Source organism: Besnoitia besnoiti, chromosome IV (genome assembly GCF_002563875.1).
Source record: "Besnoitia besnoiti strain Bb-Ger1 chromosome IV, whole genome shotgun sequence".
NCBI lineage: Eukaryota > Apicomplexa > Conoidasida > Eucoccidiorida > Sarcocystidae > Besnoitia > Besnoitia besnoiti.
The window spans coordinates 1859205-1918560 of NC_042359.1; the positions used below are offsets into that span (position 1 = coordinate 1859205).

Below are 59356 nucleotides of genomic sequence, written 5' to 3' on the forward strand. Positions count from 1 at the left end.
GCCAAGCAAAATAATGAACTGAGGTCCCTAGAGTATTTCCCACGATTTGTCAGCAGCCCCCCCCCTTCAAACAAAGTTTCCACACCAGTCGCTTCACACCTGGGTATCCATGATACAGGGAAAATTCACGGATTGGGCAATTCAGTTACTGCACATCGCAGCTACTGTACATGAACGTTTACACTACCCCGAGCTCGAGCACGGCAGTTGGCGCTGCCACCAGTTTGAAGCAGGATTCCCTGTAAACCAAAGTAGTGAGAAAATTATCCGCGTGCTACATCACGGCGTCTCGACCGCTAAGACTTTCTCAGATGGCTAGTCCATCCAGGAATCCTCGCAACCGAGACATCCTTAATCGCTAATCGCGACCGCTGCTGCTCTCTTTAAATTCCGCAACTACCAAGCACTAGCCTGCATTGACATGAGGAGGCGGCATACTTGAAACGCAGCTGCCACTTGTGGTCCTGTCTGATTGATAGGCAGAACTTCGGACGTCCCGTTGAGCTCAATACATTAGGTTCTACAGTAATACACACAGTGCCGCAACCCGCCACTTCTCGTGACCGTCCGCGCCGACGCCTCCCGCGACAAGTGACAAGCATGCAGCTGCACGCGTCTGCCTGATCTTTGCAACTGTTCACGCAGGGCAGCGATCCGATTCACATCTAGCATTGCGTTCACGATCGTGTGTGGCCGGTACTGCCTACTTTCCTGTAGACATCGCGGCGGTCATCTTCTCCCCTTTCCTGGCCTCCATCTCGAGCTTGCATTGTACCGCCATATTTCTCGCCTCCTCAAAGCCGTACTGTCTGAGACTAAACCCCTTCGTTCTTCGTCGTTCCCCCTGAGTAAACACTACGCGCCAAAGCCGCCGACCGCTATCAAACCAAATGCCCGAAATCTTCTGTCCTGCCTGATCGTAAAGAACACGGCCGTCTCCTCCAGCGCGCCAAAATCGCCCGTTACTTCCACGCCCCGGAGGACTGGATGACTCTTGCTCGCTGGAGTGTGCCTCCTTCTGTTCCGCTCCCTCAGGCCTTGCAATGTCGGAAAAGTCGCCCTTGCTTCGCCCCACTGCCTGCCCTCTTCCTTCTCTTTCTCTCCGCGATTCCGTAGCGTCCTCTTGAACTACTGCTTGCGTGTTCCCAACTTCGTGATACATTGCTCGCGACCCACTCGACGCGTCGCCTTCTCCAGCACTACACTCGTCGCCCACGGCTGACCTCTCTCCTCGCCTTCGCTTGCAGGTCTTCGCACCCTGTGGCACCGTTGTCCCCTTGCTCAGCATGCTTGGCATTTCTGGAGAGGTGATTCTGCGCCGAGCCGCGATCTCTCGTGATGCACGATCAGGCCCTGCACATCGCGACTCTTCACTGCAAACGACCCCATCGCCGGAGTGACGCCCACCATGGTGCCGCCCGCTCATGTCAGTTGAGTTCGCCCACTGCTTAACGGAAGCTCTCGGAGAGTCATTCCCGCTTGCGGGTGCTAACTTGGCTTCACCTCGCTTGTATTCCGCGCAGCTGCTACTGAAACCCCCCTCAGGTGATCGACGTTGACACGGGTTTCTGACATCGTGCGAGTCGTGGCGGCACATTCTTCCGTGCTCATCTGACTTATCGTTGCCTTCGTTGTCTCGAGACTGCGGCAATTCTAGTGCCTTATCAGCGCACTTCACCATTTCAGTACTGTCCGACGGGCCGTGGACACCCGCGTTTGCAGTTCGGCCATCTACAGCATCTCTGTCACCACCGCTTTGTGACGTCCTATCTTCTGTCTTCACGCACATACTGTCTTCTCGAAGGGAGCCCCAGGCTCGCTGGGTGCACGCGTCCACCAATGGCTGCTTCTTGCCAAATCGCTTCCTTGTTCGTAGTCCTGCTGCGTCTTGTTCCCCCGCGTCTTCTACTTTCGGACATGACTGCTGTCTGCTTGGCATACCGCCTGTCATACACCTCTGGATACGACTCACACCCGAAACACACGGGGGCGAACACGCCTCCCGCACTGGTTGGCTGTTACTGAGGTCAGTGCGCGTCGAAGTGCGATGTTCCTGCATGCTCACATCAGGCGCACCGCATCGCTGCGGAAGGGTTCGTTGTGCACTGCCCGTAGCAGACACGGACGAAACTCCGTGTCGAGAGAGGTCTCTTGCAGCCATCCCCGGAGCACTTGGAGCGACGGTGCGGGGCTCTTCTGCGCACCACACATTTCCTGCAACGTCAGTCTGGCCGCCATTACACCGGTAGAGACGCCGACGCTTTGCCGAAGGATCACTCATCGGATCTGGGAACTCCTGCACTCGTTGCACCAGCTGCTTGCCGGCGGCGGATCCATCGTCCGCGTCTGCAGGGCGCTCCTCGAGATCGCATCCGCCCACAGGTCGGTTGCAAATATCATCAAAAGCCGAATGGCAACTTGAGTGGTTCTCCAGGCCAGGTACACACTCCCGTGTTGGCGGAGAGAGCGGGAAGGCGACTTTACCAGTGAAAGAAGACAGCGCAAGGTGACCATACCCAGGCGAGACGACCGCACAAGACATATCACGCGGCTTCGCTGGCGCGAGGTCCATCACATGACCTGCTGGGTTACAGTCCACCTGAAGCCTTGATGTAGCCGACACCGGCTCGTGCCTCTGAAATCCCTGGTGAGGTAACGCCGCAGCGATTCCGCTGACGGATCTGGTCGCTGTCTTGTCTCTGTCCTGCGACCGCCCTGAAGCCGTTGAATATCCACGGGGCCGGAGAAGCCGAGCACAGTCAATGTCGTTACCCGACAGCGATCCACTACATCGAAACCCACTGAGTCCTACAGCCCTTGTAGTTTCTCGATTTACCACGACGGGCGTCAATCTGCCACCATTCTGCAGCACCCCAGTGGCACTCCAGCGACTGCTGAGCACCGCTCCGCTCCCCGAACGCTGACATTCGGCGTACGGCTCGGCAGCTGTGTGGTACGCGTTTCTCGCCATGGCAGGCTGGGCATCTACGTCTGTCTGTCCATCCCTCCACTCGGCCGCCCGGGTATCTTTACTTTGAAGTTGGTTCCCCCGGAATTGACCACGCTGTCCGCACCGCACGAGGAGCTTGCCCGGGGCCCTTGCAGTGATGCGGGCGGTGCACGCTCCCCCACCAGCACTCCCAGCAAGGCCTTCAACACCGACTTCTGGAGCGGCCGGCAGAGGGCCGATAGGCCGTAGGGTACTGTCCAGCGCAGAATTTGGTAGCGAAGCAGCACCTCCGGCCGCCGCTACGTGAGACAGCGCCTGCTCGGATCCCCGGTAGAGAGCGGTTGGAATAGGGGAGCACCCGGCTGCTTGCGAATGCGTGACCACCGTTTCATAAGTCAATTGCTGAGGCGCCTGCTTTCGCCCATCGACGGAGTCGACAATTCTGCTGCAGCAGGCTCGTGTCACACTATTCATCTGCACTCCGTGGGCCCCAGCAACCGATGGCGGCGCGCAAGTACGCCACACAATCTGCCCCAGGTCGTGCGCTGCAGCGTGCGGTCGGGGCACATGCTGGTAGGAGGGTTGCCGGCTGCACCGAACGTGATGCTGTGACGGCTGATCTTGGACCGCCTGCACAGCCCCTTCACCATGTGCCTCCAAAACTACCGACCCGCAAAGAAAATGTGAGGCCAAACGGTTGATCGCCCTTGTGTCCCCGAGTGGAGGCTTAACAGCGGACCTGTCCACAAGCCCGCTGCCGTCCGGCTTCCTCTCTATTTGGCATCCGAATGCGGAGTGTGGGAACCAGCCCGACAGTGCAACCGGCATCATAGTGGTATCTCCGACATGAAGGGATCCGCATGGAACAGACACTCCACAGCCTTGGCGGACGGATCTCATATCCAGGAGCGATGATGTGCCTACGTCCAGCTCACGCATGGCGCCTCCAGCACTTGGAATGGCTGCGTTTGCCGGTGCCACGAGAGCAAGCTCACGCGAACTGAGCTCCTCAATAGCGAGTCCAGCGGTGGACGGCCTTCGGACGAAAGAGTCCGGCAGTCCCTGCATGACTGAGCTCCTCTCAGTTCGCTCCGATGTGGATGCGCATGACATTGAAACTGTTGCTTGCATGCGGTACACGCAGAGGCCGCAGTAGATACTTTCGGCGCACAATCGACAGGGCCCTTGCCCCGATACGACTGCCCCCGACCTCCCTTCGGATCCCTCCCTCTCACGCCGCCCTGCTGCGTCTTGCTCTGGCGACCTTGAAAGTGCCCCTGTCAGCCTCCCCCTAACAGCCGTATCGGCTTCATGAAAGTCCCCCGTACCACTGCACTGTGAGCACAGGAGTAAATCGCCGCAGCAGGCACAACGGAACGCCGAGTCCCTTCGCCCTTCGCAGGCGCTGCCCACAGTGTCCTTTGGCACAGCTTGCTTCGGATGAACGCTGGCAACTGAATCCACACGATGGGCTCCTTCACCAGCAGGAGTAAATGCACTGACGATGCCGTAGTCCACTCCTGGTGCTTCCACGTCAGTCCGCTCCCTTAGGTCGTGTGTTCTGCCAGCTTCTTTCGTGGCGGTCGTTGCCATGTGACGGTGGGGACTGTCCCAGTCAACCTGGGCCGGGGGGGTTTCCACCTCTTGGGACGTCAGAGGAAGTAGCGGCTCTCCCCTCTCCATCCCACTGCCCCTCTCTAGATGCAGCGCGCCACCGCTGACCGCGAGAGTCGACTTACGTGCATCATCCCGCTCCTCCCTGGGATAGCATCGCCGCGCCGCCCCTGCCTCATTGCCTGTCTCCCCTGCTCCCTCACATGTCTGCCCTGTCACAGTTCCTGACACCTGCACTGCAGCGTTGTTGCTGCACGGTCCTGCAGAACCGTTATCGAGCAAGGGGCTGCCCCTTGGGATGCGGAGCAACTGCGGTGTGTGTACCGCGTCACAGAAGCTCTCTAGGCGCTCGAACGACATCCGGTCGTCTTCTGTATCTTGGGGACATGCTCCTATATGGCCGAGCGTATCCGTTAGTCCAGGCGACAAGGAGCGCAACAACTCGGAAGTCGAATCTAGGCTCGTCACGGCGAGAGAATCTACGTCGGCCGTGAAAGGGTTTCCACTGCCTTGGCACACATCGCTCGACGCTCCTCGCCGATCTGCAAAGAGCAACAACCTAGCTTCGTTACCTCCCACTACCGGGAGGCCGACCCCTGGCGCGCCAGCCTCCTGGCTCTCCTCCTCGCTGTGCGAACGAGCGGCTTCGCTTTCCTGACTGGGATTGTCCTTGCATCTCGCCGATTCCTCTTGAGCCGCACACTGCAGGTCCCCTCCGCGTTCGAGGCTGCTCTTCCGGCTAACCGAACGACTGCTCCGAATGGTCTGGCTCGTGGAGACGGTATTTTCGCCCGACGCGTCGGTTACATTCTGAATGGCTGACTGTTCGCGGGAATGCGCCACAGCACCTGCCTTGCCGTCCGTAGCACTGTCGCCCGACGGACTGATAGCTCCCGATGAATGACCGTCCCACGAACTCGAAAGAAACTCGGCTCCAGCATCGCTCGCGGTTGTCGTCCGGCTGCTGTGGAAAAGAGCAATACGTAGAATCCTACCGGGACACGTGCTCAGCGAAAGGTCGCGAGACTGCTCCAGAAGACCATCCGCGTTGTCTGCCTTATGAGAAACTTTTTGAAAGCATGAAGCAGATTCTCCGCTCTTCTGCGGTGACTGCATAATAAAGGACCTCCTCGGTGGTAGACCAGGAAGCTGAGCATCACGTTCGCCGCATATGCGCTGTATTCTTTCTACCGAAAATACCGACAGTCCGTTTGCTGTCAGTGCTACATCTTGGCATCCCGCCTGCTTCGTTGCGTCTCCTGCTGGCGCAGCGCTGCAGCCGGGTGGCGCGGCAGACGCAAGCGGAGGAAAACCATGTTCGGATAGAGAGAACGTGGCCAGCTGGGTGGTTGGAGACACCTGGTGGGAGAACAAATCCCTACTTCTCCCACAAAAATCTGATGCCGCAGACACGGGAGACGACACAGCGGATATGGAGGACGCACAGCTCGACGCTCCAGGCGATGTCAATGGGGTCGGAACGAGCGACGGGGACTGCCCCTGCGTCGGGCACGCGTTAGTCTTCTTGTGCTCTAGCGATTCGTTGAGCGCCAGGTGTTCGGAGTCCTCGAGGCACACACTGGCGGAGAACGACGCCGGAGGAGTCGCATCAGGGGATACCAGGGCGGCCGGAGCTTTTCGCCCCATGGTGACGAACGCGAACTATGCGACGTATTTACAGCTCTGAAGGACCCAGAACGCGCTTCGAGCACCCGCAAATCAGATCAGGACCTTGAGCGGCGTGCCAAACAGAATTCGGGGCCGGCGAGAAAAGCCGGTACCAGACATGCACACAGGATGCGCGACGAGACGAATGAGGTCGAAGGCGCTCATGTACTGGTAGGGCAGCATTAGGGGGATTTCGCATTATCGAGTGCTGGCAACCGGCACTCTTGCGAAACTAGAAAACTGTGTTCACCCTTACAGAAACACTGCGGACACATGCGTCCACCAACAAGCTTCGTTTGTCGCTCGCTCCAGAGAAACGCAGCATCGTGATGTCCATGAACTGCTCGAATACGCAAGCGCCTCGTCGTCGTGCCATCACTTGGTAACGAGGGAATTCAAGGCGACAGACAATGGTCAACTGGCAGAGGGCCGCTCGCCTGGACGGGTGAGAAATATTTACGAACCGGACGCTGTCACGAAAGGGCTTTTCGCGGCTGTGCTACTCGCTCCGTCACCTTCGGAACGAGAGGCCGGGTGTCTAAAGAGACTGTCACTCAGCTGCGAAAAGAAATATGCACAGGTACACAGAGACGAGATGCCCAAGTCGTCTCCACGAGCTGTGAGCCGGTCTGCAGGCGTGTAACGAGCGCCGAAGCCGCGACGTCACGCGCGATACGGGGACGTACCACTGCGCGTCACTAGGCCAGCGGTTCTCCGGCTACGCTCCCTCCTCCGCGAAACTGCACTGACTTGAAAATGAGGCTGTTCAGAGAGTGAAAAACCACGGTCACACGGGGTGTGAGGGTATGGCACCGCTGGGCGTGGCCGCCGCAAAACGTGGCCACTTTGCAGTGCCAGAAAAGGAGGAGTTACGGTAACGCACACCACTATACCTTAACAACCCACAGAAAGGCCGGAGTAAATCCACGTCCCCGGGTCCATAGCTGAAAAGACAAAAAAAGTGGAATGCCCCCGTTGGCAGCGTTTGGCAATTAGCGCACTACGTGTTCTTAGTCACGTCCAGTAGGCCGCTCCGTGTGCGGACGCCGACCAGCAGACAGGGTGTGGCGACGCCACAGCACAGTGTGCTACCGCCTCGCCCTCGGCAATCGTTGACAAAGACTCTGAGCAGTAGCGTCCCCCGAAACACAGCCACACGCGGCCGCTAGGGTTTCTTCTGTCTTCTTCACTGTCGCAAACCAATTTTCCAAAGGGAGAACAGGGAGAACGCAGTGACGACGAACCCCGACGCTGCCGCTGGCATCGGAGGTGATTGGGGACTACAGTACTAGTGAGCAAGGCGCGCGACAGTCACCTCAGAACGTTTTCGGGGACCGCGCAACTGTGATAATTACGAAAAAACAATGTGCACCCAACGTATCATTTCCATCGAATGATACGTCATGGAAGATAGTCGAAAACTGCCGCAGCCCGCGGCAGTGACTGCGCTTTATGGCGAACAACCAGTCCACAGTTGGTGGCAAAGGAAGCCAAGGCTTCTGCCCCCAGCTTCGATGCGGCAACAGCGCAGCCTCAGTTGATTTGGCACATTCGGCAGCGTCTCGAGCGCCCGTCCCGGGCGAGTCCCAACTCAGGTCGACCTTCACGGTGACCGGGCTGGGTGCTGTCTCCATCGTTCGCCCCGACTTTCCCCCCCCCCCCTCCCCGCCCACTCCCCCCTGGCCGTTTTGATCAACACTCTGAGGGTTGCCACCTCTACGACGGCTAGACCACCGCTATCACTACTGCCGAGCCGACACGGAAAAGCGATCAGCACCATATCGGATGCTGCCTCCCTCAGGAGCCACAAGAAATACCCCGCAATTATTTCACCGCTTTTACGTAGGATAGCTGAAAAAAGTTGCGTTTGACGGGAGACAGCAATACAAGCATTACTGTGCGGTAGATAATGCAGTTGTACGCCAGCTCGTGGCACTGCAGCGCATCCTTGGGAATCCGTCCACATTCGGGGGACGGTTGCAATGTGTCTCCAGACCGCTGCCTATCGCCGCCGCATCCCAACCGCGTGAGACTCTCGAGCAGGCAAGACTCGTTCGATCATCATACGTGCTCGCCGTGGTCGATTCGTTGAGTCCGATGAAGGATGGCCGGACGCTAACTCCAGCTAGCCTTGACACGGCGCATAGCAACACTAGACGGGATCACTGTCAGTCGCACAGCGAGCTTTTTCAGTCTTCAGTGTGTTGCGGCAGACAGTCTCCAGCTGGCATACGGCAGTTTGTCGTGGCAAGTCATGGAAAGAGACATTCGACGCTGTACCCTAAACTTGGAGGTCATCCATGAGGGACAGAAATAGAACCTTTGGGACACGCAGAGCGGAAAGGTGGGCCACCCCTTACAACGTGGCGAAAAGTTTTTCGAGAAGCCTGCGTGTGGAGATGGTGCAACTAAAACCCGCTAGCGATGAGGCGAGGGGGAGAGAGACTGCCCGCCGACGGGAGTGGCTTGAAAACGCATGGCAACAGAGCATACCCTGCAGCGCAACGCGCATCATCGCCTGGAGCAACGCGCCTATCCACTTCAGTAGTTTAGTATCCGCATTAGAGATTGTCTCCACGAGGGTCGTCGGCATAGGGAGCTGCCCTGGCGAGTGGCTAGTTGGATTATATTCGTTAGCCAATACACGTGACTCCTGAGGCGAGGCGTGGATCTTACTTACCTGAACCCATGACCGTCGGCGGAGCCTCAGTGCCTGCGAAGCATAGGACGCCGCCAGCCGATACACATCATTGTGATTCATTCTTTGAAGGGGTGCTAGCAGGGATTGGAAAAGCGAAGATCGCACTGCATGACTGGATTTTGTTGGTCACCCGATTCAAGAACTGATCTGTGCGTGCGAAGGGACTCCGGTCGCAGGTCTCTCAGCGACGGACTCAGCTCTTGCAGGGTTTTGACCTTCGCCACGGAGCAATAGTCCTGTGTTCGCATGCTTGTTTCAAGTGATGATGCGGAGAGGAAGTCAGCGTGTCTGGCCTGCACCAGAAAAAGCATTCGAGAGGGAGGGGTCAGACATGGCCGGCAGTGGGCTAGCTGCGATAGATTTAGCTCCCCCGAACGCGCGTGCCTGGGCTAATCACAGTGGACCAGATCATCACCGAAGTTCCCTCTGAAGGATTCATCAATAGCATAAAATTGCTCGGTTAGCGTGCGGAAGCGCTTCTGCGTACATGTTGTTTGTTGGCTTGGCCTTAACCACTGTCGCAGGCTGTCGTTTCGCCAGGAGGTTGTTTTTCATTAGGACAGGCATTTGGCGCCTGAAAGTGCTGCCCACCTCCCCCCCCCCCTGGCAGCGGGACATATCGTATCCATTCTGGTGGCATTTAGGCGGCTAATGCTTTCATCTAGAGTTTAGCCCCTTTCTACTCTCACGGCCTTCCGGCGGTGGTCTAATTTATAACCTGGATATGCGTGTAGGTAGCTGCCAGCGGCCGACGTGCAAGACTGATCGTCAACGCCACGGTGATGCCAATCTCCTGACAGCGGTAACGTAACCGACTTTACCGTCCCGGCAGCGCCTGCGCATTTACTTCTGTCCTCTTGGTCGCGATGGAATTGCTTTTCAAAAAGATTTTCCTCGTCCTGGTGACTGTCTGGTGGATCTCGAACACGGTGCAGTTGCGAGGTGTGGCTGCTGGCAATGGAGGCAACAGAGATCCTTTGAAGGCAGGCGTCGGCGTCGGTAGCTCCACCTCACCGAAGGAAGCCCTCGCAGCGTCTCACCGATGTCAGTCGATGGAACCAGGGGCCTTTCTAGCTGCCTGCTGGTGAAAGCAGAGGCATAGTGAACCCTTGTTTGACGGGGTTGTTGGCGCACGGCTGTTTTATATTTCTGGCCGTTGTAGGGAAGACTGCCATCAGGGGTCAGCTGGACTCCGCCATTGTGCGACAGCTGCTGCCCTGGTGTTGACATGTGATATCGCGCGAGTAAACGAGCTCGCTTAGAATCGCCCGAAACTGTGCGTTTGATCTTCTGTTCGTGTATGCACTGGGGTCCACAGGCATGACCTTAGTTCGCGATGGAATCTCCAGAATGTGGCCGACTCTCTATCCCCGATGGCCCACTCACGAAGAAGCGGAGGCGAAAGCAGATGTCGTAAGGGCACTCGGAGACGAAGCGAGACGCCTGGCCAAGGAGTACCACGAGCAGCCAGAGACGGCTGCAGCCACAATGGAATGGGCACTCACTTGTGAGTTACACGAAACAATATCGGTATACAAGCGACGAGCGTTGACACAGTGACTTAGGGCATGCCACGACATTCTGATATCTGTCAGAAAGGAGATAGGTTTCCGCAGCGTACTACTGTCAGCTTCATGCCAATGTGATAGGGCGCCACGTACGTAGCAACGAGATGCTGCCCCAGCTTGTGCGAGAATGCCGTCGTTCTCGATGCATACAGGACAGCGGAAAGCAACCCTAAGCATGCTGACCTCCTGACGAAAACAATTGAGAGAGGCCTCGCCCACCGACCACATAGAGGAACATTGTTTGCCGCAAGTGCGAAACGACAACGCAATACAGCGCTCTGATTGTTTGCTTGGTGCCATGCGACTCAGCGTGTTACCGCAAGCCGGAGAGCAATGACGGCCACCGAGGAGATGGTGGCATTTACGACCTTGTTACTGGAGGCCCCGGGGGGAAGCTGCAGTCTCGAAAGATTGTCTTCTCTTTGGTGAACTTGCCCGAGACTGAACAACTTTCAACACAGCAGCGGATTGTTGCTGGGCGCGTATGTAAGAGCGGAGGCATGTGTGATTCATCATAGTATCTCCTGTAGCTCATAAAGGCCCGGCCCCATGTTCCGGCAATATCTTTGTTGTCTACCTAAATGACGCGCCGTTGATAATGAGCATCCTTGCAGGCGTATGTGGTGTGCACACGTGAAACACTGAGACGCGCTTTACCCTTGTGATCCACCTCCAGAAACATTGTTGCACTGTGTCTAATTTGCGTCAACAGACGCCAGCTACGAACAACTGGCTTACAAAATGGCCGCTGCGCTCAACATCAAAGGGGGGTTCAGTTCCCAGATGAGTCCAGAGACACAAATTCTGCAGCAGGCGGGCGTGCCTGAAGGGGACGAGGAGACGGCAAGGAGAGTATCGGAAGCGTTTCAAGCTTATCAGTCAGACTGGCAAAAATTCCTATCCTTCGTGTGGAGCCGGATCCTTGGCCATACAAAATACATTGTGGCGCTTCGTACGGCGGAGGGTACGCCTTAACCCTGTATGCAATGGACGTATCAAAGGAACTGCGTGACTCCAGCAAGGACATTTAGATAATCGTGCCCCTATTCTCCGGAATGCAGTGCCCTCGCCAGCGTAAAGTCGACCGAGTGCTTCTTTTAGAAGGGATCGAGTGGATTTCGTTGCTGATAGTCACGCAGCTAGTCGGACTGCTTTGATGATGCTTCTAATCGGAAGACGGCCCTCCATGGTAGCCTTCTCTTGTATGTGAGGGCGATCGCCAGCAGCGACCCGCGTGATACCACATGATGGAATTGTTAGTGATTTAGGATGGTGACAGATTCACTGCCTATGGCGCAATCGTGCATGTGCCACAGTTAGAAGACCATGACTGGGGTGGTACTGTTTACTTATAAGGGTCAACGCAGGTACCGAACGAACATTACGTTACCGCACTGTCTGAACGCTTTTGTTCCCTGCTGATGCCGTACGGCGTTGCACCGGCTGTGCATGCTTTTTGCAGCTGTCGTTGAGATTGCCAGCCTCTCAAGGCCTTCATACGATCTGCAGGAGCCGGAGAAGCCTTACACAGACACGGCGGAGCGTCTCGCAGAATGTATTGCGCGGGAGGGGTGCCTTGGAGACGCGCCAGCAGTGCTGATGTCGCGGGCCTCTAAATGCGTAGAAGTACTTGGGATACACAGCTATCGGCCACTGCTAGGCATTTTCAGGGAAAACGGCAGACCAGTGCTGCATAAACTGTTCGCAGAGGCTTATGCAGGTGAGGGGGATTGAGTTTCGCCCGCTGCTGTTTTTACGAGTCTCTCAGTTCGGACATACGTCTTGGACGACGGGCTGCTAAAGTATACAGCCGCCTGCGGTGAACGCGGCTCTGTTGCCCACAGTGACACGATGCCTGCGTTCCGGTTTCATTCGTTTCTTCTGCGAAAATCGCATTGCGTCTATTCGTGTCAACACCTCGCATCCGTGGTCGCGCTTGCCTGTGACATTAGAGAAATCGTGAGAGCTGACGCTGGTGCCATCGGCAAGTGTCTTCACCTCATGAACTTTGCCAAGCAACGAGGTACGTCTGAAGGTTCTTCGTTACGTTTTTGCGTTTTTCATGATGCAGGACTCCTTCTGGCGTTCGAAAGAGCTCTTAACGTTCGCCTGGTAGGGCCACTTGCGCAACATTCGTACGAAGAAAGAGTTGCGGAGAGACTGCGATCGGCCACACAAGTCTCTGTCAGCAGCGGAAGTCCGTTGGAGGCTGTTACCATCGAGAGCATTGGCACTTGCGATGAGCAAGGCAGAGCTCGAGTGCTCAAGCTGGTTGGCAATGTTCACACGCTGTCCTGCGGCGTCGCGCATGGTGAGTGTACACCTTTCGCATGGCTCATTGCGTTCATCACTGGACGAGCGACGAATCCCAAGGTCGTTTACCACAGAATTCGTGCCTTCATGCTACGGCCCTTGCATTAGAACACCCGTTCTACTGTGCTTTGTACCTTCCACGAAATCCCTAGATGTAGTGCACAAAAGCAGACCCACCAAAGCAGTGCTGAACGGTGCGGAGAAGAACCAGAAAGCCATCACAAACCACAGCAAGATCGTCTACTGGCTTTCATTCCAGACCAAAAGCAGCTCCTGTGAACCAGAGACCGGCACTAGCCGTCAGCCGCCAACCTCCGCTTACTACAGGACTCTCACCGGAAACGCATTACATGCAAGTCGGATCGGTGCTTTCCAGCGATTTGATTGCGACAGAACGGATGGTGTCCAAAATGCCTCCTCAGTTGCGCCATTGCTCGCACGGCGATGTTTTCCACCAGTCGCCAATGGACTAGACGTGGTTCATCGAACAGAGGTCTTTCACTAAAGGACGCGTATACTGTTTGCATCTTCCCCGTGCCGGGCGCCTGCACTCAGATCGTCGGGCGCTTGCTGATTTCATGCTACGGAACCTGCGTATGGTTGCGGACGCCGCGGGCATACAGCTTTCTTCAACAACATTATCTTCTTTCCGGAACGCAGTCGAAGCCGGAAGAAGAGGTATGACACAGCGAGCACAAAGCGCTGTAAAACGCACCCTGGCGTGCACGAAACTCTCCTTGCGACTACACTACATCGATGCAGCCCAGCCTCGATTCGGCCCCCCCTTCGCCCCTTCGTCTAGTTAGCGAAGGCTAGTCAGGCCTCAATCACTTCCGTGCTCCATTGTGTGGCTGTGCCGCTCAAACGAGGATGGCTGCTCATGGTGGCCGTTGAGACATTCTCCTGGGCAGGCCTATTTTTCTGCGTGTCTGGTCTCGTGCAGCTTCTCAGGCGTTGTTAGCCCTTGTCCTCATAGAGCTGGAGACTGCGTGCGAATCAGCAGTCGCCCGGGGCGATGAGGGCCTCCATCTTCTCAGGAACTGCGTGACCAGTTTCATCAATAAGATGCCTAGCTCACTTACGAGAGCATTTTTAGCCGACAAGGTGGATAGTCTGTCTGCAGACCTTCAGGCGGGATTGGAGATAATGAAACCGGAGGATTCGTATGCGGAGCAACTTGAGAATGTCGCTAACATGCTTTCCGATATTCTGAAGGAACTGGTGAAGCAAGGAGTGCAAACTTTTCGTTTCCTTCTTCCGTCGGGAGCGAGTACTCCTGAAATGGCAGAGCTCGCTGATATGCCAAGGGAATCACTTATCAGAATCGCAGAGGCTTTCTCTCTCTCTCAGTACTCGGGTGATGCTCTGACTCAATACCGACCTGTCAGTTCACGCAAAAAAGCGGCCGCAGGTTAGCTTTGTTTCGATTGTAGCAATCAACTTGATTTGGCACTTGGAGGGTGTACCTGAGCCTTTTGAGGATTCCTGTGAGAAAGCTCCCGGCGTGCGTAGTCTGCCGTGACATATGTGTAAGAGATCAGATTTGGCTTTTGCACACATGTCACACCTCCCTAGCAGAGGCCATTCTTGGAATCTGACGCCATTTTCTAGAAAAAACTTGACTGGCAAAAATGGACGATGTTACAGACTCCACTCTCTCAGCAGGATTGCGCGACCTTCCGTTGGCTCTGGTTGACATGCGGTGGGGTTCCCTGTGGTGGGACATAGAAGTCGGAAGCGAACCGAACGGCCATCGTCGTGTTTGTTTTGGCAGCTTTGAGCCTGCCGGTTCTCCTGTGTTTTTTCTGTCACCCACCGCTGCTACCGGGGCTTGGCGCGCGATGGCTGTGCCTCTGCCAATACATCCATGGATCTACCCAATATGTTCCTTTTGTTTTTCTGGCCTACGTGGCGGCGCAGCTAAGGAACCGCGTGGAGCCGTAGCGACGGTGTCTCTTGTCGAGGACGCGCTTCGGATCGTGGAATCCCGGATTCCCCAAAATGTGGATATTGGGCAGCGGTTTCATCTCCTCTCCAATGGAACAGGTTTGTCGACCAGAGCTATCTTAACTGGTGAGTGGGCCCTGTAGAGCAGCCGCGTCAATCCGGCTGCCATGCATTGCAGAAACACCCCGAAGGGACGTTTAAATTCAACCAGGCCATAAAAGTGTGTGCATCGCCTCTTGTGCCGCCTCATGATTTCAGCGCAATCATACAGGATAGCGCTCGAGGTCGTGCAAGCCTTGCGGAGCAAGTTAAGAGACCCTCTTGCTCAGGATCGTATCCAGTCGATTGAGCATCTGGATGCATTCATTCTGAGCTTCGTCCGTAGAATTACGGGGGAGGCGACGGATGATACTGATCCGCAGGGTGACCGCCATAAACTACCGGAGAGAAGGGACCAGGAGCTTTCGCCCGCCACGTTGTACATTCAAATCACTGGACAAGTCGCAAGGATGGTAAAATGTACGCGGTTGTTTACCGGTGACCTAGGGCAGGGAATCTTTCTCTCCAGAAGCAAGTGGGAGGCAGGCGGCATTTTCGTCACGCGTTAATGAGTGTTATCCCTGCCACTTCAGAAGGGGGCACAGCTTCTGGCACTTTAGCGCCAAAGAATGTCGGCGCCAGACATGTTTCCTCCTGTGATAAGCAGCGATGTGGTTGCATCTGTTATCGGGTGCATGTGCGTCAGATATGTTGGCGCGAGAACTTGTATCCGAGTTGAAGATAAAAGAACGAATAACAAAAACTGCTATACGCCTTCCAGAGTTGATGCGAGAGGATCCAGGGCGTAACCAGAAGGATTTTCGTCGAGACCTACCGATGATATTTATTGTCGATGTAGTTTATGGTAAGCGGCGATGCGCGATGACACCAAATAGAGGTAGGCGTCAGCCGGAATATCACCCTCCACCTTCAGAATTCTGTCCACACCGGCTGCCCTAGCATCAGAAAGCTGACTCAAGGGTGGTCCATCATGGTGCATGCAGACCGCAGCCCAATGGTTTTCCAAGTCTGCGTACACACGAGCCAGTGTCGCGAGTGGATGCCTGCTCCGTGTTGGCGCTTACCCCCTCTCAGTAAGCTTAGCGAGACACGTGGCTGGCAGCTTGCCCACAGTACATGTTGCGGCTGACGGCCGATGCTAACGGCTTTGTCTGCTGTGGGAGTTCGTGTACTGAAATCTGCAAGGGCCAGAACAACAGCTCAGCGGATAAACGCATCAGCGTGTGCTTGTCCCCGTAGGGTGCTCCAAGAAAATGGTTCCTATCATACTGAACGACACGACTATCACACCAACCTGCCGGATGGCTCGGGGCAAACCCAAAGCAATTGTAGACTGTGTCAGTCCGTCGGAGGAGCTCTCAAAGGCCCTGATCCGGGAACCGAAGCTTCTATGGAGTCTTACACCACGTTGGCTATCTGCTGATGGCGTCCCCAAGGAGTGCACACTGATGCAAGGGTACCTTAATGAGAGTAATTCTGGTGGCGATTTGAAGTTCCTGGTCATGTCAGGGCTGGAAAAATGTAAGGGTCATTTTTCAGTCGGGGCTTGTTCGCACGAGTACATTAAAGTCCACACTTTAGAAACGAATGTTACTTTTACAGCACGCCTGAACGCGAACCTGAGAGAACTCATTACATGCTGACTGCGCCAACACAAATTTGCGAGATTATGCTTGTAACTCGGTCACCTCCGCGAAATATCCACATAACACTGCGCTTATGACTTCTCGTGGTTGAGAAGCGCATGGTGTTGCACTATCAGGAGCGACACCAATACGGGCGGTCTACGTACTAAGCTTGTTTCAACGCCAGTGGGTTATTTCGCTGACGCATCTCCCTGTGTGCATGGTAACCCTTCGTAGACGATTGCGGAAAAGATACACGGGACCGCGACTACTGGGCCAGATATGCGCTGAAAGCAGAGATGCTCAGGAGCCTCTACCAGCGGTACGCGGCAGGCCAAGTGAAACCAACATTTGACAGCTTCATTCTAAGTATGTTCGGCATGAATGTTAAAGAATTTCAGAAAACAAAAAAAGTTGAGGTTCGAGGCTCAAAACTTCTTATTCAGCGCACGTTCCAGAACGTTGTCAAGGATCGTTCATACCTAGCACAGTGCGTGCAAGATGAGGCGACGTTCCTTAATGAACTCGGAGTCTCCCTTCAGCAAGCCTTCACTGTCATCACTTCTCAGAGCACAGGAGATCCTGCCAGACAGACGATGGAGCAGCTGATTTCCATCATTCGATCCGCTGAGGAACATGTGGTCCTTGAACATGAAGTGATGGCTGAGCTCACAGGTACGATGCCTTCGCGTTCAATCCTCTAGCAGTCAACAGGGAGGTCCGTGCCCTCCAGCGCTGCCACGGCAATTTCAGTGTTACTCCGGTCCTAACCAGGAATTCTCTCGCAGCCTCAGTGCTCTCCGGATCCGCATAAAACTACTCGTAACTTCGAATACAAAAGAAGGCAGGGGGCAGAAGATCCGAAGTGCGACAGTGCAACCTAGCATATCGAGTTGCGAGAACGCGGCCGTCCACCTCTGGCCGCTGTGGTGGAAACACCCTGATTGTGCCGAAAGAGACTGGACTAGTGTCGAGGTTGTGTGTCTGATTTTGTATGTGCTGCAGTGTCAAATACAGAGCTGACTCAACAATTTATCACGTTTACAGCGGCGAAGGCGGGGCACCCCGAAGCAGAGTTTCGCTTGCCATTTTATCTTCCTTCACGTGCGGCAGAAGCAAATGAGCGCTTTCCGTCAGCAGCATTCCGAATGGCAAAGCACCTTGAAAAACATACCTGCGTTAGTCCAGAAAGCAGGGAAGGTTCGCTCGCTAGGGCACTGAACAAAGCTGTGGAGTGGCTCCAGAGGGCAGACGAGCGAACGATGGGACAGCCTGCCTTCAGCAGGTCCGGCACGTCGACACACGTGTCTTTTGAGAGTAAGCCATCATGGTCATCCGACAGGATTAGCTAAGGGGGGGAAACGATTCAGCTTATCCCAGGTGCAACGCGTCGCAGATGGATCTCCGCTTCAACAGGCATCTAAACCGGCTTCCGGTCGACAAGATTAGCCTCTGGAAGCGTGGGGCTGCTCATGCGATGCAGTTTGAGGCACCCGGCCCGAACGATCACTCGACCTACCAGCATATCCACCTCTGCGCCCTCTTTTCCTGACATGTATGTTCGCTTCCTCAGCACTAGCTGCGCCATACACATATGCCCTTCAGCCCAAGCACCAATATTTGATTGGTGAGTGGTACATCACTGAAGATAAGCCCATCGACTTAACATGTAACTCACCGTCAGTATCGTGTTATTTTCCTCATCTGCATAGCGACTTGCGGCCCCACTCACCTTTCCAACGGCTGTTTTCCTTCTCAGCCAATCCTCTGTCTGTTTGCCAGTGACAGGGGATCGACAACGACGGTAGGGAATTCTGTGGCTTATGTCCATAAATTGCCGTACACAAGGCACCTACTGCAGGTTTACCAGCAACAATAACGAAGCGCCACCAGCCACCACCTGGCTATCCTTATCGTGTCCGCAGAGTTAGCACAAAACGAACATCAGCCGAGCCTACCTCGATACAATAACTGGATGACGGCACAATAGCAAACGTATTTTTAGATGTATATTTGCTGTGTACAGGTGCCGTTGGTTGGGGCCTGCCGACAATGCCACCTCAAACATGCAGCTTGCCTACGCCTCCACCAGTGGACGTGAAACCGTTGATTCCGATAGTGGTGCTGAATAAGAACCCGTCTCCGCCCGGTATCGAAGAACTTGTTCTTCATCGAGAGCATGTCGTTCCGCTGCCTCCAATCGTGACACAACATGCCGAGGTAGTGGAACCACGCGAACCTAAATTTGCGAAGGCAGTGGTCAGGCCTAAACAAGGACGTTTGGAGAGAGCTGAGTCCGAAATGCTCCCTCTCCCGGGTTCGGCGTCGGTGCAGGCTGAAACCCAAGAAGATGGTACGCGCTGTTCAGTAAGACGCTGTACTGCTACATCGCAGCAACTGTTTTTAGCGCGTTTCTCAGTATTCCCGCCGACGACGTGCAAGCGTAACACCCCTCCCGTACCGGCAGCCGGGAAGGCAGGGAACCTGCGTCGTCCCGCGCGCCGCAGTTGAGCAACACAGTCAGGGTGGATTTTTGTCTATGGACAAAATTGGAGTTTACATCGCTTCAGTTTCCCTACCGTGAACAAAATATTCGACCAGATTTTCCCTCACTCCTCGCCGGGGTTGCCTCTTTCCCTGCAGATTGCATGGCTGTGGTGAAGCTATACCACGATTACATAGAGCAATCAGGAGAAGTGAAGGACGTAGACGCCCTCCACGAGCAGGCTTTCACGCGAATGATCTTCGCAAATACTTTCAAGTCGCTGGGGCTGGCACCGTCGTCCAGAAACTTGCAACAGTTTCGGTTTGCTCTTTGCATTACGTGCGGTAAGGCCGAAATCATTTCATGGGTAGCTTGACGTAGTACGTTGACACGAGAATGCCATACAATGTTTGTAAACGGCTGCCACGAATTCTGTCTGCTCCTGGCGGTCGGGCCCGCATCCGGCATTAACCTCCGGCAGGGGGCGCTATTCGAGAGCAAGCTGCAACAAGGGATACGCGCCGGCAGATTACCAGTTTCACCTATTCAATGGAATCAGGGATGGAACCGAAATGGGGCGTCCGCTGTCCCTCCCTTACCCGCATATACAAATAGCAGAGCGCGCACCAGGGCTCGTCAGATTGTCGACACATGACGGCTTCTCAGGCGAAGCACGTTCCACATGTGGTTTTGGTCAGAGATGTGGATTTCTTGCGATCCGCAGCCAAATACTTGCCGACAATCATGCTAGAAAAACTGCACATGGGCCATTCTCCGGTCGCAGCTTCTTTTGAGAAAAGCCAGGAGCTCTGCAAGGAGCTGTATCGAAGACAAGGATGGAGTGAGGAAGTTTGACCCAATGCTTACCGAACGATCTGCGTACCATTCAAATGGCGGAGACAACACTAGAGAAAGTATCCGGCATGCATACAGGATCTGAGGTCCGAACCCGCTGCCGCTGCCGCTCCAGCGAATCAGAGACTTCGCTCGTTAGTGCCCCTAATGGAGTCGCCTCTCTGCAGCACTCCTTGATAGAGGTGTACACGAAACCACAGTGAGCGGCGTGCGTCTTTTTTGTCTTCAGCCCAGCTCTTCCAAGGCGGTGCGATCGTCGCAGTTGAAACCCGTGGGTGTGCAGCGACAATCGTGACGAGCGTTGCCACCGTGTGGCTAATTCGCCCGTCCGCGGAATTCAGGGGGCTCATTTCTTCCGTAGAAGGGTAGAAACAAAACATAGATATCAGTGCGGTCCACAAACCGCACCATATTGCCCCGGAGATGACATTTCGCAGCTTTGCACTTAAGAGCTTGAATTCGTTGCCTACACATTACTTTTGCAGCGCATTCTCCAGTGTCGTCGTCGATCCAGCTGAACCTTCCCCTCGAACAGATGTCACACCGGATTGTTTCTCGCCTTGTAATGGAGTTGGCTGACAGCCAGAAGACCGAGAAAGGTCGCGTGGTTGCTCTGTGCTCTGGGGGCACAACGCTCTCTCTGGCTTATCAAGACATAAATGCTACGTTGTTCGGAAGAATGTCGCGTGTCGACGGATCCCTTTTGCGGCAGTGGAATTCCGTGAAGAAACAAACAAGACACCAAGGTGAGCGCCCCGGGCGTGCTGCCCCCTGGTTAAGGTTTGCAGGAGCGGATGACAGCCCCAGTGATGCTTTAGGCCGAACGGTAGCTTTCCGTTCAGTGCAGCTTGTAGCGACGCGTGTTTCCTGAGGAAGATAGCGGGATCGCAACGGACCCATATTGAATGAGACACTTCCGCACACGCTTTGCCGCAGTGAAGTAAAACGCGGTGGGCTGTTTCACCAGGATGAGTTATCGCTTAGATTCGTGCGGATCGACTTTTGGTGACCAGGAGGTGGTGGCCTGTAAGACTTGGCATTTAGATTTTCATAGAAGGCGAATATCTTTTGATACGTTCATTTCGCGTGCCACCTTGCTTTCTATAGGCAACGCTGGCTTATGCGGTCGAGTCAGTAAGCTACCCGGTCGCGGCCGGTTGAAGGCCCGTGTTCAAAACGGGGACAGGCCGCAAATGCCTGTGGGATCACTACTTACATTCTTGTATACTCCGGAGCGCATCTCAAGAGGGGAAGATAGCAGTGATGGCAGTGTGCATATCTGAGGATTCTAATACTTCCACTAGACACGCGTAGAACTGTTATAAAGTATAGCAAAACAGACCGCCTTGCTAGTCCGCGCTTCGGCAGGCGTCACGGCCACGTTGATCGAGACCGGCGCGGGACATGCACACACGGTTCCATACCCATGCTGTTTCCTCCACCGATTTGCTGTGGCAGCCCCTTCTACTCCTTCTACGCTCCTGTGCTTCCAGTAAAGCAGGTGACGGATGCATTTTACTCTAAATCGAAAGATGTGCCAAATGCACCACAGAGCTCGCTCACCCTGACCGGCGCGCTCAACTCCTTCGCTAGTACGCCGCTGCCACCAGGTGCATACGCAGCAGCCGTACGGGAAAAACTCAATGAGGATGATCTCAGCTTAGGAGCTTTCTGTGGAGCCCTACGGTTTTGCAAGTTTCTCAAAAGCGCCACAGCCAGGGGCCCAATCTTTCATCGCGGTCTCGCAACGTGGCACGTGCTTCTACCAAGCAACGCCGAAAAGCAAATCGTTGCAATCCGTGATTCTATAACAATGAAGGGGCACCCTCTCGCTTCGGCACTTTGCCTCACTGATACACTAGGTAGGGCACACACAGAGGCCACGTAGTGAAAAAGGACAGCATTTGGATGCCTCCACGAATGGCGGACGTCTCGCAGGCCCTTGTGCGGTTCCCCGAATAGCCTTAACGCCATTGAACGACGATACACGCTGAATCAGCAGCTTGCTCTCACTCAGTCACCGTCGTCGTAGCAAGCGGATCGCACACGCAAAGCGCTTACCATAGGTTACTCAATCGGCCTTGACATCCACAGTGCCACCTACAGAACGACTGTGAAGCCGTTCACGTCAGATTTCACTGCATCCCATACCTCCGTTTGGCAGTGTGCGTGTGTGTGGGTGCGCGTCTGACAGAACAAGATGTGCAGAACCTTCTGAAAGTGATCGATCCTAGAGCGTGGGCGAAAGAGCTTATTGGCCAGTCTACAGTGGCGGCCGAGCCTGAGGTGAATGCATAACGTAGTGCAGGCTGGCCCGCGTTGAGAAAACGACACCTTCCAGCATTCGTCCACCGTAAACCAGTATGACGCTGAAGACCGAACGGACGTCCCCCACGTTTACCAGCTGTATACGGGAGCGCAAGGCGAAGGGTTTTGGGACCGGTCGCCCGCCTGCCTCCGCCGCCACTCCCTGAACGAAAACAATTCAGCGAAACAGCGCTTGCTCGAATAGCTGCAAGCATTCGACGAACTCGGGATGGCTGTGTATGTGATATCACGGTGGCAAGTGCGGCATCTCCTTTTCACAGCGAACAAGATGCTGCAGTCAACGGTCGATTGCTAGCTACGATATGGCTACAACATTCTTCCTCCGTACCTGAATACTCTACTTTTTGCGCAGTGCAACTACTTTTGTTTCTGATGCCATTCGGCGCAACTCTACTAGGATCGGAGAGTCATCTCGTGGGAAACGCCACACCAATAGTTGACGCGCGCTTGCTGTCAGTTGCTTCTCTTTTGACTTTGTTTGCTCGGAAGCTGTGCGCCCACATTTGTATTGGCGGCCTAGTTTTTGTACCTCAGAGCGAGCGGCCTGCTGGTCGTGTATCTGTACTATCAGCTTCAGTTAGCAATAATACGCAGAGGACGGTTCCATCTCGTTTTCGATCCACCAGGAAGTGTTGTGGCTTCCCGTAGCGACACTATGGCTCTCCCGCAGCTTGCGTACGGCGCCAGGTCATACTTGATAAAACGGTGAGCTTTGCTACAGTGGACGCGAGACGGATGTTGTAGCACGGTTCCGCCAGCTCAGCAGGAGACAGACCCGCTTTTTTTATACCGCGTACGCTCTTCTACGTATATTTCCCGCCAGCCGTATGACAGCGTTGCTAGTGACGCGTAAACGAAAGAGGCGGCGATCCCGGAGTACCGCGCATATTCTTTTATCTACGGGGTGTTGCGTGCATGGCGTACAGGTTGGGGGGTTGTGGGGGAGTTTACTAGCGAGTCTCTTCCAAACGGGAGCCGCGAGTGACCACGCGCCCGTCACCGCCTATTTGGACCTGAGCCTCACTGATCAACTCACGCTCTCCAGCGCCACAGCGGTTAGTGGGCTTTGCTAGTAACGGCACCACTTTTTTTGGATTGCAACCCTCTCTACAGTAGAGAACTCAGAAGAAGGAATTCTGTCTACGGTGTAGTACATCTCATTTCTTTAGGAGAGATCAGTCTCGAGCTAAAGCATCTCCAGTACCAGGCGCCAACGGGTCTTCAAATACTCCGTTGCGGCCTAGCTGTACCCATCGCTCGCCCGGACATCCGGCACTGGTACAGTAACGTTGGTTCTGTGAGCGGTGAAGTGGTAACGGAAACTCGCCACTCCAATGCCTGCTGAAATGTTACTTGTTCGGCGATGTCATTGAACTGCGGCGGGGGACGCTACACCAGTGTACACATCCGGACAATCAGTCGGTATGACCAGGTGCTTCCGTGAGACGCAGTGCTTGCATAATCCGCCTGAACGGAAGTTGTTCCGCTGCCTGGAGCACCTGCCTTACATGTCGCGCCCCAGCACTACGGTAATAACTCTACCCCCTTGCCAGTTGGCTATCCACGCCCCGATAGAAGTGAAAAGAAAACTCGTAACGCTTGGGGGGACTGACAGCGCGAGCCCAGGCATTGCCAGAGTCAGACAGACCCTCTCATCTGCACGGAGACGTGCCGATCCTCTAGAGTGCAACGCAGCACACACCTAGCCATGAGGAGGTGTCGTGGACTGAGGGTCCGAGCATACTAGCCCTATCGAGGCGTGCTTGCTCGGTGGCAGAATATCTGTCTGGAATGTGGAGGTGACGCTAATCGGACCCCATGTCACTCACTATCATTCTGTCTTACAGGATAGAATTGCATTCAAATGTGAGTTTTAAATATTTTCGACATCTTGAGATCAAAAACATTCAGTTTCCCAGGCCGTGACCCATTTTGGAAACCCTCGGTACAACACTAGCGGTCGAGATCGCTGCGTCCGGCTTGTGGTCCCGTTTCCCCCCCTAGGAGTGGGTAGCCAATAATCTGCGCGTGCTCTTCCAGACCTGAACTCTTACACGGATTCTTTCATGGATGCCTTCAAGTCAACGCAGACCAGGGGTTTCTATCAGACCCCCCACGCAGGCGATCTGCGTGCGAAGATGGTTAAGCAGAGACAAAAATACTCGAAAAGACTGAACCCGTCCGCACCGGAGTTCGTTCCGATGTCAGCCCGGCGCAGTATGGACAGCAGACCACCCCTTATCTCGAACAACATGAGGCAAGGATTCACTTCGCACCGAGAGGTCCCGGCGTTCCACTGCATGGTAGACACGAGACCGCCGCTCATTCCTAATAAAGGGAGGCACGAACTTAACCACAGGAGGTGTGCACATCTACCTCAAACCAGGACGGAGCGGAAACCACCTCTCATTCCCAGCGTGTCCAGAGAAGGTGCCCACCCTCAACAATGGGTGCCGCCAACGAGAACGAAGACGGACCAAAGGCGAGCGCTCATCACCAACACCCCGAGACCCGAATTCGCAATACGAGCGTCCCGCCCACCGATTCCGCCGCCGATGGAACGGAGGGTAATGCCATCCTGGCCTACCGCGGCACACGAGGCCCCCTTTCATAACGCACGACCACTAGTGCAGACCAGGATGGAACAGAGGCCGTCACGGGTATCAAATGCAGCTACCCTACAAGACCTCACCAGGAGAACCTGGGCAGCGTCTTTCCAGAGCAGAACCACTGAACGTATGACACCCCCTATCCCGAATCCTCGCAAGCAAGCCACGGCTCAAAATTTTCTGCGGTCGATGGTGGCGAGCACGGGACATGCGACAGCCCCGGAGCCGAAAGCCTTCAAACAAGCTGCTGCCATTCATCGCAGTGTAACAGGAACACGGACAACGACGGAATGTGGCCCAATGCCTGTGGTGAACACTGTAAGATACGACGTGGCCTTTCAAAACCGGATGCCATCACTTCAGACAAGTGTGGAGAAACGACTGCCCCGCAGACTGTATGCCTCGTCCCAGATACCAATCTGCTCACGCGAAGTACAACAAGCTCCAATGGTGACGGAACGCAAATCGATGTTCATCTTCGAGCTCGATGAAACATCCCATCCGGAACTTCAAGCAATCCAAGCATTGAAGGGTCTCCCTGGGAGTCACATCTGGATCAACCTGTTCAGAAAGAAGCTCCTCGAAAGGCAAAATGTCGAAGCGGCCATGGCAGTAGTCCGGATGGCAGTTGTCGCCTACATGGAGTTGTTACTCCCATCTGCCTTTGCCTACCACGAAGGATTGCAGCGATCATGCTAAGCCTTTTAGTGGTCTTCGTCCCCGACCTGATTATCGGTTGGCATTGCTAACTTTTTTCAACGTGTTTTGTCTTGCACGATATTCTCTAGAGAATGGTGATTTCCTGCGATGTTCTTTCTTGTTACCATTTACATGGTGGGTGTGGTGAGTCAGCCTTGGCACCAAACAGTTCATTATGCCAACAAAACACACAAGAACGCGTGGATTAATGCGAAGTGACAGCATCTGACGGCAGGGATGCGCCTTGTCTCAACCGGACTGACTGAGCGCCCCCAGCAAGCTCTTGTGGCCTCCACACTCGGAGCTTTTGTCAGACAACTTAGCTCATAGAATTGGTCAGGGTCAAGTGGTCGCCAGTGCGTGTGGTTCGCCAGTTGAATTTGAGTAAAGATCTGCGTCAGCTCCGTCAGACGCCGCGTTTCCGCCATGTCTACAGTTGATGCCGCTAGCACCCGCTGCATTTCCTTAAGGCCGTACCTCGGGTCGGAGGGCCACCATGATAGCTGACAGGACATTCGGGACTTGTCAAAAGCGCCGTCCTCAGTCAGCCCCTGAGGCACGGTTTTAACGTCTAGTTGCCGTGGCAGTCTGGCTACGGGGAGCTTCTTGTGCATCCGGATCTCGGGTTCACTGCAGCAAAAGAGAAATTCCAGAAATATACTTCCGGCCATTGAGAAGTCTCAATCGAGAGGCAAGACACAGGCGGTCGACCTATTCACATGCATTTGAGTGCATGCAAGCTTACGACATGCACGGGACTGCTCGCGCGAGTACAAACGACAGAAAATCGTCTGGTAGGATCATCCTGCTTTCTTTCCCGCACCTGCCTATTAATCTTGCGCAGGGCATGGCACGAATAAACACAAGCGCATCTGCCTTTTGGAGCGGATCCACTACAGCATCTGCTACCCTGACGAGATGAGTTCGGAGTCCACGCGATATGAGATAGATTGGAATCGCTTTCTCGCAAACTTCTTCGCTTCCAGTCTCTCTGACTTAAGCCAAAAGCGCATGCTGTTGCCTCTTGCGTGCCCAATGGCCCGATGATCAGGACCTGAGGTGTTTCTGGGAGTTTGGTGCTTGGGCGCGCGCAGGTTCTGTCCTTTCTGCAAGTTGAGCTGCCACACTGGCGCGTTTTTTCTGTGTCGAGTTCCACCTTGCTGAAAATGCCTGCCGCTGCTACCTTATAGGTTCAGTACCCGTCTTCACAGATAAATGCCCCTACCGGCTTCAGCGCACACAGGCTTCCTTCCGTTGGACACGATGACAAGGAAATTACGTATTCCGTGTCGCGTGGCGCACAACCCCTTGTTCACCTTACTTCACACATCTGTTATGGGCCCTGCGGACCTCTTGAACGCCGTCACCGTCGCCTCCACTGCCTACTCTCTAAGGGCTTGTGACACCCTCGTCTCGTCGTTATTTCCGAAGTACTCCGGTGCCTCGCCCCTACTCTTTGCCACAGAGAGCCGAGTTCAATTACCAAGTTCGACAAACGGTCGAAACCTAGGCGCGCTAAAGGTCGGCGAAGACTGTGAAAGCACGTGCGTCAGCTCTTCGGGGAACGAAGATGCCGCGAGTCACCAATCGGCACTGCGCACAACGGGGGCCGCGGCGGGCGCGGAGACGGCACTATGCTCCGCTTGTGAACCATCCCGGCGAAACCCTGCCCAAATGTCAAACTCCTTGCCGGCTGCGGATTTAGACAAACATGTGCTGTGGGATCGACTGGTCTCTCGCGCCACAGTGCTCCTTCCCAGCTTCAGGTAAGGGACAAACATACATGGGGCCGTTTTACCCCGAAATCTAAACTCTCAGGCTTCCCAGGCTTAGCGGACAGACTCACCAGCGAAAAAGCAGGCGGCTCGCTTGTCACCGGCGGGTGCGGCCGCGCGCTCCTCCAGGTTTCCTGGACTGCCTCTTTTTGCGGGGAGGAGGGGGGGAGGAGAAAAATATTTAATTTATATAAGTCCTAAGAAATATACTTTTTTAATTTGTGGAATTAATTCATTTTTTAATATTTTAATGAATATAATTTCTATATCTATATATTATGTGTAGAATGTTAAAAATTTTAATTGCGAAAGGAATTTTATTTTAAATTATGTTTATTTACTCCTTTAATGAAACTTTAGTTGAAAATTCTTCTAAATTTCAATTCAATAGGTAGATGAAATTAAATGGTTTTAACATTGGATTGTGATTCCAACGTTAGCAGGGTCGATTGTTATCATTTACCATAAAATATAATTCAATTAGGTGAAATAAAGAACTGCAATTAGTATAAACTAGTAATTGTTTTTATTAAAATTATAATAGGTGAGACTTTTAGGGATAGGGGGATGGCAGTCTAAATTGATTGACCTCATCTAGTCAGCTTTCCCCCTCCTCTGCGGATCAGCGTCACACGTCATCAGATCTTTTGCTGCTAGGTCCTTGAGCTCTCCTCGTTGGCTCCGGGCAGCGCTTGCTGGCGCAGACCAACCTGAGATCGGCGGCGCCGCGCGGAGGTTGCCAGCTGCGCTTAACTGGGAGGGTACGAGACGCCAGCAAGCAGGAAAAGCCGGAAACGGGGGGATTTCGCGCGGCAGAGACGGGCTTCCTATGAACATGAGCAGAAGAACCCTGAAGAAACGAGAACGACACAGATCACACGCGTTAACGGTCTAGCTAGGTTGAGTTCTTTGGCTGCTGCACTCCTGTGACTCACTCGTGTGTGAAAAATGTGCTGCTGCGCCCGCAGTCCATCAGGCGTCGTTCAGCTTCTCTTCCTGTTCCACCGCGCGGGCTGCAGACCGGAGTTGCTGTTAGATCATGTACGCCGCCTCCTCTCATGCTGCTGAGAAGTCTCGCAGACCCAACTGCAGCTTCTCTCCGCGATGCCTTTGCCCTGGTCCGCCTGCGATCGCCCGCCGCGGAGCCAGGCTCAGCGCAGCTTTCGCAGAGGAGCGGGGCTCTCAGGCGCGATGCCCGCCCCGGCGCCTCCACAGTTCGCGCGCGCCCAACCGTCTCGAAACAGGGTTTTCACTGAATCATTCGCTTGCCTGCGACTTTGGTTTCTACGCCCCTGCAGCTGACGACCTACTTGCTCGAGCACGAGGCTTGCGGCGTCCCTCCGGAACACTTCTGGCGTCTCTGGACGGCTAACGACTTAGTGCTGTTTCTTCACGTCCTCAGCCTGTGAGTGTGGCGGGTGCAGAGAGAGTTTCGGTGCCGGCGGCCTTCTCTCGTTGCTGCAGTCGCAGAGACGAGGGCGAGGTCTGCTGTAGGTGCGCAAGAGTGGGCAGGCCCACGATCTGCGTCGGGCTCTCGCAGCTGCTGGGGGCGTCCGCCGGATTCAGTGCCCTGTCATTCCCCGTTAACCGACTTCAACGTCCACACCACTGCTTCAGTGCGTCACCGATAGAGCAGACCCACGCTTGCAGCAGTCTACGCCGTCACTACCGCTGCGGTGAGCGGCAAAAAGGCTTCTGCAGACTCCGGCGCCAGACGCATTGAGGCTTTGAAGGCCCACGGAGTGCTCAGGCAGAAGCTCGTGAGCGTCGCACCGTACTTGTCGCTCTCGATCCTTCTACGCGTCTCGTGAGACTGGAGCTCGCGCTCGGCTTTTTTTACGCTGCCTGAGGAGGCCCGCAGTGAACCCTGGCTCTGCGGCAGACTCGCGCGCTTCTGTCGAGAGGGCGACGCTTGGGTACAGCACAGGCGCTCTCTCTTTGCCTGTGGATCGATGCGTTCCAGCCACGGATATCGTCACGAGGCTCTGCTCAGCAAGGCGCTCCTCGAGGCGGAAAAGGCAGCGCCCTTCTTGACTGTAGCTGATCTCGGAATCCTCTTCGGCGCATGCAGCAGGCTCTTGGCTCTGCCGCTGTCGTCCGCCGCGTGCGTGCCCGAAGGCCAAGGCAAGGAAGAAGGCGCATCGACTTCGCGCTTCTTCACAGACAGACACATGACAAATTTCACTCTCCTCGCAACTGTGCAGGTACGCGCGCTTGCGAGGATCTCCCGCCTGAGCACGCCCAGCATTCCTGCTAGCGCGCTCGCAGGGTGCCTTTCAGCTGTCTACACTCTGCAGACGGATGCGGCTGTTCACGTCGCCACGAAACGCGTCACGGTGGTGTCGCCGCCTTTGCATTTCCGCGGTATTGCTGGCTTGTCTCCCAAGATTCTTGCCGTAGCTCTGACGGCCTCCACATTGTGTTCTGTAGGTCTCCCAGGCTTCCTCGGCCCTCACGAGGGATGTGGTCGCGCTGCTCGTCGGCGTGCTTCGAGTCGCCCGGATTTTGGTATGTTCCGAGGTGCAGCGCTGAGCTGCCGCTGGTGCATTGCAGGTCGCCTCTCTTTCAGGTGTGTGTGCTTAGGAGACCGCACGCGTTTCAGCTATCGACGGCAACTCGTAGCGGGGAGGGGTCCGCGCGACCGCCGCGTTGTGGCTGCTTGCCCACCGAATGCCTCTGCTTTTCTCGCTGGCCTCTGTATCTCGTTGAAAAGCATGCGGGCCCCGTCGATCATTTGCTATCGCCATAGATTCATGCGGTCCTCTACGCCGTGGGTGAGGGGGGGGGAGGGGAGAGGGGGCTGCAGCTCTCCATACTTCTGCATGCAACTCTTGCAGTTGCTGTAGCTTTCGCAAACAATGTCTGTTTTTCGGCCTTTATTGGCTCTTTGCAATGGTGGTCTCTGTCGCGCTTTACCTTCCTCTTCCTGCAGCAGGTGTCTCCTTCGAGGCCGCTTCTGCTCGCCACTGTCCGTAGACTCGGGCGCAGCGTGGGCGCCGGAGACGCCAACAGATGCACAGAAGTTTCTCTTAGTTCGCGGGGCCTTCAGCGGTAAGCGAACCAGGAGGGGAGCGGCGGAGGGCAGTGCAGGCGAAAGCAGAAATGGATTCGGCATCTGTGGATGAATACGCGTAAGGGCGCTCTGAAATAGGAGCCGCTCCCGTGCTGCTAAGGCCGAATTCCGCGGGAGAGCGTGTCTTGAATGACGAAGCTGCTCCGTATCGTGTGACACTGGCATGCATGCATCCTCTGGCGATGAACATACAGTTGAGACTTCGTCTCACGTGCGTTCAACGCTAGCGGTCTCTTGTTTTTCATCGCCACTGGCAACAAATCCCTCATGGCTTCGGACCCCGCTAGCACGCGTTTCCCGCGCGATGGGGCGAGAGAGCTCGGGAGACACGCGATCCTGCTGCTTGCAGGCGTTTTCGATCGGATTTTCGGATTGCCTCTTCTCGCTGTGGACTGAGTGCTGTGTGGTCTGCAGAGCGATCTACGCTGTCTTGGCTGCTCGTCCACTGCTGGCGGCCCCTTCTCTCGGAGAGGCTCCATCCGCCCCTCCCAGCTCGAAGGCAGACCCCCCTGCGGACCCCCCTGCTGACCCCCCTGCGGACCCCCGAGGCCCGTCTCCTCGCCAGTTGCCTACTTGCGCCCCGACGGACAAACGGGAGGAGGCAGCAGAGGTGCCGACCGTTGAGCCGCCCCCAGACGTGGCTCTCGCCTGCCGCGCGTCGGCATGGTCTCGGCGACCCTCTGGCAGTTCTCAGGGGCGCGAGGGAGAGCGGTCCGAGGCCGAAGACGTCTTCGCCCCTTGTCCAAGTCCTCAGCGGGCGACAGAGGACTCACGCAATCTGTGTATTCTCGATGCGTGGGCGGCGGATGAAGAGGTACTGCGCGTCCTTGCCAAGCTGCTCCAGCGCCTGTCCACGTAAGTGATGCGGCGCGACTGTCCCTCCCCGTCACCTGGCCAGCGCCTCTCCGCCCCGTTGGCTGCGTGAGCTGTGGAGAGTTACCAAGGCCTGCGTAGCAGCAGGTCGCCGCTGCCGCACAGCACAGACTCGCAGGCTCGATTCGATAGCGAAGGCGATTGAAATGAGGCGCTGGCGTGAAAAGGGAGGAGGGAATCGAGTGAACTGGAGAAGCAGCCACTCTAGATCCACGAAACGTGTGAATGCCTTTGCCTACGTTCAAGCGGCCCCCTGCGAACCATGCGCGAGAGGCGCCGGCGCACGGCCGCCATCCGCCACGAGCTTCTTAGGAAGCGCACAGTCACACGGATTCGACCGACGAGGCGCAGACACGCGTCAGTCCCAGATGCAGCGGCGTACTCCCCCTTAGTTCGTTCACGACGCCGGGCTAGTCGTGGCTGGCCTTGGTCGCTGCAGAGACTGGCACAGGCCGCGCGGTGGGGCTGCGAACTCTGTGTTTCAAGTCCCCGCTACCGACAGCGACGCCGTGGCAGAGGGGTCTCGCGGGACGTTCTGGCCAAGGATCAACCTCGTTCGACGCGGAATGGTGCCTGTGCGCTGGTGCCTTTCTGGTTCAGGCGCCTCGCGGACGTGCGGCCGCGGGAGGCACTCGAGCTGCTGAGCAGCCTCGGTGAACACGGGTTGTTGAGGCCGACTCAAGAGACAGAGGTCCCACTGGTCCGCCCCTGCGCTGCATCTTGCCAAATACGCGAGGTCGGTGGAGAGCATGCACAGCGGCCGCCGCACACAGGGGTGGCCCCTGCGCGGGCTCTCCCAACCCCCGTTCTCCATGATATCGAAGGTACGGCGTCTCCCAGCGGCGAGCCGCGCGCAGATCAGCGGCGGCTGAGGCGGCAGTGGGAAGCGACAACGGGAGGATGACTCAGAGTGGCAGAAGCTCGAGAGGATGCAGACGCGAAAGGGAAGTTCCAAGTCGGTTCGCAGGTAGGGTGGTGTGTAGAGCCTTCACCAAACTGATTGTATATACGTGCAGAATGGCCCGCTCGCTCAACCGTAGACGCCGCTTAATGCGCTCCATCATATATATATATATATAGTAGACATGTATAGAGCTTCCTGTGCATACCCAAGTGTGCCACACCTCCGTGGTTCGCTTTTTCCTTTCAGGTCTTTTCTACCACGTCCAGAGGTACCGCCACCTGCTCGCGCCCGACCAAGCCTCCCGGTTCGATCAGCTTGCGGCGGAGCATGCAGGGACTCTCGAAGCAGGAACAGCGCATGAGTGCGGGAGCCTCGCCGGCCAACCTGCAGTCTCGGCACTCCTTCCCACAGGTTTCAGAACCGCTCTCTAATCTCCCTCTGCAGACAACCCCAATCCAAACGAGGTGGCGTAGGCCCCCTCTTTGAGAAGCGACGTAGAGGGCGAGGCGTGAGTTGAGTGTCTTTCTGAATTCGTGTGTTTGCAGTAGAAGTGCGAACCACGCGTACGGGCGCCGCCTACGTGTTGAGAGTTTCCCGAATGCATGGGATAGAAGCCACGTATACTGCGTCCTCTGCACATATCAGCGTACCCGGGATCTCGCGTTCGCTCGCAGCTGCCCAGGGATTTTGACTGTCATGTCGTTTTTTGTGGGAGAGAGGAGAATGTGATAAGTGGTAGTGTCAAGCGTCTGAAGCGTATATGCAGTTGCAATCTCGAAACTGCTTGCCCTATCTCAAGCAGGGCCGTATCGCTCGCGGGCATCCCCCGTGACGTCTGCCGTCTCTTCTACGATTCGATGGAGAAGCTCGCTTCGGCACGTGCGTCTTTCTAAACAGAGCCCTGTTTAACACAGCGCCGCTTACAGCGTTCTGCGCAGGTCGCTCGCCCAGATGCTAGAGCTTGCAAAGGGATATCAAAACGGTTCCTTTGCGTAGATTACATAGTGCAGAGCGAAGCCGATAGAGTCAAACGGAGGTCACGACAGAGCCTAAGGCACAGATGCGTCGAGATGGAGCGTTTGTGGCGCGCTTCTCAGCCCGACGCAGCTATCAGGAGGCAGAAGGCGAAGAGGTGCAGAGGCCATCCAAGCCCATGGCATTATCGGAATAGCGACAAACAGAGACGGTTGCCTACAAAACATCACTGTCGGCTACGGTTGACGTGCCCTACTGGGATTGTCGCCGTCTAGCTGGTATCGTTAACACAGCACCTGCACGAAGACCCCATCGGAGGTCGGCTGCGTCGTGAGAAAAGCTACATTTCTGCATGCATGCGCTCTCCGCGAAGGCCGCGGAAGCCCTACTCGAGTGTTTGCCAGGCAGCCGTAGGCGAGCCGCCGCATCGAACACATGCATTCAGGGAAGGCGACGGCCATATCTCAGGCTCGTCGCCCCTGTCAGAAGGCGTTCCTTCAGCATCTACGCTCAGACTCGTGCCTCCAAGGCTCGGTGGGTTCACTGACGATCTGCAGTCGGAGAAGGGAATCAAAAAGCTGGCCGTCGTCGCGATCTGCACTGCAAGCCCGCGGCCTGTGTTGTCACTGGAAGTCCCGGCGCAGCTGCAAGCAAGCTCTGCACCAAATCTGTTTGTGCGACGCCGCCTCGCCGTTGGTCTCCGCACAGCCTTCGTGAACAACTGCACGCAGCGCAGAGACGCAAAGCAACCTTTCCGGCGATTCAGTCGAAGCCAACCGACCGACCCGCGGCATCTGATGCTGAAGAAACTCAGCCAGATACGCACATATTTCTACACAATCTATGCGCCATCCACATACACGTATACATATATATATATATATATATATACGCGTAGGTACGATAGATCCGAGGGCCCTTGTGTGCGCCCGCCGCGAACATCGAGCCGCACTGCCCTGACTTCCTTCTGTATATGCGGCCTACTCTCCCCTTCATTTTCCGTCTGCGTTTCTGCGCTTCTACATTCGGTAAAAAAAAACTGAAGGTCTCGTCTCTGTTGCTGCTGTGTCTCACCTTGTTTGCAGACGTCGCAGGCGACTCGCGGCTTGGCCCCTTTCGCATCGCAGGACGCCAGAGGCTTGACGCAGACTTCGCAGAGCTTGCCGCCTCCCTGTTTTTTAGTCGCCTGCAAAAACGTCGCGTCGAGCGCCATGGAGCCCAGCCGAGTCGCGCGGTTCCGCTTCACACGCAGATGTCTCTCTTTGCAGTCGAGGCACACGCGATGCGCGTTGCCGAAGAAACAGCCGGCATCCTGAGCGAATGTGCATGCGAAAAACAGAGAAGATAACGAGGCCCCGCGAAAGATAGAGAGCCACGCGGCGCTCAGAGCAATGCGGGCGCCGTTTCAGGCGCGATGTGCAGAGACCACGAAAAAAAACTGAAATTTTATTTTAAGTATTCAATTAATGATCATAACACAATTTAGTGGTTATTTGCATACTGATACTGATACCAGTGCGTTGGAAAAAGTTTTAGTCTACAGAATATGGCAACATTTTCCGTTCTACTAACACAACAGATATTATTTTAGGAACTATTAAAGAATAACTGCCTCTCAAAGAGAGAGACACGGAGCTCAAACAGCACGTGGAGAGAGACTGCAGAGCGACCGCATGCGGCGTCAGACGGTGCATAACTTCAGAGCGCATTAGAGAGGCGACAAGCCGCAGACAATGGACATAAACCGCACACAGATATACATATATACAGATACGTGTGCATAGATGTGTAAACAGATAGATACATACATATATGTGCATATAGATAGAGGCAGGCACATATATATATGCATATATACATATATATAAATACATTCATATATGCATATCTGTATGAACACGGGTACATACATACGTACATACATACATATATACACATTTGTATAAATATGTTGCAGACGAGCGCGGCGCGGACTCTCGGCAGTCCACGTGTGTCGCCACCTGTCTCAGGGCAGAGGCAAGCCGTCCGCGTCTCTCTCGAGTCGACGCAAAGCCCCTCTTCTGTTCGCTTCTTACGAGCGCTTCTTCGTCTGACAGGCGCCGGTCGCAGCACGCGCAGTGGCCGCAGTCCGGGCAGAACCAGTCCCCGTCAGGCACCTGAGGAGAGGAAGGCGACAGGCGCAAGAGGCGGTCGCAGTCCATCTGGATAGCGCTTCGCCTGGTATTTCCAAGTTAGTCTTGAACCCGTTTGAGTTTGTACCCGATTCAAAAAAGACACTCGGCCGGGGCGGGCGTCACCGGCGCGAAAACGCAGCTCCGTCATATCCTAGTGGGCGGTGAAGCATGCAGACGTGCATGGGCGCGACGAGACGCGCATGCGCATACCTCCAAATAACAAAATGCATGGAAACAAGACGCAGAGCTGCAGGTGTCGATCCAAGCCCAGAATCACTCCGCGCCACACGAGCGAGCGCGCTGAAAGCCCCACCTGGTGGCAGCAGAAAGGCGCAAAGATGTGTCAGGCACCGACCGTCATGCTCGCCGTTCTTCCCGCTCTCTTTGAATAAAATAAAAACGAAAAAAAAACACGATGGAATACTGACCTCTAGCACCGGCGGGTCAATGCAGTCCATGTGAAACGCCCTGTCGCACGCGTCGCAGATGAGCATCTTCTCCTCATTCGTGTTCAGTTGACAGCGCTCGCACCTCTGCAGCGAGAGAGAAATTGCGAGAAGCGATCGAAATGACGACGGAGGCAAACACGTCCAATATGCGAAACGCGGACGCACAAACATAGGAGTAGCCACACAGCAGATTACACGACATAAACTTCTCTCCCAGTACTTGATCGCATGTTGAAGCCCTTAATAAAATATTTTTATATTTGTATATCTATGAGTATTTTCGTGAGGTGACGGCGAGGAGGAACACCGCCACGCATAGCTGGTGCATGCAGAAATATCAAGTCGGAGAAGACTGGCAAGACGACTGGCATGCATTAAATCGGACTTACCTTGCAGTCTGCGCAGTGCCAGGCATATCTCGTGACCAATTCGAAGTTCAGCGGGGGGTCGCAGCAGCTGTGCGGAGCCAGAGGAACGCGGAAAGGCGTCGGCAGACGTGATAAAGTGAAAAAAGTGCCTGTGAGGCTTCAAAAATTGCTGGCGGACGCAGGCGTCAGGGACTAACGACTCCCTCGTGTGGATTTGCTTGAGCCTCCTCACGCATACCGAGACAAAATCTATATGCGAAAGCAGCTTATCGCTGTCTCCCTCCAGCTAGAAGGCTTTCCCCCAACCCGGAAGAGCACAAATACATATATAGAATATAGAATATATTAAATATAAATATAGAATAAATGTATATGTATCGTATGCCGTACAGCTCCGTGAAATATGGACTCTAGGCCGACGCCTGCACCTGAATGCGTATTGCGCGGTGAAGTCAATTGCGAGTACTCCCATTGTTTTGACGTTTTTGAGGGGTGTGCCCGTGTGGACAGCCCAAAACCCCTTCCTGTACGCTGTTTACATCGATTTGCCCATATACATGTACGAATGCATGCCCACGCTTGCAATCCACATCTGCATCTCTCCACAGCCAGTCGTGAACTAGGAAGCACAAATAACTGCAGAGAGAGAGATAAATCGATGGACAGGCAGACCGGTAGATAATAGATGGAGACATTGACATAGAGAGATGATTCTCCTCTCTGTGCTGACCTCGCGTGGTGCGACTGCCGGCAGCGAAAGCAGATGAGCATGTCCTTCACGTCGCCGGCCTCTCTTCGGCACGCCTTCTGATGGCACCAGAGCTCGAAGCGCGCGTCGGGCGCGTCTGCCTCCTCGCTTCCAGCCGCCACAGGCTCTGCGCCACAGAGAGCGAGAAAGGCCTCCGCGCGGCGCTTCAGCTCGTCCGCCGACGCTCCGGGGTCGCGGCGCTCGGTCGCGCGCGCGAGCGAAGCGGCGTCGCATCGCGAAGAAAACGACTGCGCCGCAGTTGAAATAAACGAGACGTAGTTCGGGTTGTGGCCGTCGGACAGAAGGCATCCACCCTCTGCCGAAGAGGGCGACGAGAACACAAGAGACGACGAGGCAGCCTTCACCGAGGGAGATGCAGTCCGGGGCAACGAGGGCTCTCCGACGGTCCCGCACCCCTCTGCGTTCTGCCGGAGCGGGCGACAGTGGCGACAGAAACGAGTGTCCCCTGACTCGAGAACTGAAACGAAAAAAAAGCAAGAAGTCAGGGAGAAATGTGGCCAGAAGCCAAAGCATCTGAGTCAATCAGGACACAAACACGCGGGCGGTGGCTCAGAATCTGCGGTCTCGCTCGTCTGGTCCCCGCGGCATGTGCAGCTCCAGGCGAAACCGCAGAGGCATCACCCGCACACAGACGTTCATGTCCACATAGTCATATAGATGATGGCGTATATGCAGGTGTGCAAATATCACCGTAGCGATAGTTGCCTGACCATTTACGCGTTTGAGAGAAGATCTACCCGGCTACTGCATTTCCATGGGAGCTGCCGTGTCGGAAGGGGGTCCTTCTAAGCCGTCTCATCGACACAGAGGGAAAAAATGGCGATCCCACGAGGTCTCTGCAAAGGTTAAAACTCATCCGCACGAGGATACATACACTCTCAGGGTACTCACTGCTTCTTTCGCAGTAGGTGCAGTACTCGATCTGGGCAGCGCGTCTTTGTATGGCCTGCAGCACTTGCTTTCTTTGAGCAGTCACGATCTTGCCTACGGCTGCGAGATCAAGCTCCTCTTCGGGCTCTGCGGCAAGCGGTACCCCGTGCGCCTCGCAATTCTCCCGCAGCCGCTCCGCTTCGGCTGTCACGTCTGCGGGTTCCAGCCGCGGCAGGGAACAAGAGAGCGAAGAGGAAAAGAGGGACGAAGAGAGACACGGAGAGGACGCGAGCGACGAAGACAAAGAAGAGGAAACCGAGGAAGAGAGCGAGGAAGAAAGGGACGAAGAGAGGAAAGGCAAGGAGGCCGCGGAAAGCGAAGATGCATTCTCCGACAGTTCTGGACTCAGAACCACCGGATCCGGACCGGTCGCGCGGTCTCCGCCGCAGCCTTCCCGCCGGTCGTGTCTTCCAAAGAGAGCCGTTGCCGACGAGGAAGGGAGACTGGAAGACAAAGCAGGACAGTGTGTGTGAACGCTCTCTGGTGGACCTGGGGAGAAGGAAGACGAAATACTGCCGCAAGAGAAACGAACATTCTGGCCTTCTGGGCATGTACAGACCGACAGGCCGGTGTATATGCAGCTCCGATGCAGTGACATAGTGAGCCACCAGACAGATATCCAACGCAGGGTAAGTTTTACAACGACGAAGGAGAAGGGGAATGACGAGTTCTTGGCTCATCGGTGACGTAGTCCCGTGTCAAGCTCCCGCCAGTCAATCTGGCATCGTGTGAAAGCCCGAGGAAAAAGCCTCCACACACGCTTAGTTGCGGCTTTAAAGGCACGTGCACATTTCGACACTTGTGGAATGCGTCTGTTGACAGGTTAGTGGGCAAACGTAAAAAGTGAATTCCCGCTCTGTCAGCTGAGGCAAGTAGCTACATGCACGTGTACATCTGCAGCAGCTGTATGCGCGCGGTACGTGCGGCTGTGCTCTCTGCCACTGGCGCACCCCGCATACTTCCATGATTTCTGCAGAGATACGCGTTGTCTTTTTGACGCAGAACCGTGAGAAAAAGGGTCCGGCGTGCCTGTGTGTGGCAGAGACGGGCAAAGAGCGAGAGCCGTGTACAAGCTATCAAAGTAGGCTCATATATAAGCCCCATGGAGAAATCCGTTTTTTCCTGCGAAAAAGAGTGCATGCAGAGGCGGCAACAAATCGTCCGGACCACCAGGGCCTGTCCAGACGCTAACCCGCTCCCCACATGGAATCTATGTTTCACCCAAAACATCGTTGACTGGCTACGTCTCCGCGTAGGTACATGTCCTATCGGCGTGCGCGCGCGTACGGACTCTGTTGTGTGTAATTCCTGCTTAGTCCCGGGGCGATTTCCTGAATCCTCTCTGCGAATCCCGCCCCCCCTCTACTGTTTTTTACCTTGAAATAAGTGCGCCCGCGCAGTTTTCTAGGGTTCGCGCTCTCTGTCTCAGCATTTTTCCGCTTCGCTGTCTCCCGCGTCCCTCGAGTTCGTCCGCAGTTCGGGAAACCTTACGCTTTTTCTCGACTTTTCACCATGGCGGATAACGGAAAACCTGAAGAAGTGGCTGCCGTTGACGGCGAGGTTGCCGCCCCGGGGGAACCTGTGCGCGGCGCGGAGGGAGAAGAAGAGGTAAAGCTTGAGGAAAGCAGACTCACCCTTCAAAGGGAGAAATGAATGGGATGTGAACCCTTCTTATGTATTCCGCCTCTTCTTGCGTGTGTCGTTTACTGGAAGACGGCGCTTGGGGAGAGCTGATTGGCGAGGAGGCCATAAGCGACGACAGGCTGCCTACACGTGAAGTACAACTCTGGCGAACGTTCTGTCCTGCAATTCGCACAACGCTTCTTCGTCGTAGTTCTTCCCCCCCCTCCCTTCCCCCCCCCCCCCCCCCCCCCCCCCCCCCCCCCCCCTAGTTCCTCGATGCCTCAGCGAGCCCTTCCCGCATGGATGTACTCAATGCCTTTTTCGCGGTTCCTTTCTGCCGCTCTTCCGGTTGCCCTGTCTCCTTACGGCATTCTTGCCTTTTCTTCCGCCCCTTTTCTCTTCGAGGCGCGTTCCGCCCCCTGCAATCTGCTATTTGAGGAAGACTGATGTGTTTCTTCTGTCTCTCTTCTCTCTGTCCATGTTGCATCATCACGGCTTCTGCCTGCAGGATTTCTACTTGTTCGTGGCCTCTGCTTTGCTCGTCTCCATTTGCCATGTATCGCTGTCTGGAAGTTTCTTCTCAGGGCGGGGCAATCTCTCTTCAACTGTTGCCTTCTTTTCCCCCGCATCTTTTCCGCTCTTTCTGCTTTCACACATGCTTCCTCTTTCTATTTTTCGGCTGGCGGCTCTCTGTGGTGTCTCCTTCCAGGCTCCTCAGCAGTTCGACTTCGGTGAGCGCCGTCGCAGAAAGAAGAAGGAGAAGAAGGAGACAGATCAAGGTATGCCATCAGCGTGCCCGTCTCGTCCTGGCGTTCTTTGCAAGCGGAGCTGCTTCTTTATCTGTCTAACATTCCAATCCTCTACTTTTGTTGGAGGCTTAGACCCACTCGCGACCTGCTGGCACGGCCTTCAGCATATGCCTGCCTATATGTATCTATCGCTCTATCTGCATATATGTATATATATGTATGATCTATACATATCCTTATATGTACATATCCCAGCAGGCAGTTAGGGAATGTGGAAGTTGTTTGTGTCATGTGTTCAACTTTTCGTCCTTTCTGTTTATTTTATATCGCGTACTTTGGCCCCATTTTTTTAGTACTGCGTTTGATGCTGTCTCTCTGTTAGCCCAAGAGGACGCGCCGATCATCGACGGCACGGGTGAAGTGTTCAAGCGCGGACAGGAATACACCTACCAGGAAGTAAGAACCGTTCGAAGGGAGTCAATACATTCGGGGAGAACCAGCTAGTTCCAAATTCGAATAGCATTTCACAACTAACCCCATTTCTTCTGATAATTTTGCAATATTAATCAGTTCGAACTTCCATATAAAGTTATGTTTCATTCTGAACAAGGTTAAATCATTTTTCTTTTCCGTCCTTGCATCTCTCTTTTTGTCCACAGCCACTTCAGGCTTGAATCGTCAAGACGTGCTCGCGTGTATGTATATATATATATATATATATATATATATATATATATATATATATATATATATATATATGAATGAGCCTGCACGCGGTGTTCGCATCTGTTTATACCTACGTGTATACATATGTATATGCATCTTCGCTGGCGATTTGTGTATTGCTTGCATCAAACCGTTGCCTAGTGTCTTTAGGTAAAGGCGTGCCTTGAGATTCGTCATTGATTTTCCGCGCGCGGTTCGATCACAGGTGATGATGAACGCGTTGTGTGCGATGTGTTTTCTTCCGTGTTTCAGATGCTCCAGCGCATTCAGACGTTGATTGAGAAGCACAACCCCGATCTGTCGGGTGCGAAGCGCTACACGATCAAGCCTCCGCAGGTCGTCCGCGTTGGCTCCAAGAAGGTGAGAGCTCGGTGCCCCCGTGCAGCGCATCTAAGAGAGGTCGCCGCTGCGGTAAAGCCTGAGGAGACGCAGAGTCAAGTTAGCAGAACGACAGAGAGGGGGAGGGAAGGAGGAAGGGCGCCGAGGGGGCGTGGAGACGGCGTGCCGCGAGCGGGCGTCTGGGTTGCTGTTTTGCTTCTCTCTTGCAGGTTGCGTGGATCAACTTCAAAGACATTTGCAACATCATGAACCGCCAGCCCGACCACGTGCATCAGTTCGTCCTCGCCGAGTTGGGTACTGAAGGTTCGATCGCGGGAGACGGGCAGCTCGTTCTCAAAGGAAAATACGGCCCCAAGCACATCGAGGCGCTGCTCAGAAAATACATCAGTAAGGAGAGAACTGGCGTGCGCAGCGCGACAGAGCGCGCGGATTGTCCAGTGCGCACCAGCAATCGCCGCAGCTTGAACTGGCGGGCGCGGGCACCTTCCGTCATGCTAGCTGCAAATGTACGAGTTTTTGAGTCGAATGCACATGTCTGTGTTGCGGATAAAGCACGCAGAACAGTTGTTTAGGTGTGTAAATTGTTTTTTATGTATGTTTTGTTAGAAGGGAGTTGCCGTCTACGGAACCTTTGAGCGTGCGAGGCGATCGCAGGCTGCTGTGGGGTCCTTCAGATGTGTGTGGCCGTGAGCGCATCAGTATTCAGTCTTTCCTGAGGCGTGGCGGGCGTCTTCTCGGATGCATGGGATGGCGAATTTGTTTTCTCTTTTCTTTTTCAGCTGAGTACGTTACGTGCCAGATGTGCAAGAGTCCGAATACGACGATGCAGCGCGACAGCCGGACGCGTCTGTGGCAGCAGAGCTGCGTGGCCTGTGGCGCCAATCGATCTGTCACGACCATCAAGAGCGGTTTCCACGCCGTCGGAAAGGGAGAGAGAAGAAAGGCGAAGCTGGGCTAAGGTCTTTTCGCACGTCTCTAGAGAGACGTCGACCGCGTCTTCCTCCGCGCGCGCTTCCAGTCTTTTTTGTCGCTGCCTTTCGCCTCGCGCGCCGGCGTTGCGGGGTCTAGGTCCCGCAGGGCGGAGGCGGCGCGGGGGGCGAACTCTCTTGTTTGTATGGCATCTGATTTGGCGTGAATATCCGAGAAAGTCTCGCCCACGCATCTGTGCATCTGTACCTGTCTGAATCTCGAAGTCTGCACGCCGCATGTGACCCGAAAAGACACGCCGAGCCGAAGACGAGAGCCACGCACACGGACTGGAGCTTCAGAAGACATCCGAAAGGGGGAGGGTCCGCGCGGAGACTGCTGACGAGCGAGACTCTCCTTCTTCGCGTGTATCCAAGAGAGGGAACGTCGACTGAAACACGAAGGAAGGCAAAGAGAGGACGTTTTTAAGAGGAGAGGGAGAGAGGGAGGAAGTCTGCTCACCGGCGTCAGGCTGTAGACCCTCCCTGGGAGCGGCGTGCAGCGGCCTCCGTCCCGCGCCTGGGGTCGCGCTGCTCTAGCCGCCTGCAGTTGAGTCTGTGTTTATATTTATATATAGAGTCTGTATACGTATGAATATACTTTTGTATACACGGCGTGCGTATATGGGCTTCCCGATGGATGCTTCATGTTTGTAAAGGACCGCGATCGGTCTTCCTCGGTTAATCGGATCTAAGCGCGGGGGATCTGAAGGTCGTCAGTAGTGCGTTCGAAGGAGCTCGCCTCCTTTCTTTCATCCCAGTCTGCCGTTTGTCTTGTCTCTATCCTAACTGAATCCTCTTGCGCGTGATTAACGATGCGCAAGCTCTCTTTCTGGTTGACTCAGTCTTCGTCTTCGCTCTCATTCGGGCGACAAAACCGACATGCAGGCAGCGCCGCCACGAGCAACAGCGCCTCAGCTCGTAGTTCCATATATATATATATATACCACATTTATCTGTACTCACATATTTCTGTAGATATATGCTCTGTAGGACAGAGATCAGAAGGCGAGCAGATGGAATGAGATGGAGTCTTCGTTTGGATTCCTCCCCAGCTTCCCCCCCCCCCCCCCCCCCCCCCCCCCGCCTTTTCCCCGGGTACCTCCATATATTTGAAGATCTCATCTCAGTAAGGAGCACGATTTAGAGTCGCGTTAGTTTTTCTTGCATAGTAAGGGCGTGTAGGTGAAGCCATGAACCCAGGCAACTTCAGCGGGAGGGGCTTACCTGCTCGCATTTCCCGTATCCGCGAAGAACTCGGATGTGACGCTACTTCAGGGAGTTGCGGTGTCTCGTTTTTCCCGTTTTGTGTGTGCTAGCTGTTACTGTATACAAGAGGGATGCTCGCGTTAATGTGCTGCGCCTTTACGTAGGCTCTGCTGCATGCACATCCGCGTTGTCACAAGAGAATTCAGAGGCTTCCTCATCTGTTTCATACACTGGAAGTCGTGCGCAGCTTTCTCCGTGGCGGATATTTCAGGTGGAAAAAAGGGTCGAATAGGTGGTGCAGGCACAAACAGGAAAGATCGCTGCATCCGCAGGTGCTGGAGGTATGTCCAAAATGTGAATTGAGTCCATCCGGTGCCGATAGTGCCTCGGTTTGTGATAACCCGCGATCGCCATGCCGCCTCACTAAAAAACGCGAGGCCACGTTTCGGCAGCGAAACTGCGCCGGATAACAATATCTCCACTACAGGAGGCGCGCCAGCGACAGAATGTGCCCACACATCCCGTTACTAGCATAGAACTGAGACACCGAGGAAGTGTACCGCCACTACACGGTTTCAGATCTTTTGAAAAAAAAATCCCGCACAAGTTTACTTAGGTTCCGTGTGCGCAGTAAATCTAGATATTCACAACTATTTTTCTGTGGGCTCAGGTTCCATGGTCGGCCGCGAAATCCTCCCAAGATAAACACACAGTCGTCAAGCACAAATATGAATTCTACGATTCCATGTATTCTGGTGATAATGTCCTTTATCCCTCTGCAGAAACGGAAAGGCCTTACTTTTCGTCCCGCACGGTCGCCGGGGTCTGATCTGACCTTGTGTGGGGATAAATCTATGCCGAGAAAAAAGGCTGTTTGCCTCCCAAAGAAGGAAACATGCCTTTTCAGATGTCATTTCTGCGATGTCCTTGCACCGGTTTGCCGAGATTGCGAACTCTAGGTCACCTGAAACAAGAAAAACAAACTCAGGAATTCGATTTGTTGCGGGGCTTGGAAAGCAGGCGCGGCCCACGTGTGTAGTTTCTTTGCGCGAAGTCTGGTCATTTTCGAAAGGAAAAGGAAATAAGAGGCCTTGCAGCAAGCCTAACGCTACCGAAGCGAGCACAGACGACGAAACGCGCGTACGCCAGGCGCTGAGGCTTTTTCAGATCGAAACGCAGACGCTTTCTTAGTGTTGCAGGTGTAGGCCTGCCGCGACTGGAGAAATGCATCACATCTCGTTCTCGGTGGACGCTCAACCGTTACGAGTCCTCGCCGCCGCCAAGGAAGCCGGGAACTCTTTTAAACGTGTTTGTCAAAACTGACTAATGCCCAATCTAGGTTATTCCTCGCTTATCCGGCAGGCACTGCTTCAGCGCCACACTATCGTTTACGGGTGTGTATACTCCGCTGAAAACTTGCTGCCGAAGACTGGCATGGTCAGTGTCCCTTCTTCATGTGAGTGTGTATCTGACGCGTGAGTCACCGTTCTCGCCCCGTCGTCCGCACCTAGGCCGCTAGGCTGCTAAGCGATGAGGCCGCGGAGGAACGCAGCAATGCGAGGACCGCCAAACCTGTGAGCCGCTCAATACGGGCGAGAGTCTCCGCCCCCATTCGTGGTGCACCTTGTACGACGATCCAGGGCGGCAAGCTCCGCCTCTCTACAGGTCTCCCTTTCTTCTCTCCTTATTGTAAATCGCTCGGCGCCGCTCTGTCGTTTGCGAGCTGGCGCTCGATGCTCCGTTCCCTCCTCTGTTCTTTGAGGACTTATCTTCACTCACCTTATCGAAATTTTCGCTTTTTTTCTCCGTACCTGCCCGGCGAGTAGGCCGCGCCCGACTCCGATACGTTGTCCGTCGCCCCGACCTGAGGAGCTTGCTGCAGATTCTGTCCCTGTCCATTCTCGTGGTTTCCCAGTCCTCCGCTCTCCGCTTCACCGTCTCGACGATCGTTTCGACTCGAGAAGGCATGCGCCCCGAGCCTCATTCGCCAGCCCCCGGGTTCTTCAGACCTCTCTTGTCTCCTTGTCTGCATGCCTTCCCTTCTGCCGCCCTCGCTCACCTCGGCGATTTGAGCGCCGTCTGGCTCGCCAGCGCAGTCCGTTCAACTTCGGCCGGGTCGGCTTTTGTGTTTTAGGAAGCCGCCCCGATGGAGTCTGCAGCTCGCTTCCCCTCGTCCGAAGCGTGCGCGGAGGCAGAGCCTGCGCCTTCCTCTGCACACGAGTTCTGGCGCCGTACGGCCGCCAGAGTGTCGCAGACGCTTCTGTCGCCCGCCAGGCACCGCAGACTGATCACGACTCTCGACCCGCTGGGGGCTGGAGCCTCTGCCTCTGCGGCGCCCGCGAGTCCCCTTGAGGGAGGCAGACGCAGCGACGCCGGCGCCTCTCGCGCGGCCGAAGACGCAGGCCGACAGGGTGAGGTCGCCCCAGCGAGAGCGAGCGTCTCTCTCTCCCCGCCCTCAGGTTCTTTAGGAAACACGCGAGGCGACTTCGGCGCCCATTCGGCTTCACAGGCCGAGAACGAGCGCGCAAGCGCCGCGGGAAGCGTGGCACACGCCCATCCTGCAGCCGCGCCGCCGGAGCCTCCTTTCGAGAAAACTGGAGGCGACTCGTCTGCAAATGCCAACGCAGAGGATCTCCTCTGCAGTGCGCTCGACTCAGGCTCCAGAGAAGGGCGCGAGAGAGGCGAAGAACTTGCGGAGGAGTGCAGGGGGGCGGAAACATGGGCAAGGCAGCCACAAGATCAGAACGCAGTGAAGCAGACTGTGAAGAATGTGCGTCTGGGAAACGTCCTCTTCTCAGGCACGGTGATCAGCGAGGATACTGGCGTCACCACAGCTGAGGAAAAAGGTAAAAAAAGAGAAACAAAAAAACATCAGAGAAAGAGGGAGAATTGCCTCAAGCGCAGACGCGTAGACGACGACTGCAGAAGAGCGTCGACACGGCAGAAGACGCGTACCAAAATCGGAGCATCCCTGTAAACGTCGCACACGGTTCGCTGCCGGCGCGTCGCCTTCCTCCTGTCGCCAGTATTGCGGTTCCGTCTGCATCTGATCGGTCGAGAAGCGGCGGTCTCAGTTGCGGAGGTTTTCTCTTTTTCTTTCAAGGCGAGGCGCGCTTTTTCACCTCGAGTGGGTGCGGCCGAGGCGCGAATGCAGAGGATCAGGTTCTTCTCTACGTCGGCGACTTCCACGGCTCGAGGCTCGAAGGGCAAGGGGCGATTTTCGTGGCGGAGTGGAGCCGTTTACGACGGCCAGGTAGGGTGGCTAGCGCCTCCATCTACGTGTACGCCCACGCGCATGGGAACGAATAATGCGAATCCTCTGCTACCTGTTTCCTACCGACAGGTGCAGCTGCATTTCCATGCACCCAGATACTCGCCTCCGGAGCGTGTGCGTGAATAGGCGAACGACGGTACACAGACCCACAAACACACGAAAATTTGGGTGCATTTACTGTATATCGGTATTCCATCAGCTTCAAGTGCCTCGGCATACATATAAGTATATGTATGTGCATGTATATGCATAGATATGCACAGATTTGCACATATATACATATACATATATACACATATATACGCCCTTTGATTCACACTGCATACACAGATCTCTATATGCGCGCATGTATATATATATATATATATATATATATATATGCCCCAGGCGCACGTAGATGAGGCGCACTGGGAGTACTGAGACCAGGCCTTCCTCGGATGCATTTCGATAAACCTGTCTCTGTCAGGTCGCGAGAGGCCGTCGCCACGGTTTCGGCACTCTGTTCAGCTCAAAAGGGTGAGAAGCCCAATCGAGAAGACGAGAAAGTCTTTGAATGAACTTCTCGGCAACCAGGACTTCATCTCTTTGTGCAGACTCACCGACCTCCCCCCTCTCGCGTTTCCTCGCATGCGTGCACTCAGACTCTTGCGTCTGTATCGCTGTATCCACATCTATAGCTGTACTGATGCAGACGTATTTCATTCCTCTCCAGTTTTGATATACTCACCGAATTTTATAAAGCGCCTCGCGAGACTGGCTACTCAGGTATGCTCTCTGTGCGCTGCGTCTCGCAATACGCCCCTCCGTGCGCTGCGTCCCGCGATACGCCCCTCCGTGCGCTGCGTCCCGCGATACGCCCCTCCGTGCGCTGCGTCCCGCGATACGCCCCTCCGTGCGCTGTCGCCGTGGTGTCTCTGCATGCACCGACTGGAATATTTTAATCCGTAAACCAGTATAGGTATGTCGCTGGGGGTGTTTCATTCCTGCAGCGATAAAGAGTATACAGGCACGTGGAAAGATGGGCAACGCGATGGAGAAGGAACTTTTCGCTACGACGCAGAGGGGATCTGCGCGTACAGAGGTGAGAAGCGCGGCGCAAAGGCAGGCGAAATAACGCCTCGTCTGCGGTTCTGGAACCCTGGAGCCACGGCGCTTGCTCGCATTTGTGACGAAGCTCAGAAACCCATGCTTTGCCGTCAAAACCGCACTCACAAGCGAACGCATGCATGTGCGGAGGAAGGCCTCCGCCAGGCGTGAGACAGTGTAGTTTTGAATACATGCATGACGTGGATTCTCCAGCGTGCATTTGCATGGGCGCGCAAGCCAGGAATGACGTGCACGTGTCTGCCTTCTCTGCCCGCCTAGCCCTCAATGTCCCTGTTGTTTTCCACGACAGGCATATGTAAATACATATTTATACATGCGAAGACGTGTAAACGCGCCTGTAGATCCCGCCAGGGCGCCAGGGACCCGACTTTGCCGCAACCCTCTCTCCGCGGGCGCGCAGCTGCGTGCTCCAAAACGTTCCTAGGCAAGCGATGCTGCACTCAACGCGCCGCCCTTGCGGTCATTGTACCGCTCAGCACACCTACATGTGTACATACATCAATCAATCTATATGTGTATATACATATATATGTATGTACTTGTATGTATATGTGGGTATAGGGGTTTTTGGGGTGTGTGCTCGCGTGAGAAGCAGCGAACTATTGCTTTTTGAAAAACGCAGTGCGTGTGATGTGGTCTTGGCTTTTTCAGGCGCGTGGCGAAACAACCTGCGACACGGCTGGGGGAGACAGGAGTACTCTGGAGGCGTCTACGAGGGTCAGTGGAGAGCAGGGAAGCGCCACGGCGCTGGCCAGATGGTGTGGACGGAGCTTGGCGTGCAGTACGCAGGTGAGAGCCGAGGACTGAGAGCGAGAGATAGCCTCGTTCACAGCCTCTTCGAAAGCAAAAGTAGCAGCAAACGCACAAACACCGATGAAGAGGAGACGCAAGCGGCTCACGGCACATGCGAGCAGGTGGCGACCTGTCAACAGCCGCCTCTTCCGCTCACGATATGGTCCCCAGGTGGACCTCCGCTCACGCCCGCGTCGAGATTGCATCCAGATGACGGGCCTGGCAGATGTAGGGACATATAAAGAGCTCGAGGCGGCAGACGGCTGGATCTTCCGGTGTATCGGTAATCCGCATAACTCGGAGAAGCGCTTACGTTGTTCACGAGCCTCAGCCAATTCAGATACAAACCGTCAGGCCTCACAAAACATACGAGTGTAGAGGCGGTATCTATCCCTACATAAATGGAAAAATATACACAAATATTTGACTTTATATACGTGTATACATATAGGTGTAGTCAGCAGTGTAGACGACTGCCAGAGGAGAGACAAAAGCGAATGCGCGGTAGCATAATATGAATGCGCCGAAGGAGAATGTGAACCCGCTGCAGGCCAATGGCGAGACGACTTGCCAGACGGCTGGGGCGTCCAAGTGTGGACGCAGGGGCGGTCTGGAGAGAGAGATCCTGAGAGCGGTAATCCACGCAGGGAAGGCCAAAGTTGACTTCAAATCGAGACACGAAAGTGGGGAACGCCTCATACGTAGAAGCTCCCAAAGACAAATACTTAAATGGATCTATACATATATATGTGTAGCTTTTTATGAACTTGTGTGCCGCAGTTGTGCTTCATCGCCAACAGTGGGGTGGCGTACTTATCTAGAGCGCCACTGCGGAGGTTGGCCTATTCGTTTTTGAGTTCTCATAGCAAAGCATGGCTCGGGGCTGCTTGCAGCGCGGCGTTTGTGCTCGCCCTTGCCCGCATCGTTGCCGGTCTCTCTGCGCATCTTTCTGGCGCGAGCGGGGCTGTGTCGTCGTGCTGCCAGCGTCTCTCTGCCTCTTTTCTCGGTTGTGTGTGGCTGCAGATGACGACGTGGCGGAGAGCCAGTTGCGCCTGAATCGCTACGAAGGCTCCTTCAAGGTCGGGAAGCGCGCCTGATTCTCCTTTCGAAGGCCTTCACATTCGCTCTGATTTTCTCCCTTTGGCAGTGCGGCTGGAGCGTAGCAGCGGCCTATCCTACTTTGAGGGAGTTTCCCCATCCGCTGCACAGCGCTGCCTTAGCTGCATCAGCCGTCACCCAATTGATAGAATACGTATAGATATGTGTATATATTTTGTATAGTCACGAGTCCGCGTATGTAACGGAGGGGGATGACTGTCCGACTGCTTGGTGGCGTGCACGCTTGCCTTCTCGTCCCTTGGGGGCTCACGCTTGTGTTTTTGGATTGCTTCTGTCTCCCCCCGTGTGTCTGCTTCTTTTCGAAGCGCGGAGCGCGGCACGGCTTCGGCCTGTTTTGGTATGCGAACGGAAGTCGCTACGAAGGCGTCTGGCGCGGCAACAAGAAGCACGGCCGCGCGCACTTTGTCAACGAGGCGGGCGCGGTTCACGAAGGTGAGGAGGGCGTCGCAGCCAGTTCAGATCTTTCTGGGCCGTGGGGACCTGCCCGCCACGGAGTGGGGGAAAGAAATCACGCAGGTGCAAATCGCTTGCCTCTAGGAGCCGGTCGAACGACTGCGTTCCCTGCCGGTTTTTCTGCCTCGGCGTTTGCGTGTTGTGAAGCTCTCGCTCTTCGTTGCGGACTTTCGCGTGTTGTGAAGCGCTTCTTCTTCCCTGTGGACTTTACGCGTTTCCAGCGCTCTTCGAGAACGACCGCGTCGTGCGAATAAGCAGCGTGAAGCCGTCGTTTGCGCTTTGCGACGATCTCCCTTCTGGCCTGAGCAAGCCTGCGCCGTCCTCGTCCTCTTCGGCTTCCAAAAAGTCGCCGTCGCCGCAGGGGTCTATGGCACTCGCCTTGCCCTCCGCCCTGCCCTCCACAGCCAGTGTCCATAAAACCTTCTTCTCCTCGCTCGGAGCGAGTTCAGCGAGGAGGCTTGTGGCGCTCGACGACATCTTCCTTCTGGAGCTGTGCAGAGGCCCCGCGGGCCCCGGGAGACCCGCGGCGCCCCCCGACAACCGCACCGCCGCGAAGCACTTCCCGGCGAGCGGCGACAAAAGTCCGCTGAGAGGCGGGGCAAGAGGCAGGCGCTGCCTAAACTGGGAGCGAGATGAGCTGAAGGCGCTCTCCGCCGCCAGCTGGCACGAGGAGACAGAGAGGGCCTTCAGTGGAACCTACAAGTGGATACTGCGGTACGTGCGGGCAGAGTCATGAAACGGAGAAAAGACGCCGGCAAAAAAGGCGACGCCGTTGGAGCTAATTGGGATCGGTCCCTCTGGAGCGGGGGGAGGCGCACGCACGGCCTCAATCTGTGTGGGAGCCGCTTCGTATCGCTTCCATCGATCTTGTTTGCCTCCTTGTCGGCGCCGTATAGGACTGCCCAGTGCCCATAGTGGCGCCTCCGCGTTGAGGTCTCTGCCTTCGGCTCTATGCGGAGAGCCTCCCCCGCCTTCTCTCGAGATGTGCTTGCAGGCCGCCGCTGGCATGAAGGCCAACAGATACAAACATACAGATGTATAAAAATACGTACATGTATAAATGTATGCATGTATGTATGTAGTCCAGTGCATGAGCGCTCACTTCTGTCGCCCCAAGCGTGTCAGTCTGCATGCGTAGGAAAGCATCCCCACGCTTTTCGGCTCGCATTGCTGGCGCCTGCATTCAGAAACCTCAAAACGCTGCGTCGCACCTACGCGCTGTACCGGCGGATCGCCTGCTTCCCGGGGCAAGACCCTCTGTGCATGTCCTTTCTCCAGTTCTGGTCAGCGACTCCCCCCGCGGGGCGGCACGCTCTGCCGGCGCGGATCTCTGAGTCTTCGAGAAAGGCAGCTCGAATAAATACAGCCGCGGCTCCTCTGGTGCTAAAAGAAAGGTCTGGCGTGGTGGTGCGCGTGATATGTGCAGAAAGACTTCGCACCCGTCGCCTCGCTCATCGCGGGCGCCGCGCAGCTCTGTGCCTGCCAAACTGGGCAGCACTCCCTCGTGCCCTGGGCAGTGCTTCGCGTGCCACGGCGAGAAAGCAGAGCCGCACACACCGCCCAATCACCTCGTCTCTCTGAGGTTTTCGAGTGCACAGGAAGGAACTGGAGACGCCCACACGCGTCTGCGTGTCTTGACACGCTCATCTGTGTTTTACGGCAGTTGCAGCCGCGTCTCCTTTGAGAAGCCGTGTTTTCTCGCAGCATCTCGAGAGCGCCAAGCGATTCACAAAATTGAAAAAAGCTGCTTAGGCGATCTTCGGCACTTTATATACCGAAGCGAAGATGTTGTCCTCTGCGCTACGATGCCCTCGATCCAGGCTCTTAGCGGCAGACGCGAGGCTTCTCACCGCAGACCGGCCGCTGAGCAGGATCCTGAGGGTAAGCGCAGGCAGATGCGCCGTCCTTGGGACTGTAGGTGATGAATGCTAGATCTAGAGTATCTCTCCTAAGACTCTGCATGACATATGAATGCTCCTTTCACCATTTGTTGACTGCGAAGACTTACCTCGAGGCACCGCTTCCCGCTAGCTGAGGCGGAAACGAAAGGCCAAGAGACAGTCTCCGCCAGAGGCAGAAGGGCGGAGGCGAAGACTCACACAAGACCTGCTTCGCCACGCATCGTTGCGCACTCGGCGCCCTGCGCGATGACCCGTTCGTAGCCCGTCTCTGCACGCTTCCCCAGCAGACTGCGGGGTGCGACCAGCGAGACACAGTTCGGCGTTTCAGATGGAACTTCTTTCTCTCTCAGCCGCGAGCAATGTTGGCGTCGTTCTCCGTCTGACTCGCGGAGTTGTGGCAGGCGCGACAAGCCGAGGGGAATCACCGCGTGGTGCTGAACAGAGGCGTGTTCTGTTATGGACAGCGCCACCCACTTGCCCTCGGCACTGGCCTCCCCCACCCTGTCTCAGCTGTCTCTCCTCGCTTCTTTCGCAGGCGCTCGAGGTGGCAACGCAGTCGGCTCCAACGCCCTCCGAGTGTCTCATTTCCATTCGCGACGGCGTGCCTTCGCTTGTCTTCTGCGGGTCAGCGAAGCCTGCGGCACTGTGGGACGCAAACGCCCTCAGGGGCACCCCGCCCGGCGAGCTGCCGAACGAGGAGGCCCTCTCAACAGAAGGCTCTTCTTCACCGTGTGCAGGTGAAGAGCCGACAGAGGGAGGGAGATGGAAGCAACGAAGACGGGCACCTTGTTCGTCGCGTGCGTGGTCTTTGAGTGCGTTACGCGATTCGTCTGTGCAGACTTCCGAAGTAGCTGACAAAAACAGCGGTTCCTCGCATCCACGCGAAAGGCTGACCAACTACGACGAACCGAGAATCGAGGTGGCGTGCCATACAGGGGCAGTCAGAGCCCGTCCGCCCTTAGTTCTGCTGGTTTTTCGAGTGAAGAATGAACGATGAGCGATCCCTTTTCTTCTCCATCGGTGTCCAGCCAAGACGCGAGCAGTGCGTGGTTCGTGGGATGTTGCACGTTCCTGTTTTTGCGTCTCTGTTTTGCTGCTTCTTTTCCGCCGTAGGTCTGAATCCACCTCCGTCTCGGATGCCTCTCTCGTCCATCGAGGCGCAGCCCCCCTCCTCGGCGCGGTCTTTGCAGACTCCGCCGCGCGCCGGAAGTCCTCGCGTGGGCGCCTCCGCCCCTTTGTACGTCGAGCCCGTAGAGCAGCGGCCCCTGGTGTTTCCTTCCTTTCTCCGCGCGCTCGTTCTCCTCGCGCAGGACGATCTGCTACGCCAAGAGGCGGTTCGCGCGAGGTCGCCGCGCGGGCGCCCGGCCTCCTCGTCCTCCTCATCGGTGCCGTCGCGCGCGACCCTCGACGTTGCGCTCTCGAGCTGCACTGTGTCGCTGCTGCAGTTCTACGAGACGTGCTTCAGCGCAGGCCGCGGCGAGCGGCGGGGCTCCGCCACGCAGAGTCGCTTCGCTGGCGGCCGCGGGAGCAGCAGCGTATGCAGCCAGAGGAGCCCGACGAAGCGGACCAGCAGTTTCGCGAGTCGGCGCAGCAGCCTCAGCCGCAAGATGGCCTCGCCGCACACCTTCAGGTCTCCTGCGCTCGACGCCCTCCGCCCGTTCACGAGCCCCGAAATCCTGCAGGCCCTCGCGCCGCTGCAGCCCTGGCTCGCCCGCCGCTTCGCCTGCGCGCCTCAGGCGAGAAGCGCCGGGGAGACGAAGGCCGGTGAGGACGTCTCCAGAGAGAGAGAGAGGCGAGCAAGCCCTAAGCGCGTGGGCGCGCCAGGGGCAACGGAGATATGCCTGCATAGACACACCGAGCAGAGAATGCTGGCCTCACCTCCAGTGAGAACACGGGAACATCCTCGGCGTGAGATCCTCTAGGGACGCCTAAGGAGGACATTTCTGCAGCAAGGCACCTGCCATGTTTTCTCGCGTCTGAGCTCTCCAGAGGAGCAGACGTCTCTTTTTGGAGGAGCGCGTTCTGTGTGTGTGCGTGTATGTCCTGTTTCCCCATCTTTGAAGGGGGAGACGAGGTAGAGGGCTTGCCCCCGTACCCCCTTGGGGGATCGCCCGAAGGCTCCTCGCAGAGCAAGTTTTCCAGCCTGCCGCGCATGACAGGCTCCGTGTTTCTCCGAGATCTTTTGTCGATGCTGCACGTGAGGCACACACGCGAGTTACAACAACGTCTTCCTCTTGGGCCCGTGGTTCTCCCTGCTATCTATAGCGGCGCCACAGGCCTTCCCGGTATCCGCGTGTAGGGATCAAGTGCTTTAGTTCGAGCGCATTGAAAGCTCCACCAACTAAAGGCATCGCGGATGATGTCGCCAGAGAAACCAGCAGCGTGCGCAGCAACGTCTGGTTGCCGTTTCTGCTCACGCAGTCTACACAGTGAATTCAGTAAAGCTGCGTCATGGCAACTTCTGCATGTTCGCTGCATCCACCGCGGCTTTTTCTGAGTCTCTTTTGCAGCGCTGGGGGCTTTTGAAGAAGGCGGACGACGGGGTGAAGAAGACAAAGGGAACCAGCAAGCCCCCCGACCCGTCATTTTCGCTGCCGGCAGAATGTGAGCCAGTGACGTTTCTCCGGCAACGAGGAGGCTCTGTCAGGACAGTCCGCTTGCAACGTTTCCAAAAGTTGAACAGATCGAGCTAGTCTTCGGCAGCGGATTTCGCCAGCCTACATTCGACGCGGATGCGGACATAGATACACACGCGCGTACCTCTTCGTGCGGCACACGGTCTGAGTGGTGGCCTTCTTTCGCTGTTACGATGAGTGAGGATTCGCCATATATTGCTCCTGGAACATAACCGATTTGAATAATCTGAACAGGCAAGGGATGATTTATGCCACTGCACAGGTGGGCACTATGTGCCAGCTCCGCCTGTGCTGCCCCCGCTAGCCGGCGAACGTCTAGCGACCGTGAAGTCTCGCGGCCCGTCGCCCGAGGGACCAGCTAGTCAAGCGAGACTCTAGTGCGGTATGAGTTGCGGCGGTCTCCTGCACACAGAAGCGGTTTCTACTCAGCGCCCTTCGGACTCTCCAGAGCCTCACTGGGCGAGGCAGGCAGAAGACGACCTCGCAGACGCGTTTTTGCGTTTGCTGCGAATCCGTTTGTCGTACGCCGTCAGCTCCTGAGGCTCACGAACGACTTGCGGCGCCGCCCGCAGGGCCCGACCTGCCGCCTGCGCCTCCGTCTCCAGCGCCCCCAGGCCGCCTCCCACGGGCCCCTAACGGGCCCAGCGCGGAGCCCCCCGGACCTGGCGGTCGGGGCGAGAAGGGCGGAAGAAGGCGAGGGAGCCTGGCAGCCAGCCGAGGCGACGCAAAGGCAGTGAGTGTGCTGGTCAGGGAGAAGAGAGGAGAGGAAGCAGGTCTGCGGTGCAAGAGGAGGAAAACCGAAAAGACGAAGCGGAGGTTTGCGTGGTAGATAGACGACAAGAAGCGAAGAGCGCAGATCTTGCAGCGCACATGCCCTGAAGGCCAGGGACTGGCAGCACAAGCAGGAGGGAAACGAGAGCAAAACGAGGCCACACACGCCTCTTTATGGTTCCCTTTTCAGAGGAAAAGAGCTCTAAGGACCGTTTCTTTCGAAGGCACATGGCTTTTTTCTCACGCGTCGCGCGCGTTCTGTGCAGAAAAGCCTGGCTTCGCCTTCGGGAGTGGCCCCGCCGGAGCCCGACGCGGTCGCGCCTTCAGAGGAGACAGGTGTCTCCCGTGCGGAGACTGCGGGCTCCTCCAGCGCAGGGTCGGACGAATCGACATCGACGAAAGCAGGAGGAGTCCGCTCAACTCCGCAAGGTACGGAAATCCTGAGAATCGGCGAGCACGAGACACGTGTAACGGCGCAGCTTAGCGACATGGTGCGAATCAGGAATGTGCGATGTGTGTACAAAACAGAAAGTACAAAGAGAACGTCATTCTTATTTCTTGCCTAGGCTGTCCATGTGAATCGCTTACTGGTGCACCAGATTGCATGATAAGAGTCTAGTGCAAGGAGTTCACAGAATAGAGGTTACTGGCCTCGCTCCAAAGAGGGCAGCCCCGGCGACCATGCCTGGCAGGACACCCCACGAGTTGAATCCTCGGAGTCTATCTCCGGGGCCGCTCTGGCGAGGATGCCCTTCTTCGCTGTCTTTACGTCTTGCATGTCCCCTCTGGAGTCGGCTTGCACGTCGTCGGGTTCTGCTTTCTGCCTCTGCTTCAGTCTCCGTCAGCTCGCTCTTGGCTGCCGCGTTCACTGCGACGCCTTTGGCTGTGACCCCCGTGGAGGTTTTGTACTTTCTTTTCCACTTTCTGCCCGAGTTCCACGACCAGGAGGACGCGCTGCGAGCTCTCCACGAGCTCCGTGAGGAGAAGAAGCGGCGTCATGCAGAGAAGGCGGGCAGGTCCGCCCCAAGCGCTGAATCCGGCTCTTCGCGCCCTCCGCTCTCGCTGGCGCAGTCCCCAGTGGCGCCGACGGGTGCGTCCGCAGGACTGGCTGAGGGGGAGGAGCGTGAAGCTTCCTCGTTCGCTGCCGAAGGGAGTCCGAGCCAGGCGTCAAAAAGCGGCCAAAAAGTCAAAGAATCGCACGCGCCTGGCCCCGCGCTGGGTCGGAGCGCCGGCGTGCCGGCAGGATCTGCGCCCGCCACGCATGCCGACCGAAAACGAGAGGGCAGAGAAGAAAAGGGGGTGAAGCCTCGAGGCGTGAAGGCCCTAGCCGGCGGACGAAGAGGAGGGGCGCCGCGCGTCACCATCACCGGCGAGCGGCCCAGGATGATTCCAACGACCGCAAACGCGCGCGAGGAGCTCTCAGGATCCGCGACGGGGGGGCACAAGGGCGACGACAGCCGTCCACCCCCACCGCCCCAGGAGAACGCGTCTGCGGGAAGGAGTGACGCGGCGAAGAGTGGTGTCGCAGGCAGCCCAGGAGACACCCCTGCAGCCGCGGACGGCGACCCCGGCGCCGCGAGAGACAGGGCTCTCCGAAGAGCGGGGAGTCGCGACGAGGCGCTGGGCACCAACGAGACCGGAGGTGCGGGCTCCCCACGGATGACCGAGGGCCCGGTACGGGTAACGCCGAGAGGGGAAGAAGACGCGGAAATGAATCTGGAGAGGAGGAGGCCGTTTGCCACGCCAGCGGTGGAACGAAGCTACCTGAAACTCGTGCGAAAGATCCTCGGGAAACAAGCCTCCGCCTGGGTCGACCTGGTCAACCGAGAAGTGACCGCCATTGAAATGATGATGGTGCTCCTCAAGATTGTCGAGTTCAAGGTAAATTCTCCCCGCAGTTGAGGCGAACGGAACTGGAGAGGAAACTGCGATACACATGAGAATTCGCAAAGCTCTTCAGGTGTGATTGAGGGTGGCATACGCGCTTGCGTCGAGATAGAGATAAGCCTCTTCGATGGACGCCTCAGCCGCACACTGCACAAAGGAGGAGAGGTTCGCACTTCCCGCAAGCACCTTCTCAGGGGCTCCGAGACGACCTGCCTCGAAAATACGACAGCGTCGACCTCAAACAAATCAGCGGCACACTCGTGCTCTACTGGATATCAACTTCTTAGCCACCAATTAACCTATACACATATACATATATGTGTATATATAGAGTCCCACGCATGCGGTATGGATCTGTAGTGATGCTCGGTGGAAGCCTCCACAACCAAAGGGCTTCCCTTCCTCTCGTTGCCGTGGTTTTTGCCGTTTCTCGCATGCGTCCCTCGCCCTCCCTCAGAAGCGGCGAGCCCCTGCTACTTTGGCGTCAGTTTTTTCGCCCTCTACCTGATTTTTTTCAGACACCCGTTCTCCTGGAGGCCCTCATGCCCCTTCCTCTGCGCCTGTCTCTCCTCGCGTCCGCTATCGCGGAGCACGAGGCGGCTCGAGCCGCGCGGTTGGGGGGTCCTCTACGCCTTTCCAGCGAGGCTCGCTGCAGGCCCTGTTGGCCCGTGGCCTCGCGAAGCTCCCTTCCGCCTTCTTCCTTTTTTTTGTCTCCGCCTGACGGCTCGGCGGAACTGCCGGCGAGCCTCGTCGCAAGTCTCCTCGCGCAGCTTCCCCCCGAGAGGCAGACGCCGCCCTCGCTGCCTTCCCCCTCTTGCGCCCTCTCGCAGCTGCTCGCGCTGATGCAGAAATCGACGACCCTCACGTGGCTGCCTGGCTCCAGCGCTCGATACAGTCTCCCTGTCGCCCCCCGGGGCGGCGCGGCGGGCGCGTTGGGCGCCGCCCCGAGTGGCGGAGTCGAAGAGGGCGCGTCGGAGGACGTTGCGGCTGCTGCGCCGGGTGTCTCTGGGGGATCTCTCGAAGGAGAACGCGAGGAAGGGAATCGCTTCTGGCAGGGCTTTGACGGGGTCCGCAGCATTTGCCGCGCGTGCGGAGAGAACGAGTGGATGCTGTCTGCGGTGGTGAAGGCACCCCTCGTCTGCGTCAAGGCAGAGGAGGACGAAAGCGAGGCCTCAGCAGCGGTGAGGGAGGCAGACGACGACTGCAGTGACGAGGAAAACGAAGAAAGTGAAGGGACTTGCGTGGCCCACAGTGCCTCGGATCGCGTTGAGCGTTTTTAACAAACAAATCAGTTGGTTGGGGAAAGAACGTTTTCTGCCTACGAGACGCACGCGGCCGAACCTTGGTGCGCTGTGGCCAGTGTAACCTGGGGGACCTACGGCGCCGGTTTGACGGTCTTAAGAAAAAAAGAACTTGTTTTTATCTTCCGCAGTGCGCACACGGACGACGAGCTCGCCACGCTCGAAGCCACTCGCTCAGGCTGCTGTCTCCGCCCTCTCCGGGCCTCACTCACCTCGACGCACCGCACCTACTCCAGAGGCGAAACGTATCTATCTATGTATCTATGTATCTATCTATCTATGTAGACATTAATTTTTACGGACAGATAGATAGACAGGTTTAGTTATACAGACAAATAGCTATTTGAATATTTTACTGCATGAACAGACAGCAGTAGCATCGCCTCCGTGTTGGTAGGTTGGCGCGCGAATGTGTTTCTGGCATGGCGCCCGCACGACGGAGCGGGAAATCTGCGAAGATTGGACTCCCTGTCGCTGCCGCGAGCCATGCACGAGACTTCGGTATGCGCATAAATAAGCATGTGCATGCATGCGTAAATTGAAGCATTTACGTATCAGGTTTCTGTCGAGTTCATCGAGGAGGAATGAACTCGATGCAGTTGTGGTATGTGCGGCGCCCCTTTGAAGGATGTGAAAAATCGCCGGGCTCCGCCCCAACCCCCCTGCCGCTCACTTCACACAATAAAACGGAATCCAAAGACACAGAAAGCCTCAGGTGCAATCCCTGCTTATGAGGATACATATACATCTATGTATATGTATATAAGTATATATGTATATATATACATAAAG

General features: G+C 55.9%; 6 protein-coding genes across 6 annotated transcripts; 4 read left to right on the forward strand and 2 right to left on the reverse strand.

Annotated features, from left to right (window-relative positions):
• Positions 1-703: 703 nt before the first annotated feature.
• Positions 704-6211, reverse strand: BESB_054010 (uncharacterized protein; the record flags this gene model as incomplete). Its single annotated transcript, XM_029363836.1, has 1 exon — positions 704-6211. One exon carries the CDS (start codon positions 6209-6211, stop codon positions 704-706), a length of 5508 nt encoding a protein of 1835 aa, XP_029219759.1.
• A 3588-nt stretch (positions 6212-9799) lies between these two features.
• Positions 9800-22084, forward strand: BESB_054020 (uncharacterized protein; the record flags this gene model as incomplete). Its single annotated transcript, XM_029363837.1, has 19 exons — positions 9800-9977; positions 10252-10440; positions 10811-10987; positions 11214-11465; positions 11964-12221; positions 13370-13492; positions 13758-14225; positions 14735-14887; positions 15020-15280; positions 15507-15665; positions 16061-16342; positions 16684-17121; positions 18020-18073; positions 18473-18799; positions 19090-19275; positions 19656-19772; positions 20272-20532; positions 20894-20920; positions 21981-22084. The coding sequence occupies 19 exons, from the start codon at positions 9800-9802 to the stop codon at positions 22082-22084; spliced, it is 4014 nt and encodes a 1337-aa protein (XP_029219760.1).
• Positions 22085-26685: 4601 nt separating this feature from the next.
• BESB_054030 (uncharacterized protein) lies at positions 26686-32478 on the forward strand (the record flags this gene model as incomplete). Its single annotated transcript, XM_029363838.1, has 9 exons — positions 26686-27188; positions 28166-28238; positions 28496-28602; positions 29161-29401; positions 29628-29705; positions 30130-30248; positions 30685-31125; positions 31744-31967; positions 32294-32478. The coding sequence occupies 9 exons, from the start codon at positions 26686-26688 to the stop codon at positions 32476-32478; spliced, it is 1971 nt and encodes a 656-aa protein (XP_029219761.1).
• Positions 32479-33645: 1167 nt separating this feature from the next.
• Positions 33646-38310, reverse strand: BESB_054040 (PHD-finger domain-containing protein; the record flags this gene model as incomplete). The annotated part of the gene is made up of 7 exons (XM_029363839.1): positions 33646-33743; positions 34097-34334; positions 35098-35178; positions 35625-35729; positions 36035-36101; positions 36744-37239; positions 37674-38310. The coding sequence occupies 7 exons, from the start codon at positions 38308-38310 to the stop codon at positions 33646-33648; spliced, it is 1722 nt and encodes a 573-aa protein (XP_029219762.1).
• Positions 38311-39990: 1680 nt separating this feature from the next.
• Positions 39991-42107, forward strand: BESB_054050 (putative eukaryotic initiation factor-2 beta; the record flags this gene model as incomplete). Its single annotated transcript, XM_029363840.1, has 5 exons — positions 39991-40114; positions 40467-40540; positions 41063-41170; positions 41359-41536; positions 41929-42107. 5 exons carry the CDS (start codon positions 39991-39993, stop codon positions 42105-42107), a joined length of 663 nt encoding a protein of 220 aa, XP_029219763.1.
• A 3362-nt stretch (positions 42108-45469) lies between these two features.
• On the forward strand, positions 45470-58543 carry BESB_054060 (uncharacterized protein; the record flags this gene model as incomplete). The annotated part of the gene is made up of 19 exons (XM_029363841.1): positions 45470-46169; positions 46350-46576; positions 47064-47113; positions 47587-47678; positions 48356-48493; positions 49047-49130; positions 49520-49575; positions 49921-50047; positions 50290-50782; positions 51256-51351; positions 51889-51949; positions 52505-52706; positions 53083-53733; positions 54033-54166; positions 54480-54573; positions 55139-55338; positions 55643-55805; positions 56212-57257; positions 57782-58543. 19 exons carry the CDS (start codon positions 45470-45472, stop codon positions 58541-58543), a joined length of 5376 nt encoding a protein of 1791 aa, XP_029219764.1.
• Between the last annotated feature and the right edge of the window lie 813 nt (positions 58544-59356).